Raw genomic sequence first — 72,089 nt, 5'->3', positions numbered from 1 at the left:
AATAGTACAGATGAGCTTCTGCTTTCGGTATTGTACTGGACACGTTCTGCTACAACAGTGGTCACCGATGAGCGAGCTCAGAAATATAGACAAAGAATTGAGAACATGAATGCACAAGAAAAAGAAAAAGAAAATTCAGAAAGTGATTAGATTCCCATAGCTTGAGTATAGAAAAATAGTTTGAAATATATGCAGCCTCACCGAAAGTCACCGCTGCTTCTTCTCCTTTCACTTATGTTTTGCCTTCTACCAGAAGAGAAGTGAGCGAGTGTATATGGTAACCATAAAGTGTGCACAAGAAGTATTGCAATTGATGCAGAATCAGGTCCATACCTCAGTAAATGAGTACACAAATATTGGAGAAACCTATGAGCCCGGAATAGGGCTAAAGTAAGTTGGGGTTAATAGTGAAACCTGAAACCGAACCATAACCCATATATATATATATATATATATATATATATATACACTTTCTGTTCGTTCACCTTGAGAAAGAGGTGCTAATGCCCCGAAACGTTGGATTCCTTTCGATGTGATGAATTAAAGCACACCATTTATTTAAATAATCCCTGTGTTAGTCTCTGAGTGCCGCTGCCTGCTAGGAGTGTTTTGTAAATGATCGTTTCCAGAGGGCAACGGAGCAACTTGTTTTTGGAAGGGTGAGTGCCAATCCACTTGTAATTTATATATATACATATATATTTTTTCAGAGACCTGCCCCTTGCGCCGTAGTCTCTAGTGCTCAGTGCGCTAACAGCACTGCCAGCTACGGGAGAGGAGGGGGCCCACACACGGAGACTGCACACGGGTCCCCTCCTCTCTAGATACACCTCTGTGTGTGTATGTATATATATATATATATATATATATATATCCATACAGCAGCAGCAGGCACTCCTAAAGTCAAAACAACATGCTCAGGTGCCAGAGTAATAGTCATGCAGGATCCAAACGAGCACGGCACTCAGAGACAACAATGGTGAAAAATAGATTTTATGTTGAAGTGTCAACAATTGTTTCGGAGTAACACACTCCATCGTCAGGACATCATAATAACAGCCAGGTAACAGACATACAAACATTTACCCCCATAAATACCTGTACCACCTCCTACGACACAGCCCGCCGTATTCGCGCCCGCAATCCTGTTCCCTGGCTGACTTCCGCACATACACTTCCGGTCCCTACGTCAGCCGTCGCCAAGGAAACCACAGCATGCGTTCCACCCGGCAGCAGCTTGCGTCTCAGGATCGCCAGGATGCCGGAAGCCACATCTCAGGGATACAGGGGGCTAAAACGAAAGCAGCAAGGGTTAAAGCATAATTGTAAAAAGTACAATAAAGGTGCAAACATATAGAAAAAGCATGGATCCATAGCATACACCATACCAAGAGCCCCCAAAGCAAATAATAAAGTACAACACAGTATTGTTATAAACAGAAACACACCCTACATTAAACTAACGAATTCCAGTTAATTTTTTCATTTAAACCACCCGGAAAGCTAGTTCCGAGACTAGTGATCCATCTAGCTTCTTTCACAAGTAGGAGTTTAGCTCTGTCACCCCCCCTCAAGCTAACGGGGACATGATCGATCATAAAATAGCGAAGGGAATCCAAGGTATGGCCTGACTGCTTAAAGTGTTTCGCAACTGGTTGGTCTATACTCTTTCCTTCCAGAATTAATTTGATGGCGGATCGATGTGCCGCCATACGTTCAGAGAATTTGCGAATTGTCTGGCCAACACAATTTAGGCCACATGGGCAAACAATAATATACACCACATATGATGTAGAGCATGTCAGAACAAACCTAATATCATACTGTTTATTACAGTGAGGATGTTTAAACGATTTACAATGTAACATGTATCAACAAGTGGTGCACCCGCTGCACCGATAGCAGCCAGGTGCTTTAAAGCACACATTAGGATTATTGATTAGACCCATGCCAGTGATGTCTGTTCGAACAACTCTATCTCTTATGTTCCTTCCACGACGGAAGGACATCAAGGGAGTAGATCTGTGGAAAACTTTAAGTTCAGGATCAGAAGAGATAATTGGCCATAAGGCCTTAGTTGCTCTCCTGATAATAGGACTAGAAGTTGTGAAATCACTAGAAAACGGAATCCTACTGGTAAGGTGTTTAGTAGTAGGATCTAATAGAGATGGGCAAGACATATTAAGCACTTCCTCTTTCTGACTTTCAAGAATAATGGGATCATATCTACGAGAGACAAACTTGTCAATCAGTAGATCAAGCTCAGCAGGAATAGTGGACGGATTTGAAGCAATCCGCGCCACTCGCATCATCTGAGAACGCGGTAATCCCGTGTTAAGCGTTTCAGGATGATGACTAGAAGCCAACAGAAGAGTGTTACGTTCTGTGGGCTTGTGAAAAACTTCAGTACACAATTTACCCTCAAGCAATTTAACTTTTACATCTAAAAAATTTACTTCCTCATTGCTACAAACATAGGTAAATTTAATAGAGGACTCAGAACCATTGATCTTATCAATATAATTCACGAGAGTATCCTTGCCACCTCCCCATAATAAGAAAATATTGTCTATATAGCGACAATACATCAAAATATTGTCACCAATATCCGAATTCTCAAAGAAAATATTACGTTCTTGGTCGAACTTGAAAATGTTCGCATATGACGGGGCCACAGGGGACCCCATCGCACATCCTCTACGCTGCAAAAAAAAGGAACCATCAAACAAAAAATAATTACGTTTAAGGTTTAACTCAAGTAAAGACAAAATAAATCATGATCAAACAAATGCAGCGAAAGTTCAGTCATCAGGAACTTCTTCATAGCTTCAAGGCCTTCGGCATGCGGAATCGCCGTGTAAAGACTGCATACGTCTAAACAACATAGTAGGGTTCCAGCAGGGATGTTTGGGAGATCTTGAATCCTTTTAAGAAAAGAAGTAGTGTCTTTCAAAAAAGTAACCTGATGAATGAGTAGAGGCTGAAGGATAGAGTCCAGTAACTGGGCCACCGACCGGTATAAAGAATCTGGGGCCGAAATGATCGGACGTCCAGGAGGGGTGTCAGGATTTTTATGTAGCTTGGGAAGCGTGTATAGAATGGGTACTTTAGGATGTTTAATGGTTAAGGCTTTATATACTTTATCAGGAAGTTTACCAGACTCTTTAGCTACTTTGAGAATCCCCTCAAGTTCTTTCTGAAATCTGCACGTAGGGTCAGTTGACAACCTCTGGTACACACTTCCGTATCAGCCAATTGAGAATATATCTCATCTCTATAGTACTGTACATCCAACACAACAATTGCCCCGCCTTTGTCGGCGGGCCTGATCACGATATCATTATAAGATGCGAGGGCATTAAGAGCCTGAGTCTCTGCTTTGGACAAGTTGAATTTCACCTTAGCAGGAGCCGATGTAAATTTAGTAATTGAATCAACCAGAAGTCAATAAAAAGACTTCAACGAAGCATTGGTGGATACCGGATCGAAGTAGAGATGAGCGGGTTCGGTTCCTCTGAATCTGAACCCGCCCGAACTTCATGTTTTTTTTCACGGGTCCGAGCGACTCGGATCTTCCCGCCTTGCTCGGTTAACCCGAGCGCGCCCGAACGTCATCATCCCGCTGTCGGATTCTCGCGAGGCTCGGATTCTATCGCGAGACTCGGATTCTATATAAGGAGCCGCGCGTCGCCGCCATTTTCACACGTGCATTGAGAGTCATAGGGAGAGGACGTGGCTGGCGTCCTCTCCGTTTAGAGAAGAGAGAGACACAGTAGAGACGAGAGAGACACAGTAGTAGTAATTTTGGGGAGCATTATTAGGAGGAGTACTACTATACTACTATACTACTTGCTGAAGTGATATAGATTAGATAGTGTGACTGTAAGTGTATTGTATTATCTGACTTGTGGGGGAGACACTGACAGTGGGGAGCAGTTAGAGTCTGAGAGCAGGACTCAGGAGTACATATAACGTACAGTGCACACTTTTGCTGCCAGAGTCAGTGCCACACTGCCATTGTTGTGACCACACTGACCACCAGTATAATAATATATTTTGTGATTGTCCGCTTAGGACTCGGAGTACTAGTTGCAAGTTGCAACGTGAGTGACCTGACCACCAGTTTAATAATCAATCACCACCAGTTTAATATATATATATATATATAATTGTATATAATATATATATATATATATATATATATATAATATTGTATACCACCTACCCGTGGTTTTTTTTTTTCATTCTTCTTTATACATACTACTATAGTAGCTTACTGTAGCAGTCTGCGGTGCTGCTGACCTGACAGTGTCCAGCAGGTCCGTCATCAGTCATTACATAATAAATATATATAGTACCTGTCCGGCTGCAGTACTAGTGATATTATATTGATTTCATCTCATTATCAATAATTTATCATCCAGTCTAGACTCTATATTAGCAGCAGACACAGTACGTTAGTCCACGGCTGTAGCTACCTCTGTGTCGGCACTCGGCAGTCCATCCATAATTGTATACCATCTACCCGTGTTTTTTTTTTTTTCTTTCTTCTTTGTACATACTACTATAGTATAGTAGCTTACTGTAGCAGTCTGCGGTGCTGCTGAGCTGACAGTGTCCAGCAGGTCCGTCATCAGTCATCATTACCTAATAAATATATTATCTACCTGTCCGGCTGCAGTACTAGTGATATTATATATACATACATATATATATTGATTTCATATCATTATCATCCAGTCTATATTAGCAGCAGACACAGTACGTTAGTCCACGGCTGTAGCTACCTCTGTGTCGGCACTCGGCAGTCCATCCATAATTGTATACCACCTACCCGTGGTTTTTTTTTTCTTTCTTCTTTGTACATACTACTATAGTATAGTAGCTTACTGTAGCAGTCTGCGGTGCTGCTGAGCTGACAGTGTCCAGCAGGTCCGTCATCAGTCATCATTACCTAATAAATATATTATCTACCTGTCCGGCTGCAGTACTAGTGATATTATATATACATACATATATATATTGATTTCATATCATTATCATCCAGTCTATATTAGCAGCAGACACAGTACGGTAGTCCACGGCTGTAGCTACCTCTGTGTCGGCACTCGGCAGTCCATCCATAATTGTATACCACCTAACCGTGGTTTTTTTTTTTCTTTCTTCTTTGTACATACTACTATAGTATAGTAGCTTACTGTAGCAGTCTGCGGTGCTGCTGAGCTGACAGTGTCCAGCAGGTCCGTCATCAGTCATCATTACCTAATAAATATATTATCTACCTGTCCGGCTGCAGTACTAGTGATATTATATATACATACATATATATATTGATTTCATATCATTATCATCCAGTCTATATTAGCAGCAGACACAGTACGTTAGTCCACGGCTGTAGCTACCTCTGTGTCGGCACTCCGCAGTCCATCCATAAGTATACTAGTATCCATCCATCTCCATTGTTTACCTGAGGTGCCTTTTAGTTGTGCCTATTAAAATATGGAGAATAAAAATGTTGAGGTTCCAAAATTAGGGAAAGATCAAGATCCACTTCCACCTCGTGCTGAAGCTGCTGCCACTAGTCATGGCCGAGACGATGAAATGCCAGCAACGTCGTCTGCCAAGGCCGATGCCCAATGTCATAGTACAGAGCATGTCAAATCCAAAACACCAAATATCAGTAAAAAAAGGACTCCAAAACCTAAAATAAAATTGTCGGAGGAGAAGCGTAAACTTGCCAATATGCCATTTACCACACGGAGTGGCAAGGAACGGCTGAGGCCCTGGCCTATGTTCATGGCTAGTGGTTCAGCTTCACATGAGGATGGAAGCACTCAGCCTCTCGCTAGAAAAATGAAAAGACTCAAGCTGGCAAAAGCAGTAGCACCGCAAAGAACTGTGCGTTCTTCGAAATCCCAAATCCACAAGGAGAGTCCGACTCCAATTGTGTCGGTTGCGATGCCTGACCTTCCCAACACTGGACGTGAAGAGCATGCGCCTTCCACCATTTGCACGCCCCCTGCAAGTGCTGGAAGGAGCACCCGCAGTCCAGTTCCTGATAGTCAGATTGAAGATGTCAGTGTTGAAGTACACCAGGATGAGGAGGATATGGGTGTTGCTGGCGCTGGGGAGGAAATTGACCAGGAGGATTCTGATGGTGAGGTGGTTTGTTTAAGTCAGGCACCCGGGGAGACACCTGTTGTCCGTGGGAGGAATATGGCCACTGACATGCCTGGTGAAAATACCAAAAAAATCAGCTCTTCGGTGTGGAAGTATTTCAACAGAAATGCGGACATCAGGTGTCAAGCCGTGTGTTGCCTTTGTCAAGCTGTAATAAGTAGGGGTAAGGACGTTAACCACCTCGGAACATCCTCCCTTATACGTCACCTGCAGCGCATTCATAATAAGTCAGTGACAAGTTCAAAAACTTTGGGTGACAGCGGAAGCAGTCCACTGACCAGTAAATCCCTTCCTCTTGTAACCAAGCTCACGCAAACCACCCCACCAACTCCCTCAGTGTCAATTTCCTCCTTCCCCAGGAATGCCAATAGTCCTGCAGGCCATGTCACTGGCAATTCTGACGATTCCTCTCCTGCCTGGGATTCCTCCGATGCATCCTTGCGTGTAACGCCTACTGCTGCTGGCGCTGCTGTTGTTGCTGCTGGGAGTCGATGGTCATCCCAGAGGGGAAGTCGTAAGACCACTTTTACTACTTCCACCAAGCAATTGACTGTCCAACAGTCCTTTGCGAGGAAGATGAAATATCACAGCAGTCATCCTACTGCAAAGCGGATAACTGAGGCCTTGGCATCCTGGGTGGTGAGAAACGTGGTTCCGGTATCCATCATTACTGCAGAGCCAACTAGAGACTTGTTGGAGGTACTGTGTCCCCGGTACCAAATACCATCTAGGTTCCATTTCTCTAGGCAGGCGATACCGAAAATGTACACAGACCTCAGAAAAAGAGTCACCAGTGTCCTAAAAATGCAGCTGTACCCAATGTCCACTTAACCACGGACATGTGGACAAGTGGAGCAGGGCAGGGTCAGGACTATATGACTGTGACAGCCCACTGGGTAGATGTATGGACTCCCGCCGCAAGAACAGCAGCGGCGGCACCAGTAGCAGCATCTCGCAAACGCCAACTCTTTCCTAGGCAGGCTACGCTTTGTATCACCGGTTTCCAGAATACGCACACAGCTGAAAACCTCTTACGGCAACTGAGGAAGATCATCGCGGAATGGCTTACCCCAATTGGACTCTCCTGTGGATTTGTGGCATCGGACAACGCCAGCAATATTGTGTGTGCATTAAATATGGGCAAATTCCAGCACGTCCCATGTTTTGCACATACCTTGAATTTGGTGGTGCAGAATTATTTAAAAAACGACAGGGGCGTGCAAGAGATGCTGTCGGTGGCCAGAAGAATTGCGGGAAACTTTCGGCGTACAGGCACCACGTACAGAAGACTGGAGCACCACCAAAAACTACTGAACCTGCCCTGCCATCATCTGAAGCAAGAAGTGGTAACGAGGTGGAATTCAACCCTCTATATGCTTCAGAGGTTGGAGGAGCAGCAAAAGGCCATTCAAGCCTATACAATTGAGCACGATATAGGAGGTGGAATGCACCTGTCTCAAGCGCAGTGGAGAATGATTTCAACATTGTGCAAGGTTCTGATGCCCTTTGAACTTGCCACACGTGAAGTCAGTTCAGACACTGCCAGCCTGAGTCAGGTCATTCCCCTCATCAGGCTTTTGCAGAAGAAGCTGGAGACATTGAAGGAGGAGCTAACACGGAGCGATTCCGCTAGGCATGTGGGACTTGTGGATGGAGCCCTTAATTCGCTTAACAAGGATTCACGGGTGGTCAATCTGTTGAAATCAGAGCACTACATTTTGGCCACCGTGCTCGATCCTAGATTTAAAGCCTACCTTGGATCTCTCTTTCCGGCAGACACAAGTCTGCTGGGGTTGAAAGACCTGCTGGTGAGAAAATTGTCAAGTCAAGCGGAACGCGACCTGTCAACATCTCCTCCTTCACATTCTCCCGCAACTGGGGGTGCGAGGAAAAGGCTCAGAATTCCGAGCCCACCCGCTGGCGGTGATGCAGGGCAGTCTGGAGCGACTGCTGATGCTGACATCTGGTCCGGACTGAAGGACCTGACAACGATTACGGACATGTCGTCTACTGTCACTGCATATGATTCTCTCAACATTGAAAGAATGGTGGAGGATTATATGAGTGACCGCATCCAAGTAGGCACGTCACACAGTCCGTACTTATACTGGCAGGAAAAAGAGGCAATTTGGAGGCCCTTGCACAAACTGGCTTTATTCTACCTAAGTTGTCCTCCCACAAGTGTGTACTCCGAAAGAGTGTTTAGTGCCGCCGCTCACCTTGTCAGCAATCGGCGTACGAGGTTACATCCAGAAAATGTGGAGAAGATGATGTTCATTAAAATGAATTATAATCAATTCCTCCGTGGAGACATTGACCAGCAGCAATTGCCTCCACAAAGTACACAGGGAGCTGAGATGGTGGATTCCAGTGGGGACGAATTGATAATCTGTGAGGAGGGGGATGTACACGGTGATATATCGGAGGATGATGATGAGGTGGACATCTTGCCTCTGTAGAGCCAGTTTGTGCAAGGAGAGATTAATTGCTTCTTTTTTGGTGGGGGTCCAAACCAACCCGTCATTTCAGTCACAGTCGTGTGGCAGACCCTGTCACTGAAATGATGGGTTGGTTAAAGTGTGCATGTCCTGTTTATACAACATAAGGGTGGGTGGGAGGGGTGGGTGGGAGGGCCCAAGGACAATTCCATCTTGCACCTCTTTTTTCTTTAATTTTTCTTTGCGTCATGTGCTGTTTGTGGAATGTTTTTTGGAAGGGCCATCCTGCGTGACACTGCAGTGCCACTCCTAGATGGGCCCGGTGTTTGTGTCGGCCACTAGGGTCGCTTATCTTACTCACACAGCTACCTCATTGCGCCTCTTTTTTTCTTTGCGTCATGTGCTGTTTGGGGAGGGTTTTTTGGAAGGGACATCCTGCGTGACACTGCAGTGCCACTCCTAGATGGGCCCGGTGTTTGTGTCGGCCACTAGGGTCGCTAATCTTACTCACACAGCTACCTCATTGCGCCTCTTTTTTTCTTTGCGTCATGTGCTGTTTGGGGAGGGTTTTTTGGAAGGGACATCCTGCGTGACACTGCAGTGCCACTCCTAGATGGGCCCGGTGTTTGTGTCGGCCACTAGGGTCGCTTATCTTACTCACACAGCTACCTCATTGCGCCTCTTTTTTTCTTTGCGTCATGTGCTGTTTGGGGAGGGTTTTTTGGAAGGGCCATCCTGCGTGACACTGCAGTGCCACTCCTAGATGGGCCCGGTGTTTGTGTCGGCCACTAGGGTCGCTTATCTTACTCACACAGCTACCTCATTGCGCCTCTTTTTTTCTTTGCGTCATGTGCTGTTTGGGGAGGGTTTTTTGGAAGGGCCATCCTGCGTGACACTGCAGTGCCACTCCTAGATGGGCCCGGTGTTTGTGTCGGCCACTAGGGTCGCTTATCTTACTCACACAGCTACCTCATTGCGCCTCTTTTTTTCTTTGCGTCATGTGCTGTTTGGGGAGGGTTTTTTGGAAGGGCCATCCTGCGTGACACTGCAGTGCCACTCCTAGATGGGCCCGGTGTTTGTGTCGGCCACTAGGGTCGCTTATCTTACTCACACAGCTACCTCATTGCGCCTTTTTTTCTTTGCGTCATGTGCTGTTTGGGGAGGGTTTTTTGGAAGGGCCATCCTGCGTGACACTGCAGTGCCACTCCTAGATGGGCCCGGTGTTTGTGTCGGCCACTAGGGTCGCTTATCTTACTCACACAGCTACCTCATTGCGCCTCTTTTTTTCTTTGCGTCATGTGCTGTTTGGGGAGGGTTTTTTGGAAGGGACATCCTGCGTGACACTGCAGTGCCACTCCTAGATGGGCCCGGTGTTTGTGTCGGCCACTAGGGTCGCTTATCTTACTCACACAGCTACCTCATTGCGCCTCTTTTTTTCTTTGCGTCATGTGCTGTTTGGGGAGGGTTTTTTGGAAGGGACATCCTGCGTGACACTGCAGTGCCACTCCTAGATGGGCCCGGTGTTTGTGTCGGCCACTAGGGTCGCTTAGCTTAGTCATCCAGCGACCTAGGTGCAAATTTTAGGACTAAAAATAATATTGTGAGGTGTGAGGTATTCAGAATAGACTGAAAATGAGTGTAAATTATGGTTTTTGAGGTTAATAATACTTTGGGATCAAAATGACCCCCAAATTCTATGATTTAAGCTGTTTTTTAGTGTTTTTTAAAAAAAACACCCGAATCCAAAACACACCCGAATCCGACAAAAAAAATTCGGTGAGGTTTTGCCAAAACGCGGTCGAACCCAAAACACGGCCGCGGAACCGAACCCAAAACCAAAACACAAAACCCGAAAAATTTCCGGCGCTCATCTCTAGATCGAAGGTAGATCTTGAGGAACGACTCAGAAAATTAGAGAAAATAGAAGGTTCCATACCATCTGGTGAGTGCTGGAAATATTCCTTGAGTCTCAATTTACGGGAAAAGGCATGAAGATCCTTAGACCAGTTAACATTTATTCCAGTTGACAGTTGACATTTATTCCATGTCACTACACATACAAGCCGGCTTGTATGTGTAGTGACATGGAATAAATCCTCACAGTATATTTGCACTATAAAGAGTCTCCGAGTGCCGCTGCTTGTATGATTTGTCGGATATATATATATATATATATATATATATACATACAGAGTCCTCTGTTGTCTGGCACTCCAGTTTCTGAAAGAAGTAGCTTGCCCGCTGTCTATACTATTATATTCATATGTGCAATGTAGTTTGTATGGCACTCTGGATCCAAAACAGCAATGATAGATTCAAAGTGACACCACTGGTCTAGTTCAACATTTTGGGGAGCAATCCCTGTCTTATAATAGGGGTTTGCACCTCGAAACGTTAAACTGCACCAGTAGTGTCACATTGATTTCTATTATTGCTGTTTTAGTGCCAGAGTGACACACACACACACACACACACACACACACACACACACACACACACACACACACACACACACACACACACACACACAATGGAGGCACTATGAACACCATTGCTGACCAAGTAAGTAGCCGGTTCTGTGTCAGATCCTGGACCCAGTATAAAAGAATTGCAAAAAAGGATGTCCCAAAGCTTGGATCTCAAAGATTTTCAATAAATGGGACCAGGACACAGTATCAAATGCGTTTTCTACATCCAGGCTTAAAAGTATGTTTAGATTTGTACAATGTAAGGCCGCCATAATAGCAGCGAAGGCCATTCTGACCTCCTTTACTGAAAGTCTATGGTAAGTCTGAACTGGTGAGGGGTATGAATTAAACGATTTGCCACTAATTTTGCCAAGATTTTGAAATCTTGATTCTGTAGTGTAATAGAGCTGTAGGTAAATTATTGAGAGAAATTATATCATTCCACTTCCATTATCTGCTGTAGCCCTAACACCAGTGGGAAATTTGCTGAGGAATGCACTGTGCTGGGGGTAACATAGTTGAGTGGTTTAAAGTCCCAGTCATACATTAACTATCTGAAATTGTACAGTACTTTCTTAGATAACTTAGCAACTGATGTTGTTGCAGATTGTTCTGAGGTACGAGGTAAGAACAGTGCTAACGAGTTTCTACCTGGAAACACAGAGATTGCCTGGAACCAAGAGTGGCCTGACTTCAAGCAGCAAATGTAAAGTTCTAGCATTGCGGAGGAGGCCAGACCAACTATTAATATAAAAGGCAATTAGTAGTGTGTGGGCAGTTCATCATCATAGATCATCTGACAGTGACTGTAAAGGGGAGCTTCTGTTATGTGAGTTGCCACTAGAGGGAGCATGTCTGGCAGAAGTAGATGCAGGCTAGAGCATGGATTCAGTGACCACAGTAATGAGAACCTGCACATCTGCTAAGTGACGCCTGGCATCCGTGTCCAGCTTGTGACATTTACATAGATAACGATATACAGTACAATTATATGGTGCATAAAAAAGTGCCTTAAATATACCTGTATCTTTGAACAACATTATGCTCAAACTGTAATCTTTATTATTAAACAAACATGCCAAGTTACACATTGCCATAAAAATAAGATAAATGTGTGTGGCTTAGTTTCATAGAGTCAGCAGTATTGGTAATATCTGTCATTTATATAAAGACCTTCTGAATGACAAAACACCAAAGCCACCATTAAGATCTATTGGAAGACGTAGCATTGTTTTGTGGCAAGCCTAAATCCTATGATTAACGATATGCTTTTCTACTTTTAGAAACTCCGTACAATGAATGCTCTTATCTCCGCTCACCTCTTCCTTTCGGCCTATCGTACCGTCACAGCAAAGAGTGATGTTTTCAATCTGGTAGTGTCCCTGCTCTGGTACAAGTAACATGGCTTGATTAATGGGCCTGCTGCAATTTAGTTTGTGCTCAGCTTTTGATTAATGTATCCTAATTTAACACAGAAGAAAGGCTAGGAAGGCAAAATTGGCAAACTTAATTGACCTAGTTTGTAACTATTACCTCGGTCTAATAGTTTCCATTATATATGTCCTCTATACAGTGACAAAAAATGCATTATAAACAATAATGTTAATCTTTGTCACTGAGTGAAAATCCACTAGATTATTAGTCTTGGGTATGAATACTTGTCAACATTGTATATAATAAAGGGTCAATAGAGCGTATCCTCTTTGGATGAAAATTCAGTAGAATGCATGGAAATGGATGAAAGATATACTGTACAAGTATAGTTTTACTTCATTTCATCTAGCTAAATTGCTGGCTTATTAAAACTCTAACTCATAAGATTTGAACTTGTATCTTCTCTCTCTCTCTCTCTCTCTCTCTCTCTTTCTCTCTCTATACAGAGATGGGACTTGTGAGTGGTGGGCCCAGGGGAAAAAATATAATTTGGGCCCCTCTCATCCACCCTAACCTTAGTTCACAATATGCCACACAGCAGTGGGTGACAGGAAGAGGGTGACAACGTACGGCAGGGGAGGCAGGGGGTGAAAACAGAAGACAAGGAGAAGCAGATGGTGACAGTGGACTGCAGTGGGAGGCAGAGGGTGAGAGGGGGAGGCATTGGGTGACAGGGAGAGACATCAGGTGACAGGGGTACAATGTCCTGTGTGGTGTGGAGAAAAGGGGGCATGTACCTTGGTGGGGGTAGGAAAGCAGCAGTCTCTGCTCTGTCCCTGACAGGGGCCCCCGCCCCTTGTGCCTTCCTCAGTTTGGCACTCAGTCAGTCAGACAGACAGCAGTGAATCAGAAACAATGTACAGGCAGGGGCATAACTAGAACTGTGTGGGCCCCATAGCAACATTTATAAGAGACCCGCCAACTCAGGTCTCCACCACAGTGGGTATGGCTAGTACCCAAAGACAATGAGAATAATTTTCTTTGTGATTAAATGTAAGTACAGTATGTGGTTCCACCATTCTTCCGGCGTGGCCTAGCTGCTGTGAGTGGAAGTGTCTCTGCAGAGCTCCAGGATTTTGGGCACATCTCTCCCTCCCTGCACATCCATCTCTGCTCCTTTCAGCCTGGTGCCCTCTCCCCCACTCCTGCTGCTGTGCGCTGGCCGGTTGGTGAGGTCCGCGGAATCGGGTTGGTTCCTTCATTTGTGGTTTATATTACTATGTGTACCTGCATTTTCCTCTGATTCTATCTCTTTTATCTTTCTTTTTCTTCTTACTGTACACATGAGGATATCTCACTAGTCACTTACATTATTTGTTGATGTGCTTGTCGGTACCCTTATTGGTACTTGTAGTTTGGCTATACATTATTGATCCAGGTATACATGTGCCTTTTGTACCCCGGGTGGTGATACTACCGCCACCTCCCCATACTTTTTCTACTGCATACCTTTCCCCTGCAGTAGCAATGCGGTCCCGATATAATGGGCCCTTTTGGTTTTTCCTGCCTGTCCTTTCCTCTTTTTTCCCTAGTTTGCCCCCCCCCCCACACACACAATTTGGGATGTCAGCTGTTTTTGCTTTTTCTACATTTTAAATGGTACGAATATATTCATTGAATGTTAAAGGGTTGAACTCCCCCAATAAATGCAGGCTAGCCTTGACCACTTTTCATAAACACAGAGCTGACATAGTTGCCTTCCAGGAAACACATTTTTCGTCAGCAGGTCCCCCGGCACTGAGAGACCGGAGATACCCAGTTGGCTTTTTTGCAAATGGCCCCTTCAAGCGCAATGGAGTGGCTGTTCTTTTTCAGAGCTCTGTTTCGTTTGAACTGCTGTCCCAGATAGCTGACAAGAATAGACGTTTCCTCATTCTACTTGGAAAATTGGAGGATAAGATGGTTATGATTGTATCTCTCTACGGTCCCAATTCTAACCAAGTCCCCTTCCTTAGAAAAGTTTGCTCAACTATTGCGAGGGTTCATCAGGGTGCCCTGCTTATGTTGGGCGACTATAATCTAGCGCTTGATCCTAAATTAGATAGATCTCCTCTGTCTTCTTCCCAGATGTCTGCGGCTCTGGCTGGCCCATCACTAGCCTTCCGTAATTTGCTGGCAGAATACGACCTGTATGCAGAGCCGGCCCTAACCAATATGGTGCCCTAGGCAAGATTTTGGCTGGTGCCCCCTAGCCCCACCGCTGGTTCCGCCTCTGACCTTGCACCTCTTTCCCAGCACCATCACCCCTCACCCATAGCAGTCCTCATTTTGATGTTTGTACCCCCTATATTTTCAACAGGAACAGTTTGCACATTTGGCGCACAGCCCAAAAAGGGGTGTGTTTTTGCTGGCAAGAGGCATGGCCACACAATAGTAACCCCAATTCCAATTACACCACACAATACTGCAACTTTATTCACATTTGACCATGTGATAGTGTCCATAATTCATATTACATCCCACAGTAGTATCACTTTACCTTAAACGTTACTCCTCACAGTAGAGCAGCTTATTCACATTACATCACACTGAATTGCTCCTTATTCACATTACACCACACCATATTGCTCTTTATTCACATTAGATAACACAGTAGTGCCCTTTCTATACGCAACGCCACATAGTAGAGCACCTTATACACATAATGCCACACATTAGTAATGCATTTATACACATAATTCCACACAGTAATGCACCTTACACATTTGAGACACATTATTAATGTCCTTATAAACATCATGCACCTTACACATTATGACAACCTTTATTAATGGCCTTTTACACATAACATCCCTTACACATATGCCGTACATTATTAATGCCCTTATACACATAATGACACACATAGTGCCCCCCTACACATTTGCAGCACATTATTAGTGCCCCTATACACATAATGACACACATACAGTAGTACCCTGTTACACATATGCCGCACATTATTAATGCCCTTATACACATAATGACACACATAGTGCCACCTACACATATGTTGCAAATTATTAATGCATTTTTACATGACATACATAATGCTCCTTTCACATATTCTGAACACTACTGCACAACCAACCCACTCACATGCACACAGCACTCACACTGCCACTAACACTGTGACCTTTGCCTCTGCTTGAAAACAGATGTGCCCTCATAAATCTTGTCTCAATGCTAACGTCAGGCACCTTTTTTTAATGAAAATGCATCTTATTTGCATTGCTATGTGGCTTGGATGCACAAGCAGCTTCTGCTGATTAAAATGATATGCAGCATGCCTATATACTGTGTGAGACTGTGGCTGTATCTGCATATGAAATGCTACACACAGAATATAGGCATGCCACATATCATTTTAATCAGCAGAATCTGCTGATGCCCCTAGGCATATCAAATGCCCTAGGCAATTGCCTAGTTTGCCTATGCCTATGGCCGGCTCTGACTGTATGACTTGTGGAGAGTTCAGAACGCAACTTCGAGAGATTATACGTATTTCTCTCCAGTGCACAATTCCTACTCTCGCATAGATCTTATTCTTTGTGATAAGTGGACTTTGCAGCACTCAGCACAGGTGGATGTTCTGCCTATTTCCTGGTCCGATCATGCTCCTCTCCTATGGTCTTGGAATATTTGCCACCAATTTACCCTCCCTCGGCCATGGCGCCTATCTGCCCACCTGCTGTCGGACCCTATATCTAAAAAAGCGATTGATGATTGCATCTCCCTCTATATGGAAACTAATTCCCCCTCAGATACTTCTATCACGACTTTCTGGTGTGCCCTTAAGGCAGTTGCGCGAGGCACTGCGATCCAAGCCGGTGCTAGACTCAAACGACAAGCTATCCAACAACAACAAGACTTGGAATCTAAACTTAAGGAGGTTGAAGATAGGAATAAGCTCCACCCCTCTAGCGCCCTACGTAGGGAATTAAAGGATATCCGAGGCCAACTTCAGAAACTCCTTATGAGACGGACCCAGTTTGCTTTAAATAGGTTGAGACAGAAATTTTACCTGACTGGTAATAGACCGGGGAAAATGCTGGCTCGCAAGCTCCGTGCTCTCCAGGCTCGTAATAGGATTAGACATCTGATTTCTCCTCAGGGTGGTAAACTGTCCAATCCATATGACATAGCGAATCAATTCGCTAGATATTATACCAAGCTGTACAACCTTTCTTCTGATCCCCTTACTTTTCAACCCACTCCTGATTCTATACAATCCTTCCTAGCCGGCGCCAAACTCCCCTCCCTTTCTGCGGAACAGCTCGAGACATTAAATGCCCCATGGACCCCCTCCGAGGTAATTCAAGTAATGAAATCACTCCCGCATAATAAAGCCACCGGTCCAGATGGCTTCATAAATGAATTTTATGTTTCTCTCTGTGATCAACTATCGCCCACCCTGACCTCCTTGTATAATTCAGTCTCCTCTCTTGGTGCTTTCCCTACAGAAATGCTGGAGGCTCAAATTATCACTATACCCAAGCCAGGTAAAAACCCAGCGCATTGTCAAAATTATAGGCCCATTGCACTATTGAACGGCGATATTAAAATTTTTGCCAAACTTGTCGCTTTCCGTTTAAATGTCTTTCTGCCATCTCTCATTGCCTACGACCAAGTTGGGTTTGTGCCTGGTAGACAGGCATCTGACAATACCCGTAGGGTTTTTGATTTGATTGATATCGTTCCCTCTAACACTGGCCTTCTCCTGCTCTCTTTAGATGCAGAGAAGGCGTCTGATAGACTGAACTGGCAATATATGTCCTCGGTTCTAGACAAGTTTGGTTTTAGTGGCCATATTCTTTCTTCAGTTTTATCTCTATATAGCTCCCCCTCTGCACGGGTATTTAGTAATGGTTTCCTCTCCGATACATTTCCTATTACGAATGGAACCCGACAGGGTTGCCCTCTATTACCCTTAATATTTACGTTGGGCATAGAACCCCTTGCTGAGAAGACTAGGATGTCTGGGGGCTTCCCGGGGGTGACTATTGGCACTACTACTCACAAGTTGTGCCTCTTTGCGGATGACGTCCTTCTGTTTGTCACGGACCCGCTATCCTCCCTTCCTTGTTTGCATGCTATCTTGGGACAGTATAGCGACGCTTCCTTTTATAAAATTAATACGACAATGACAGATGCTCTCCCCATTAATATCCCAGCTCCGATAGTGTCCACCCTTCAATCACACTATCCATATAACTGGCGTTCGGCTTCAATTCAGTATTTGGGGATCCAAATTCCACCTTCTACGGCCTCTGTTTTTGATGTTAACTTACCTCCACTCATTAATAGTTTTTTAGATCTAAGTCCTGGCTCTCTTATGGTATTTCGTGGATTGGCCGCCTAGCAGCTTTCAAAATGACTCTCTTACCTAAACTCATGTACTTATACCGAACCATACCTTTTCTTTTCCCTAAAACGTACCTTGAAAGATGTTGTTCTATAATGCTATGCTATGTCTGGAAGGCACGGCCACCCCGATTGGCTCGGTCCAAAATGATTCTCCCTCGTAGAAAGGGAGGGCTAGATATGCCCGACCTGGTCCTTTACCAGGAGGCATGTGTGCTGGCCCAGTTTAAATACTGGTTGAGTGGGGCGCCTGTAGTAGGATGGGTATCTCTTGAACGTACTGGGAGTTTGGACCTTCCCTTAGAAGACCTTTTTAAGATACACCCAAACGCTAGACCCTGCTTATTGTCCCTCCTCCCCGCCACTAGAACATCTTTACAAATCTGGGATAAATTGGTGACTCGCCTGCCTGGACATCAACTTCCATATTCTACTATCTCACTACGAGCCATAGCTAAATTAATCCCTAATTTAAATCTCTCTACCTGGTTTGTTTGTGGTTTGACTGCCTTGGGGGACCTTTTGGATGGTAATGTTATGCTATCGTTTTCTCAACTCCAGTCTCGATATAATCTCCCCAGTGGAGAATTATTGCATTATTTCCAAATTCACCACTGGTACAAAGGTTTGCCTAGACAGGTGGCTCCACCGAACCCGTTATCCCAGGTTGTCTTAACACGTGTATCTCTGTGTGACTCTAGAGGGGACATCTCGTTTTGGTACAGGACGCTTATCAGCTTGCTTGCTTACTACTACTAAGTCTAATGCGCAGCTGAAATCGGAACAAGACTTGGATATTCCCCTATCTGAAGCCCAATGGGAACAAATTTTTATTTCTTCTTACCGAATGTCCAAGTGCTTGAATCACACGGAGATGCATATCAAACTCCTTAATAGACTATATTTAACACCGGATAGGCTACACTCATTCTGGCAGTCTTGTTCCAAATATTGCTGGCGTAACTGTGGGGAAATAGGCCATATTTTCCACATTTTCTGGTCCTGTCCTTCCCTTCGACATTTCTGGAGCGAGATATTTGCTTTGATTAATTCGGTCTTACACCTGTCCCTTACCCCCTCTCCGGCCATGGCCCTGCTCCACATTTTTCCTGCTGAGATACCATCTTATCAGAGATATCTGGTGGGGCATATTTGTATAGCTGCCAGGGCTGCATTGGCCCAAAGTTGGAAACAAGCTTCTCCCCCTCCTCTATCACTAGTCACCAACAAAATTCAAATCCATTTTACTATGGAAACTCAGTTCATGCCTTACTCTTCTGCGGCCTCCTCCCCAATGGTGAAATGAAGAGCATGGCATGACTACGTCACTGCTGGAGGGGGTGTTTCACCTTCCCCCTAACTGACTCGGCTTATACTTCCGCTCTGTGCGCCGGCTGTGCCTTACTAGCTCTGTGTCTATTATTGATGATCTGTTTATTGATATGTATTCATGTTTGATCCCGTGTTTATCTTTATCTGTATCTTTTTCCAAGATGACTTTGTATTTTTCCTATTGTATCTATATTGGATTGTTATATTTGACTTCTGACAATTTTGATATTTGCATGTTTACATCCTGTTCCCTTGGTTCTATGTACCCCCCTCCCCTTCCTTCTTTCTTTCTGTACCCCTTCCCCTTGCAAAAAGAAAACTTGTTTTCAATAAAAATTATTGATGGGGGAAAAAAAGACACACGTATAGGCTGTTTGTTAGGAGAGGATAGTGGAGGTCTGCAGCATTGTAGCATTCAAGATACAAAAATGGAACAGATAGAAAGCAGGAGAGGCTGGAAACTTTCCTAGTTATGGCTCATTTTAGCTGTTAACCTTGGCACTGCATCTTATGTTATAAGGCAATGACTAGCTTTATCAATACGCCAAGTGATGTAAAAACTGCATTACTGAAACACTGTAAAAGGTCATCCAACTCTTCCAGGCCTCTTAACACTCACATCAACAGCATCTAAATTACACACCAAATAGACAAAAGGATCAAACAGAGCGGTCTATCTACTTGGTATATTGTAGAATATGACAGCCAAAGGGTTCCATGTCGCTTCCATTATGGTTACTGGGCCTTCTGAAACTTATATACTGTACAATGTTCAAAGCCCCAAATGTTAGATATTCATAACACACATGAACCTGTTCTACAGAAGATGGGATACAATCAGGAGCCTCAAAAACCACCTTACTACTTAACCAGGAGTTGTGAAGGCTGCACAGTATATGTGAGATATATATATATATATATATATACATATATATATATATATATATATATATATAAAACAGTGGTGCAAATAGCGCTGCTACCTAGATAACAAGACTAATATTTAAGAAATATGAATACAATAGTCAGTCAGAGTCAAAGTTCAAAAACACTTCCCCTGTTTAGGGGGGCTGCTAAAAGGGTCCTCTTGCATGGACTCTCTTTCAAAAGTCCAGGTAGGTAAAATATACAAAGTGGTAGAACCCAGCGCCTTCTGTGTTAGACGAATTCCAAGTGCAAATTAAATAATAATATGTGTACCGCATCCCATATGTATTTCAAGCATGTAGTAAAAAACGTGTTTCTCCTGATGCCGATCGTCTAGCTTTCCCACTGACTCCGTAGATGGTCCGTAAGGAAATTAGAAAAGCGAAAAGTGAAAGATAGTGTAATATTGCCAACATGTAAAGAGGTGTGCATATATCAAAATTTCCGATGTGATTAGTGGTTATGCCTTTAGTTAAATAGTACACCCAGTGTCACATTAGCCAACTAAATGGTGTGCCCACCACCTAGGGTAGTATAAAAATAAGTACCCTCAGGACTCGTGATGCTTGCATGTTGAAATATCTTTAGAATATTCTTCTCCCGTAGTTCATAATGGGGACCCTGAAAGATGAAATAAGAGTCATAACATGTAGATGCTGCCCGGCATGCACGGTGAACAGGGAGCGCGCAGCCGTAGCGTCACGCAACCATGCAGCTCCACGCACGCTCATGAATGGCGGCCGGGATCCCGGCATTGGTATGCTGACCGCCGGGATCCTGGCCGCTAGCAACGTATACCCAATGCCAGTCAAATAATTTTCATCAAGAGCATATCCAAACGAGCAAAGAGTTAATATACACAAAGAAGGTGCCAAAGCCAGTTGCTAAGTTGATTGTAATATTAACTCACAGCCTTAGACTGCTTCATCACTTTGAAACCAAACACTGAAGTGTCTACAAGCTAGGGTAAATACTAGTTTATATAAGCGCCAAAAAGATAAGTGGAAAATGGCACATCACTATCAAAATATAGCAAACACAATCTAATAATAAATTATGATTACTGACAATGTGTGTCCCAGAAACATAGACTGCAAAGGCAGATAAGAACCACCTGATCCACCTAGTCTGCCCTTGTACAGTATACACACATACTAGGATTATTTTTTGATGGGAGCCATTAACTTACTAGTATATTTTTGGATTGTGGGAGGAAGCCGGAGTATATGGAGGAAACCCATGCAAGTATGGGGATAATATACACAGTTATAGCCATGTCGGTAATCGAACCCAGTGCTGTAAGGCAGTAATGCTAAGCATTGCACAATTAGTAACAAATCGGCAATTGCTAAATAAACATATCAAAACAGTATTGTTATAAAAACTATTCAGCCTGTGTCATTGAGCAGCATAAATATAGATATTGTTAATTCAATGCTTGTCAGTGCCCTGCATCAGCTAGTAGCAGAGTGTGTCAATCAGTTACTGCATTAAAACAAATGTCACATAGTAAAATACTCCAAGGTATCAGGCACCATTATGTGACAAAAAGAAGTGTATCTTACAGTCACAATTAATACACCCATAAATGCCAAATGGTTATGTGTAACTAGCTGAAAACCCATGCTTTGCTACGGGATTAGGATGGTAATTTAGAATTATAGTTGTTCAATAATTGACGTTGGTTGGAGATGTAGTATATAGGCATAGCTTGCTTCCCTGACCCACTTTGTGTAGTGGCCGGACCGCTTTTTGGTCCCCCAAGGGACCCTGCTGTTTCCACTATTCAACTCTCAGTCTGTGGGGGATATTCAATTTGGCCCGGGGTGCCGGGTGATAAGTATCGGCCGGTGGGGGCTATTTAATTGGCCCCGATAAGCCGGCGCATGCCGCGGCTTATCGGGGGTTTTGCTTCACCTGCCTCCGGCAGGCGAAGCAAAATGCCCGATAACAGCCCCGTTTTCAACCGAAAACAGGGCTGTTTCACCCGAAAACACACAGGTTTCACTGAACCTGTGTGTTTTCGGGTGTAAGAGGACTTGTTACCGGCCGAGCAAATTAAATAGCCCGACCGCAGCACCCGAAGAAACATCGGGGGTTTTTACTCCCGATGTCTCTTCGGACCAAATTGAATATCCCCCTGTGGCTTCTTGCTGCCTCTATTCCCTTCCTCACATCATGTCAGTGCCCCTGTGAAATGATCGATTTATTTACAGTTTCTTATATAGCGCAGCACATTTATGCATCTCCTGATATACTCTGTGCTGCTGGGGGTCCCTGCTACTTCCACTATACAACTCTCAGTGTGTGGGTTTGTGCTACCTCCATTCCGCTCCTGACATCATTTCACTACCCCTGTCACATGCAGTCCTGTCCTGCCTGACATTTCATACATCTCCTAATATACTCTGTGCTGCTAGGGACCCTGCTCCTCCCACTATATGACTACCAGCATGTGTCTTCCTGCTACCTCCATTCCCCTCCTCACATCATGTCACTGTCACATGAAGCCCTGTCGTCACTGACATATCATGCATGTCCTAATATAGTCTATGCTGCTGGCCCACCCCTAGGGGTGTGTTACCTCCATATTGTTTGTTGCCAGATTGAAAGTCACATGTGTACCAAGTGTGGTGTAAATTGCACCAGCCATTGTAGAGTTATGATTTCTGCTGAAATACTCTGTGCTGCTACTTCACCCCTAGGGGTGCTAGGGGTATTTTACCCACACAGTGTTTGTTCCCCCGATTGTAAGTCATATGTGTAGCAAGTGTGGTGTAAATTGGTCCAAGCATTCCGGAGTTATGCTGTCTCCTGAAATACTCTGTGCTCCTGTCCAACCCATTGGGGTGCTAGGGGTGCCTTACCCCCACAGTGTTTGTTCCCAGATTGTAAGTCATATGTGTACGAAGTTTGGGGTAAATTGCTCCAGCCATTCCAGAGTTTTGCTGTCTAGTGAAATACTCTGTGCTGCTGCCACACCGAGGGGTGCTAGGGGTGTCTTACCCCCACAGTGTTTGTTCCCAGATTGTAAGTCATATGTGTACCAAGTTTGGTGTAAATTGCTCCAGGCATTCCAGAGTTATGCTGTATGCAGAAATACTCTGTGCTGCTGCCTCACCCCTAGGGGTGCTAGGGGTGTGTTACCCCCACAGTGTTTGTTCCCAGATTGTAAGTCATATGTATACCAAGTTTGGTGTAAAGTGCTGAAGGCATTCTGGAGTTATGCTGGAATATACATATACACATACATACATACATACATGCATACATACATACATACATACATACATACATACACACATCCATTTTTGCCGAAATGGTTCTTAGGAAGCACCTGGGACCTAAGGAGAAGCTACCTGCCAAGTTTCAAGATTGAAGGCCTTGTGGTTTAAGATATTTTGTGATGAGTCAATCAGTGAGTCAATCATCCTTTTTGCCTTATATAACAGGATTTTAATACCTACCGGTAAATCCTTTTCTCCTAGTCCGTAGAGGATGCTGGGGTCCACTTCAGTACCATGGGGTATAGACGGTTCCGCAGGTGCCATGGGCACTTTAAGACTTTTTCCAGAGTGTGAACTGACTCCTCCCTCTATGCCCCTCCTCCAGACCTCAGTATAGGAACTGTGCCCAGGGAGATGGACATTTTGAGGAAAGGATTTACTTTTTAAGTTAATGGTGAGATTCATACCAGCTCACACTTCAACCATGCCGCACACATGGCATTCAACAAAACACCTGCCAACGGGCAGGAATATTACAGCAACCATGCTGAAAACATTTTTAACAGATTAACAACTGCAGGAAAAGTACGCACTGGGCTGGGTGCCCAGCATCCTCTACGGACTAGGAGAAAAGGATTTACCTGTTTTCTCATACGTCCTAGAGGATGCTGGGGTCCACTTCAGTACCATGGGGTTATACCAAAGCTCCAGTACGGGCGGGAGAGTGCGGATGACCCTGCAGCACCGATTGACCAAACTGTAGGTCCTCATCGGCCAAGGTGTCAAACTTGTAAAACTTAGCAAACATGTTTGCCCCTGACCAAGTAGCTACTCTGCAAAGTTGTAATGCCAAGACCCCCCGGGCAGCCGCCCAGGATGAGCCCACCTTTCTAGTAGAATGGGCAGTCACCAAATTCGGTATCGGCAATCCTGCCGTAGAATGAGCGTGCTGAATCGTACCTCTGATCCAGCGCGCAATAGTCTGCTTAGAAGCAGGACACCCAATCTTGTTGGGAGCATACAGGATAAACAGAGCCTCTGTTTTCCGTATACGAGCTGTTCTTGCGACATAGATTCTCAAATCCCTGACCACATCTAGAGACTTTGAAGCAGCGAAGGTGTCAGTTGCCACTGGCACCACAATAGGCTGGTTTATATGGAAAGAAGAAACCACCTTTGGAAGAAATTGCTGATGAGTCCTTAACTCAGCCCTATCTTCATGGAAAACCAAGTATGGGCTCTTGTGAGACAAGGCCCCCAACTCAGACACCCGCCTTGCGGATGCCAAGGCCAACAGCATGACCACTTTCCAAGTGAGAAACTTTAACTCTATCTCCTGTAGAGGTTCAAACCAATCCAATTGAAGGAAATGCAAGACCACGTTAATGTCCCATGGTGCCACAGGAGGCACAAATGGAGGTTGGATGTGCAGGACCCCTTTCACGAATGTCTGAACTTCTGGAAGGTAGGCTAATTGTTTCTGAAAGAAAACGGACAAGGCCGAAATCTGGACCTTGATTGAACCCAATCGTAGGCCCGCATCCACACCCGCCGGGAGAAAATGGAGAAAACGTCCTAACTGAAACTCTTCCGTTGGAGCCCTCTTGATTTCACACCAAGACACATATTTTCTACAAATACGGTGGTAATGTTTAGACGTTACTCCCTTCCTGGCCTGAATAAGAGTGGGGATGACTTCTTTGGGAATACCCTTTCGGGCTAGGATCTGGCGCTCAACAGCCATGCCGTCAAACGTAGCCGCGGTAAGTCTTGATACACGCATGGCCTCTGCTGCAGCAGTTCCTCGCGAAGAGGAAGAGGACTAGGATCTTCTATGAGCAACTCCTGAAGATCTGGATACCAAGCCCTCCTTGGCCAGTCTGGGACAATGAGGATCGCTTGAACGCCTGTTCTTCTTCTGAGTTTGAGAACTTTCGGAATGAGTGGAAGCGGAGGGAAGACATATACCGACCGACACACCCATTGGGTCACTAGTGCATCCACTGCTATTGCTTGAGGGTCTCTCGACCTGGAACAATATCTCTGAAGCTTCTTGTTGAGACGAGATGCCATCATGTCTACTTGAGGAACTCCCCAAAGACTTGTCACCTCTGCGAAGACTTCTTGGTGGAGGCCCCATTCTCCTGGAAGGAGATCGTGTCTGCTGAGGAAGTCTACTTCCCAGTTGTCCACTCCCAGAATGAAAATTGCCGACAGAGCTCTTGCATGTCTTTCTGCCCAGGGGAGGATCTTTGACACCTCTGCCATTGCCGCTCTGCTTTTCATTCCACCCTGACGGTTTATGTACGCGATTGCTGTTACATTGTCCAACTGGATCTGTACGGGTTGATCTTGAAGAAGATGCACCGCTTGTAGAAGGCCGTTGTAAATGGCTCTCAATTCCAGAACGTTTATGTGTAGACAAGTTTCTTGACTTGACCATCTTCCTTGGAAGCTTTCCCCCTGTGTGACTGCTTCCCAGCCCCGGAGACTTGCATCCGTGGTCACCAGGATCCAGTCTTGAATCCCGAACCTGCGTCCCTCTAGGAGGTGAGAACTGTGTAGCCACCACAGAAGCGAAATTCTGGCTTTGGATGACAGGATTATCCTCTGATGCATGTGTAGATGGGATCCGGACCACTTGTCCAATAGGTCCCACTGGAATACTCTGGCATGGAATTGGCCAAACTGTATGGCCTCGTAGGCCGCTACCATCTTTCCCAACAACCGAATGCATTGATAAATCGACACTCTTGTCGGTTTCAGAATTTGTTTGACCCTTTTCTGGATTTCCAGAGCCTTTTATACTGGAAAAAATATCCTTTGTACTTCTGTGTCCAGTATCATCCCCAGAAAGGACAATCTTGTCGTCGGTTCCAATTGCGACTTTGGAAAATTTATGATCCAACCGTGATGTTGAAGAACTTTAAGGGAAAGTGCAATGTTCTGCACCAACCTTTCCCTGGACCTCACCTTTATCAGGAGATCGTCCAGGTAAGGAATTATATTGACTCCTTGCTGTCGAAGGAGGACCATCATCTCCGCCATCACCTTGGTGAACACCCTCGGTGCCGTGGAGAGTCCGAACAGTAATGTCTGAAATTGGTAATGACAATCCTGCACTGCGAATCTCAGATAAGCTTGATGCGGAGGATAAATGGGAACATGTAAGTAGGCATCTTTTATGTCCACTGACACCATGATTTCCCCCTCCTCCAGACTGGAAATCCCTGCCCTCAGAGATTTCATCTTGAACTTGAACCTTTGCAGGTAGAGATTCAGATTTTTTAGGTTTAGAATTGGTCTTACCGAGCCGTCCGGCTTCGGAACTACAAACAGGCTTGAATAAAACCCTTCTCCTTGTTGTAACAAGGGAACCAGGACAATGACTTGATCCTGACACAATTTTTGTATTGCTGCTGCTACCACTTCCCTGTCCAGGATAGAAGCTGGTAAGGCCGATTTGAAAAATCGGCATGGGGGAATGTCTTGATACTCCAGTTTGTACCCTTGGGACACTATTTGTACGACCCACGGGTCCAGGCCAGATTGAACCCAGAAGTGACTGTAGAGTTTCAGACGTGCCCCCACCTGAGCGGACTCCCGCAAGGGAGCCCCAGCGTCATGCTGAAGATTTGGCAGGAACAGAGGTTGATTTCTGCTCCTGTGATCCTGGAGACACTGTGGACTTTTTTCCTTTTCCCCTTCCTCTACCCGCAAACAAAGGGGAACCTTTACTCTTTTTGTATTTATTGGGTCGAAAGGACTGCATGTGAGAGTGCTGTGTCTTTTTCACCGATGCAGGAGCATAAGGCAAGAATGTCGACTTACCTGCGGTAGCCGCAGAAACGAAAGCATCCAGCCCCTCTCCAAACAAGGCCTCACCTTTTTACGGGAGAGCCTCCATATTTCTTTTGGAATCTGCGTCAGCATTCCATTGGCGAATCCACAATGCCCTTCGTGCTGAGATTGCCCTAGTAGCGGCTCTTGATCCCAAGAAACCAATATCTTTCATGGCTTCCAGCATATACGCAGCAGCGTCTTTTATATGACCTAGTGTTAGGAGTATCTCGTCTTTATCTATTGTGTCAATGTCTGATGACAAGTTTTCTGACCACTTTTCAATAGCACTACTCACCCATGCACAGGCAATGGTAGGCCTGAGAAGTGTCCCATTTGCCTCATAAATAGATTTCAACGTAGTCTCTAACTTGCGGTCTGCCGGCTCTTTTAGTGTAGCCGTCCCAGGCGCAGGGAGAATCAACTTTTTTGTTAACCATGACAGGGCACTGTATAAAACGGGGGGTGACACCCACCTTTTCCTGTCCTCTGCAACGAAAGGGTAAGCTACCTGAATTCTTTTAGGAATCTGATATTTCTTTTCAGGGTTTGCCCAGACTCCCTTAAAGAGACTGTTTAGCTCATGAGATGGAGGAAAAGTTACATTAATTTTCTTTTATTTATAAAAGTAAGCCTTCTCCTGTGGTAAAGGAGGGGGCTCCGTAACTTATAAGACCTCCTTTATAGCCACAATCATGTATTGAATGTTTTTTGCTAATTTAGGATCTATTCCCCTGGAATCACTAGTCGACATAGGAATCAGAGTCCGTGTCGGTATCAGTTTGTACTATATGTGCAAATAACCTTTTATGTGACCCAGAGGGTTCCCCTGTGGATGAAGGAGCAGAACTATTAAAAATCACATCTTCCATGGATTTTCTCCAGTTTTCTGCATGAGACTCAGACTTATTCAATCTCTTACTGATATGATTCACACTATCACATAATTCTTTCACCCACTTAGGCTCATGGTGCGTCGGCAGCGCCACCACATTACAACTCTGTGTCCCTAAAATGGTTCCCTCAGGGGAAGAGCTCCCTGCCTCAGACATGTCACACACGTGCACAAACACACCACAGACACTCCGGGGCTTATAGGGGACAGACCCACAGTAAAATCTGTCAGAAGGACACAGAAAAGGACTTGCCAGTTCACAAACTCAGCGCCAATGACTAAACTCCCTGTCATGTAAAATGCCCACAGAGACCTTTTAGCACTTTTATAATGCCAAATAGTATAATTGAGCACCAAAATTACACTCTGCCCCCCCCCCCCCCCCTTATGCACCCTGATACTTGATTCAGAAGTGGAGGAGGACCAGCGTTTCTTCCCCTGCAGCTTGCTTGGAGAAAATGGCGCTGAGCAGTGTGCTGGCTAACTGAGGAGGAAGCCCTGCCCCCTGTAATGGCGCATTTCCCCTCAGAATTTACTACCAAATTTTTTATACTGGCGGGGGTGTAGGACTGTGCCACGGCATCATATGCTACCTTTTGCCAGTTTAAGAGTAGGTTTCATGCAGCCCAGGGTGCCCCCCCCCCCCCCCCGCGCCCTGCTGTGCCTGTGTTATGGATAGCATGCTCGCGCAGCGTTCCCGCCGGCTTCACGGTACCTTGAGCCGTCACGATGACCGGAAGTCCCTCTTGCAGATCTCCAGTAATATTACTCACCAGTCTTCTGACTTCTGGCTCTGTTAGGGGGGTGACGGCGTGCTGTGGGAGTGAGCGCATAGCTGCAGCGAGTGTTCAGTACCCTTCAGGCGCTAATGGTGTCCTGTCAGCAAGAAGCAGAGCCATGAAACTACTTCTTCCCCCTAAGTCCCACGAAGCAGGGAGACTGTTGCCAGCAGTCTCCCTGAAAATAAAAAACCTAACATAAAGTCTTTTAGTAGAACTCAGTAGAGCTCCACTAGAGTACGACCAGTCTGCCTGGGCACATTTTCTAAACTGAGGTCTGGAGGAGGGGCATAGAGGGAGGAGCCAGTTCACACTCTGAAAAAGCCTTAAAGTGCCCATGGCTCCTGCGGAACCGTCCCAGCATCCTCTAGGACGTATGAGAAATATATATATATATATATATATATAAAATCTAAACTAATGCAACACAAATCAGAAGTTGTCATGTCTGCAGCAGTGGATCAGCAATAAGTGGACAGACCAAACAAAGTCATAATGTAGTGAAGAGGACAAAGCCACGGTGATTAACGCTGTTCACATAAATAACTGATGTAAGGTATTACATGGTGGGCAGCGCCGCCATGCACACTACAATCTAATAAACCATAGCAAACCCGGATGTTAATCTTCAAAGTTTTATACTAGAGAACAGTCTATTTCAAGTATTACATACTGTGACCACATATATTAAAGGAAACAATGAATTCTGCATTACTCATCGAGGTCATTGGGAGCTGACGTACTGTATAGAGTTTGTAGACCCAATTCAGTTCACTGTGCAGCTGCAGCAGCAGCTTATCTCTATCCCTTCCTTTTATATATATATATATATATATATATATATATATAGTATATATAGTAGTAGTACTATAGGAATGTAGCAGTGGCTGGTGCTTCCGACAAGGTGTTGACAGTTATATTTACAGCACATTTTAAGCAATGGACTGTCAACTAAACCATTTTCATACTACATAGATAGGGAGCACCTGCATGGGGCATGTCCCCATTTGGATACTACCACAGTGCCCATTGCTCTGCCACGCAGCTTATGTCTAGCCCAGCAGCACCCACCACAGAAGGGCAAGGCCTGGTCTCTCCTTCTCCATGGCAGGAACTGAGAGCAGCAGGTACTGTGTCTCCACATTACATGGGGGGCAGTGTCGGGCAGCAGTTATAGAAGAGGCACATTTACTTTCCACCGTGGGTAAGGTCAGGGCGCTGTCAGGCAGATCCCGGCAGCAACAGGGCAGTGCTGTTAAATTACAGGACTCTTCTATCAGTTCTGACACACACAAGTCAGTCCTGCCCACCTAAAGTGAGGAGCAGGTCCCTCTGGCAGTGGACCTGACCCTTACTCTGTACCAAGTTGTTCATCCGACATTGGTCTGTGGGGGAGCCAGGGGATAACGCATTGCTGCCCTGGGCAGCAGTGGGATTCTTATTTCTCAGGGGCCCTGGCTAATGCATCTGCTGCACTAATGGTACATATATACTGTAGATAGATAGATAGATAGATAGATAGATAGATAGATAGATAGATAGATAGTGTGTGTGTGTGTGTGTGTGTGTGTGTGTGTGTATATATATATATATATATATATATATATATATATATATAGTAGTGTGAAGGCGGCACTCTGGACAACTTTTAAATAAAAACTGAAGAGCCCGTGTTGGCTATAAACGTTTCAATACGTTATTTGTGGGTTTTCATCAGGACACAAGTAAAAACGAATACAGATATTCCTTAAATATGCTTGATCACCTGTGTGTACATGCCCCCAGCCCCTAGCATGTCGAGGCAGGGTGAACGTCATAATTACAAAGTGAACACCTTTCACCAATTGCATTTGAATTAACTTGTAGGCTTCAGAATAATGAAAAACATATCTACAGATATAATAAAAACATATCTACAGATATAATAAAAAAACATATCAACAGATATAATAAAACTTGTAGATATCGCTGGCCATTGGAAACATTCTCTTGAATAATACAGTGTTACAGCTACGGGATGCAATCAATTTGCCAGCTGTCAGGATACCGATGCCGGAAACCCAACAGCGGACAATGCCGACCGCCGGAATCCCCATGCACAGGGCCTATTCCCACTCATGGAAGTACACGACACCCATAGAGTGAGAATAGAATCTATGGCAAGCGCAGTGAGCCAGCGAGCCCGCAGCATAGCGAGCACAGCAAGTCTGCAAGGGGACTCTTTGCGCTCTTCCCGCTGCTAGCATTCTGCTGGGCGGGATGCCGCTGTCGGGATATTGACAGAGGCCATCCCGCCGGTAAATAGTATGTAATCCACAGCTATTGTTAACAATGTTACTCAACTAGATTAAAAATATAAATGAAGACCTTAATACTCTTAGAAATACTTCGTTTTCGGAATTTATGTTGGCCTCCTATACTGCCAAACGACGAGGAGTCGTTACAATACTCAGTGTTGGATAAGTTATGTGACCCGGAAGGGCAATATATTTTTGTAAAATTATATTTGGAGTGAGAAGTGTATACAATAGTATCGTTATATGCACCCAATGGCCCCAATAACGCCTTATTTACTGATGTTTACGTTAAATTACAAGATTGGGCAGTAGGGCACGTAGTCTTGGGAGGGGATTTTAATACCACCTTAAACCAGTCCTTGGATAAATCCAATAATGCCTCCTGTAGTACACCACCAGCCGCTCTTGCTTTATTGATGGGGTCTTTGAATCTCTCTGACCCTTGGAGATTTCAGCATCCGGTGGACAAAAATTACACCTTTTACTCTCATCCACACCACACTTCCTCTAGAAATGATTTTTGGCTTATCCTCGCTTCTTTGCTAGTCAGAGTACACTGCTCAAAAATTGAAAACATAGCCGTTTCGGACCACACCCTGACGTGGTTCACCTTATCAGTTCCCTCTCCCAAATTATCTTCTTTTAATTGGAGGTTCCCATCATACTTATCAGATTCTCCAGATTTTAAACTAGCTCTGGAACAACACTTTTTAAATTACATGGATGACAACATCCAATTTACAGAGGACATAAATTTATTCTGGGCAGCGTCTAAGCTGGTACTTTGAGGCCAAATAATTGCATATGTCACGGCCAAATGCAACACTTTAAAAAAAAGGTTACTGGACCTTAGTCTTGCTGCCTCCGATTCCTACTCTGCCATGCTGGAGAATAATACTCCTGAGACTCGTCAGTTGTATACTGACACAAAATCCATGTATGACTCTGTATGCACTGAAAAAACACAGTATTCACTAGACTATCAAAAGAATTACTACTTTCGATGGGGCAATAAAACTGGTAAACTACTGGCTTCTGTAGTCCGGAGCCAGCGACCGCCGGTACACATACCAAAAATCATCACAGACACAAGACATTTGACATCTGCCCCAATATTGCTAACTGTTTCTTAGACTATTATACGTGCTTATACACTGCACCTCCTGACAACCCTTCATTAGGCATGGACTATATTAGAAAGGCTGATGCTCCACGGTTGACGGAAGTTGAAGGCGATGCTTTGGTTGACCCAGTTTCAGAGCAAGAACTTCGGCCATTAGTCGGTTAACCAATGGTAAAACCCTGGGTCCCGATGGCCTAGGTGCTGAATACTATAAATTGCTGTCTCCACATTAATTGCCGCACCTTCAAAATTTGTTTAACTCCATCTTGTCAGGGGCGGAGCTCCCGCCTGATTTTACTGAAGCCAGGATCATAATCTTACCAAAACCAGGTAAAGACACCACATTAGTCACGTCCTATCGCCCCATATCTCTCTTGAATCAAGGTCTTAAATTATTAACAACCATTATAGCACAGCGATTGCAGGTTATACCACCAAAGTTACAGTACTTCACCCTTCCCAAACTGGCTTTGTAAAAGGGCGTTCATCAGTACATAACAGGTAGTAGCTGCCCTGACCCAGTCTCTGACTACACCAGAAGGCAAATCCCTTTTAGTTAGTTGTGACGCCGAAAAAGCCATCGATAGGGTGTCTTGGGCTCATTTACTTAGTGTAATGCACACAAAATTTTGGGGTAGGTTTTATTACTCTGTTTCGCCAGTTATATGCCTCCCCCAAAGCTTTCCTGACCGTCAATGGCTTGAACACTCCGGGTTTTACTTTGTTTTTCGTGGTACTAGACAGGGCTGTCCACTGTCCCTTCTGTTGTTTAATTTAGCGTTGGACCTCTTGATTAGACTATTCCATTTATATACTCCTTGGCATGGGATAGAGGTAGGCCCACACATATTGAAAGTTTCAGCTTATGCAGATGACCTCTTCCTATATTTTGCAAATCCTCAGGAGGCATTTCCGGTGTTCTTGCAAATATTACTCGATTTTGAACTGGTATCGGGATTTTTGATACACAAGACTAAAACCAAAGCATTAGCTTTACATACAGGTGCAAAGGAGAACTGGACAGAAGGCTTTCCGTTTCTATGGGCAGATTCCTCCCTATGGGCAGAACCTTGCACAACGTTGAAATCATTCTCCACTGCGCTTGAGACAGGTGCATTCCACCTCCTATATCGTGCTCAATTGTATAGGCTTGAATGGCCTTTTGCTGCTCCTCCATCCTCTGAAGCATATAGAGGGTTGAATTCCACCTCGTTACCACCTCTTGTACGCCCCTGTCGTTTTTTAAATAATTCTGCACCACCAAATTCAAGGTATGTGCAAAACATGGGACGTGCTGGAATTTGCCCAGATGTAATGCACGCACAATATTGCTGGTATTGTCCGATGTCACAAATCCCCAGGAGAGTCCAATTGGGGTAAGCCATTCTGCGATGATCTTCCTCAGTTGCCGTAAGAGGTTTTCAGCTGTGTGCGTATTCTGGAAAGCGGTGATAAAAAGCGTAGCCTGCCTAGGAACGAGTTGGCGTTTGCGAGATGCTGCTACTGGTGCCGCTGCTGCTGTTCTTGCAGCGGGAGGCAATACATCTACCCAGTGGGCTGTCACAGTCATATAGTCCTCAGTCTGCCCTGCTCCACTTGTCCACATGTCCGTGGTTAAGTGGACATTGGGTACAACTGCATTTTTTAGGACACTGGTGAGTCTTTTTCTGAGGTCTGTGTACATTTTCGGCATCGCCTGCCTAGAGAAATGGAACCTAGATGGTATTTGGTACCGGGGACACAGTACCTCGATCAAGTCTATAGTTGGCTCTGAATTAACGATGGATACCGGAACCACGTTTCTCACCGCCCAGGCTACCAAGGCCTCAGTTATCCGCTTTGCAGCAGGATGACTGCTGTGATATTTCATCTTCCTCGCAAAGGACTGTTGTACAGTCAATTGCTTACTGGAAGTAGTACAAGTGGTCTTCCGACTTCCCCTCTGGGATGACGATCGACTCCCAGCAGCAACAACAGCAGCGCCAGCAGCAGTAGGTGTTACACTCAAGGATGCATCGGAGGAATTCCAGGCAGGAGAGGACTCGTCAGACTTGCCAGTGACATGGCCTGCAGGACTATTGGCTTTCCTGGGTAAGGAGGAAATTGACACTGAGGGAGTTGGTGGTGTGGTTTGCAGGAGCTTGGTTACAAGAGGAAGGGATTTACTGGTCAGTGGACTGCTTCCGCTGTCGCCCAAAGTTTTTGAACTTGTCACTGACTTATGATGAATGCGCTGCAGGTGACGTATAAGGGAGGATGTTCCGAGGTGGTTAACGTCCTTACCCCTACTTATTACAGCTTGACAAAGGCAACACACGGCTTGACACCTGTAGTCCGCATTTGTGTTGAAATAATTCCACACCGAAGAGCTGATTTTTTTTGTATTTTGACCAGGCATGTCAATGGCCATATTCCTCCCACGGACAACAGGCGTCTACCCGGGTGCCTGACTTAAACAAACCACCTCACCATCAGAATCCTCCTTGTCAATTTCCTCCCCATTGCCAGCAACACCCATATCCTCATCCTGGTGTACTTCAACACTGACATCTTCAATTTGACTATCAGGAACTGGACTGCGGGTGCTCCTTCCAGCACTTGCAGGGGGCGTGCAAATGGTGGAAGGTGCAAGCTCTTCCCGTCCAGTGTTGGGAAGGTCAGGCATCGCAACCGACACAATTGGACTCTCCTTGGGGATTTGTGATTTAGAAGAACGCACAGTTCTTTGCTGTGCTTTTGCCAGCTTAAGTCTTTTCTTTTTTCTAGCGAGAGGATGAGTGCTTCCATCCTCATGTGAAGCTGAACCACTAGCCATGAACATAGGCCAGTGCCTCAGCTGTTCCTTGCCACTCCGTGTCGTAAATGGCATATTGGCAAGTTTACGCTTCTCCTCAGACGCTTTTAATTTTATTTTTGGGTCATTTTACTGATCTTTTGTGTTTTGGATTTTACATGCTCTGTACTATGACATTGGGCATTGGCCTTGGCAGACGACGTTGATGGCATTTCATCGTCTCGGCCATGACTAGTGGCAGCAGCTTCAGCATGAGGTGGAAGTGGATCTTGATCTTTCCCTATTTTTTTAGCCTCCACATTTTTGTTCTCCATATTTTAATGCGCACAACTAAAAGGCACCACAGGTATACAATGTAGATGGATGGATAGTATACTTATGGACGACGAGTGACGACACAGAGGTAGGTACAGCAGTGGCCTACCGTACTGCTATATACAGTATAATGGACCTGGTGGACACTGTCAGCAGACTGCTAAACTAGTACTACTAGTATAAAGAAAAAAAGGCACCACAGGTATACAATGTAGATGGATGGATAGTATACTTATGGACGACGAGTGACGACACAGAGGTAGGTACAGCAGTGACCTACCGTACTGCTATATACAGTATAATAAATGGACCTGGTGGACACTGTCAGCAAACTGCTAAACTAGTATAAAGAAAAAAAGCCACCACAGGTATACAATGTAGATGGATGAATAGTATACTTATTATTATTAATGGATGACGAGTGACTGACGACACAGAGGTAGGTACAGCAGTGGCCTACCGTACTGCTATATACAATATAATGGACCTGGTGGACACTGTCAGCAGACTGCTAAACTAGTACTACTAGTATAAAAAAAAAGCCACCACAGGTATACAATGTAGATGGATGGATAGTATACTTATGGACGACGAGTGACGACACAGAGGTAGGTACAGCAGTGGCCTACCATACTGCTATATACAGTATAATGGAGCTGGTGGACACTGTCAGCAGACTGCTAAACTAGTACTACTAGTATAAAGAAAAAAAGCCACCACAGGTATACAATGTAGATGGATGGATAGTATACTTATGGACGACGAGTGACGACACAGAGGTAGGTACAGCAGTGGCCTACCGTACTGCTATATACAGTATAATAAATGGACCTGGTGGACACTGTCAGCAAACTGCTAAACTAGTATAAAGAAAAAAAGCCACCACAGGTATACAATGTAGATGGATGGATAGTATACTTATTATTATTAATGGATGACGAGTGACTGACGACACAGAGGTAGGTACAGCAGTGGCCTACCGTACTGCTATATACAGTATAATGGACCTGGTGGACACTGTCAGCAGACTGCTAAACTAGTACTACTAGTATAAAAAAAAAGCCACCACAGGTATACAATGTAGATGGATGGTAGTATACTTATGGACGACGAGTGACGACACAGAGGTAGGTACAGCAGTGGCCTACCGTACTGCTATATACAGTATAATGGACCTGGTGGACACTGTCAGCAGACTGCTAAACTAGTACTACTAGTATAAAGAAAAAAAGGCACCACAGGTATACAATGTAGATGGATGGATAGTATACTTATGGACGACGAGTGGCGACACAGAGGTAGGTACAGCAGTGGCCTACCGTACTGCTATATACAGTATAATAAATGGACCTGGTGGACACTGTCAGCAAACTGCTAAACTAGTATAAAGAAAAAAAGCCACCACAGGTATACAATGTAGATGGATGAATAGTATACTTATTATTATTAATGGATGACGAGTGACTGACGACACAGAGGTAGGTACAGCAGTGGCCTACCGTACTGCTATATACAGTATAATGGACCTGGTGGACACTGTCAGCAGACTGCTAAACTAGTACTACTAGTATAAAAAAAAAGCCACCACAGGTATACAATGTAGATGGATGGATAGTATACTTATGGACGACGAGTGAGACACAGAGGTAGGTACAGCAGTGGCCTACCGTACTGCTATATACAGTATAATGGACCTGGTGGACACTGTCAGCAGACTGCTAAACTAGTACTACTAGTATAAAGAAAAAAAGCCACCACAGGTATACAATGTAGATGGATGGATAGTATACTTATGGACGACGAGTGACGACACAGAGGTAGGTACAGCAGTGGCCTACCGTACTGCTATATACAGTATAATAAATGGACCTGGTGGACACTGTCAGCAAACTGCTAAACTAGTATAAAGAAAAAAAGCCACCACAGGTATACAATGTAGATGGATGGATAGTATACTTATTATTATTAATGGATGACGAGTGACTGACGACACAGAGGTAGGTACAGCAGTGGCCTACCGTACTGCTATATACAGTATAATGGACCTGGTGGACACTGTCAGCAGACTGCTAAACTATTATAAAAAAAAGCCACCACAGGAGTGTTTTTCAGGCAGACAAACGTATACTGGTGGTCACTGTCAGCAAAACTGTGCACTGTACTCCTGCTATAGCTGCTCCCCAGTCCCCACAATTAAGCAGTGTGAGCACTCAGCACAGATATATTATGCAGCACACTGAGCACAGATATGGTATGGAGCGTTTTTTTCAGGCAGAGAACGGATTAAAAAAAACTGGTGGTCACTATCAGCAAAACTCTGCACTCTACTCCGAGTCCTAACAGCTGCTCCCCAATCTCCCCACAATTAGTAATAAAACAAGCAATCAACTGTCTCTTCTACAATTATAAACGGAGAGGACGCCAGCCACGTCCTCTCCCTATCAATCTCAATGCACATGTGAAAATGGCGGCGACGCGCGGCTGCTTATATAGAATCCGAATCTCGTGAGAATCCGACAGCGGGATGATGACGTTCGGGCGCGCTCGGGTTAACCGAGCCATACGGGAGAATCCGAGTATGGCTCGGACCCGTGTAAAAAGGGTGAAGTTCGGGGGGGTTCGGTTTCTCGGAAACCGAACCCGCTCATCACTACTAATTTCCCTGGGTTGATTGCCCGTACATTATCAAATTTTCAGTCTTGGCGATATCTACCGTTATCGTATATAGGGAGATGTCATTTGATTAAGATGATATCATTCCCTTGATTGTTATATGCCATTCGAATGCTCCCTATCTTATTGAAATAATCAGATTTAAAAGCTTTAAATAAGGCTTTCAGCACCTTTATCTGGGCAGGAAAAAAAAACAGGATATCTATGTTTAAATTATGTCAATCCCCCTCTTTAGGTGGCATAAATCTACCTTGCATACGAAGCTACACATTGGCAACAAACTACGGATACGCGGTGGATTGGATAAATGCCACTAGCAACTATGACAACACCGCCATGGAGCAAGCCTTCTGTCCAGATATAGTTCTACCTAGTTTGTTATATATGAGGCCTTCTGCTCACCCCCCTAATGTAAATGGTAACTTAGTGCTTACAACTATTGCCTGATGACTATCCCGATCTGATCTAGGACTCTCGACTCATAACGCGATTTTCCTTTGCTTCATCATAATTACATAGTAACACAGTGAGGTTGAAAAGAGGCAAAATGGCCATCGGGTTCAACCTGTATTCTGTGATAATGCACCTGCTGAAGTAATGGTTTAGTACCAATTGACAACTATGATTGTTTCCACTCCCAGATATTAATGTCACTATGTTAAAAGCTATAACCCTGGATACTTTTTCCAGTTAAAAATTTGTCCAGTCCATTCTTAAATGCATTTACAGAGTCTGCTGTTATTACCTTCTCTGGCAGGGAGTTACAAATCTTCATTGCCCTTACCGTGAAGAACCCTTTCCCATGTTGTGTACGGAAATTTCTCTCCTCCAGCCGCAGCGAGTGCCCACGTGTCCTATACAGTGTTCTTTTAATAAACAAATCCCCTGCTAACTCCTTGTAATGACCCTTTACATATTTGAAGATATTAATAATGTCTCCTCTTAGACCCCTCTTTTCTATTGTATACATATTTAACCTAGTAAGCCTTTCCTCGTATTCCAGTGTCTCTAACCCTTTAATCAATTTAGTAGCTCGAACTCTTTCAAGATCCCCGATATCTTTTTTAGAATATGGTGCCCAAAACTGAACACAATATTCAAGATGTGGACGTACCAATGATTTGTAAAGTGTCAGGATTACACCCTCGTCCCTTGTCTCAATGCCCCGTTTTATGCACGCAAGCACTTTACTTGCCTTTTTTGCTGCATTTTGACATTGTGTACTGTTATTAAGCCTATTATCTATGAGCACGCCCAAATCTTTTTCCACCACAGTTACCCCTATATTTTCCCCATTAAGAGTATAGGATGCATGTGTGTTTTTTGTCCCAAAATGCATAACTTTGCATTTTTCTATATTGAACCTCATTCCCCATTTAAATGCCCAGGTTTCAAGTTTAAATAAGTAATTCTGTAGAGACTCCACATCGCTTTCTGACTTAATAACCCTGCACAGTTTAGTATCATCTGCAAAGATTGACACTGTGCTTTCCAGGCCTATTCCAGGATCATTAATAAATATATTTTATAGTAGCGGGCCAAGTACGGACCCTTGTATTCCACTGACTACTGGTGCCCAGCTGGAGAACATTCCGTTGACCACTACTCGTACTCTGTTATCCAGTCAATTACCTATCCATGTACAAATAGTATATCCTAGGCCAAGTTCCCTTAATTTGATGATCAGTCTCCTGTGAGGCACTGTATCAAAAGCTTTTGCAAAATCTAAATACACCACATCCACTGATTTTCCCTGGTCAAGATTCTCGCTCACTTCCTCATAGAAGCTAATTAAGTTAGTTTGACATGATCTGCCCCTTACAAATCCATGCTGACTTTTGCTAATAATCTTATTAACCTGCAGATAATCCTCTATGCTATCCCTCAAAATACCTTCCAATATTTTACCCACTATAGGGGTTAAACTAACAGGTCTATAGTTACCAGGATTATTTTTAGTTCCCTTTTTAAATAAAGGCACTCTTTCAGCTATGCGCCAATCCTTTGGTACCATGCCTGATGTAATTGAACTATGGAAAATAAAGTACTGTATAGTGGTTTTGCTAGCTGCAACCTAAGCTCAATAATAACCCTCGTATGAAAACCATCTGGGCCTGGTGATTTATTAATCTTTATGTTGCTTAGTCTCTCCAGGACTACTTCCTCACTTAAAAAAGCATCAAGCCAAGTGTCATTACCTTCACTATCGTTATGCACTACTCTCACTGTCTGATCCTCCCTGGTGAATACCGAAGAAAAAAAATTGTTCAGTATTTCAGCTTTTATTTTATCATCGTTTATCAAAGCTCCCAATTCATCTTTTAATGTGCCTATGTTCTCCTTCTTTAACTTTTTACTGTTTATGTATTTATAAAACTTTTTAGGATTGGTTTTACTCTCTATAGCGATTTGCTTTTCATTTACAATTTAAGCTGCCCTTATTACTTTTTTGCATTTTTTATTGCATTCCTTATAATGCTGGAATGACTCCTCCCCTTCATTAGATTTAAATGTTTTGAAAGCACGCCTCTTTTTAGCCATTGCTTCTTTGACTTCCTTATCAAGCCACATAGGCTTATGTTTAGTACTCCTTCGTTTACTGCTCATGGGAATGAATTTGTGAATATTTCTATCAAGCAACCCTTTTAAAGCTACCCACATTTCCGATGTGTCTTCACCATGAAACAAAACTTCCCAGTTAATGTCTTTTAGTGCCTGTCTCAGCATATTGAAGTTAGCTTCATGGTTCCTCCTTAACGTGGGGTTCATTACTGTCAATAGCTTGGAATAGAGAGGGTCTTCGATTGATTTCCCATTCCCTGGAGGAAAATTGTTAAACACTCATGCCCAGTGGTGGATTTAGACCTCATGGGGCCCTAAGCAATATACAGATTTGGGGCCCCCCCTCTCTCAAACAATCCACAGCACTATCTTTTCTTTTCTGATTTACAGTATGCCTCTTACATTATTTATTCCCCCCTCTCTATTACAGTATATACTTTCCCAGCTTCACTGAGTGCACCATATCCACTCACTGACTGAATTTTATATCAGCATTTTATAATACCCATTATTACCCTCTTCAGTCAGTGTGACTGTATTGATTATATATCAGTGTCCAACTGATTGTAGCAGGCAGGCCCCCATCGTCAATACACAGTAGTACTTAAAATAGAGTATAATGGCATATTGATATATCGTCATGCCCTTTATACAGCCATATCAGCAGGCCCTCCTGGGACCCACAGGGCCTCCTGAGACCCACAGGACCCTAAGCAGCCACCTTGTGGTAATCCTTCTCTGTTCATGCTACTTCACTAACTGCGCGAAAAATACCCACATTTGTCTATACCTTTATTTGTGTACTACCAAATTCAGAGTTATACCTCTAGTATCCTTTCTAAGTTGACTGATAAAGACATCTCAAATGAGCTAGATATTATGGTAAGACATGCTGCCGTTAGGGGGTGCACTACTTCACTGCTATACCTACATATCAAAAGACAAATTAATTTGGAAGGTTTACAGACGGGAACGGCGAAATGGGCCATTGACCTGCCCACTGTTCCTCTTACAACAATCCTTTCTGCATTCACACATCTAAATAAGACCTAAGTTTCTGCTTCTTACATTGAAATGCAATACAAGTTACTGCACCGGGCGTAATATACCCCGAAGCGGCGTTTGTTAATGGGTAACTCCGCAGACTCAAGATGCTTTAAGTGTGCAACGCCAGATGCAGATTTGTATCACTGCATGTGGAGCTGCCCTGAAGTTCACAAATTTTGGATGACAATAGGTCAATATATTAAATATATTACTCCTGAGTGGGCATTATGAGACACATCTCCAGCTCGGAATAGACCTCCACTGGGTCAAAGATTGTTACTAGCCAAACTGGCGGCAGCCGTAAGGTAAACTATATTGTCACAATGGATATCATCTGATTCACTGACACTATCTTTATTCTTGCCTAGGGTATCATAACTCTTTTTAATGGACTGGCTTGAGATGTCCTTTAATAAAGAGAAGCAGGCTGAGAATGTTTTTAATATATGGTTGCCCCATGTAAAATCTCTGCCTCCATCCCTTAAACATTCACTACGTGCAGCTGTGTCTTTGACTTTGTGGTACAACCTTGAAATACTCGCAACTTCCTGTCCTCCTTTCTAGCCACATTCAGCCATGTTTATTGCATGTCTCGCGTGCACCTATATGAACATGTTTATACCTTGTTGTAATGTGTGTTCTCATATGATTCCTAAGACATGATATAAATTCCATAGTTACTGATGTGTTCTTCTCTTGACTCATAATATGTTATTGGGATACCATGTCTTACCTGCCAATTGTTTGTGATATTATTTATACACTAGGTGATTCATCGCGCCCTACGGGTGCTCTTTACACCATTGTAAGTGGCTACGCCCCCGTAATCCCTACAGAAACGTTGTACATGATGTGAGTGGTGGAGGTATTGATATGGGTGGATGGCAATAGGAGAGGGGGAAGTTAAAATGTGTGTGTGAGGGAGTAAGGGTTGGTGGAGAGGTAGGTTTAGAAGGGGTGCATGGTGTGTTAAAAGCATGTGCAAGGTCAAGTTGTTGGGGGGGGGGGGAGGTGGTTAAGGTATATGTGGTTTATGTTTAGGGTCAGAGTTTGTATGTGCTAGGTCTTGTTTTGTATATTTTGCATCGTGGAGGGGGGTGAAGGGACAGTGGGCCTAATTCTGAGTTGATCGCAGCAGCTAATTTGTTAGCAGTTGGGCAAAACCATGTGCACTGCAGGTGGGGACAGATATAACATGTGCAGAGAGAGTTAGATTTGGGTGGGGTGTATTCAAACTGAAATCTAAATTGCAGTGTAAAAATAATGCAGCCAGTATTTACCCTGCACAGAAACAAAATAACCCACCCAAATCTAACTCTCTCTGCAAATTTTATATCTGCCCCCCCCGACAGTGCACATGGTTTTGCCCAATTGCTAACAAACTTGCTGCTGCGATCAACTCAGAATTACCCCCAGTGTTTGGTGGAGGTTTTTTTTTGGAAGGGGTACATGGATTGTGCTGGGTGTTGAGAAGATGGTGTGGTTGGTGGCAGAACAGAGTGAGGCTGGAAGATTTGTATTTTTCTGCATTGTGGAGGCAGGTGAAGGGATAGTGTTTGGTGGAGGGATTTTTTTGGAAGGGGTACATAGATTGTGCTGGGTGTTGAGAAGATGGTGTGGTTGGTGGCTGAGCAGAGTGAGGCTGGACCATGGATGTGGTCCGGTCAGTGTATGAGATGTGCTAGGGGTGATGGTTGGGGGAGGATATAGGAGGTGTAGTAGTTGGTGGAGTTGTAGGTGTGGGGTTTAGGGTGAGGGTGGAGGAAGGTGGTATGGGTTAGTTTGTTCTGCCTAGGGTATTGTGGTGTGTGGTGTGTGCATGGGAGGGTGGGGGTGGAGTTTGTGAGGGGTGTGTGTAAGGTTGTGTTGAGGTGCAGGGGGTGATGTATTTGTGGAAGGTGGGTGTTAGGTATTGGGCTTGTGTGGTTGTTGGATGTGTTTGTGAGGTGTTGTGGGTAAATGCAGTTGGTGGGGTTTGTGGTGGGTTGTGGGTCTGCGAGGGTTGTGTTAATAGCTGTGAGGGTGAATGTTTGGTAAGGTGTTGGTGAGTGTGGTTTTATGTAGTATGGGAAACAGGTGTTGTGCGAACAGGGGCGTGTGGGGGGTGCGTGTATGTTGTGTTTGGTGGAGGTGTTGGTGAATTGTTTCTGTGTGTGGAGAGGGGAAGAGGATGTGGTGTTAGGGTGTTTGGTGGGGGAAGTGGTGTGTCGTTGTAGGAAATGTTGGAGTTGCACTTGCCATGTTGGTGCTTGTAGGGTAGACGAGTAGTGGTGTGGGCTAACTATTGTTTTGATGGGTTGACATAAACCGTGTTTAGAGTCAGAGTTTGTATGTGCTAGCTGGTGTATTTTTTCCATGCTGTATTGTGGAGGGGGGTGAAGGGACAGTGCTTGGTGGAGGCTTATGTTGGAAGGGTACATGGATTGTGCTGGGTGTTGAGAAGATGGTGTGGTTGGTGGCTGACCAGAGTGAGGCTGGACGGTGGATGAGTTGGGCTAGGGGTGAGGGTTGGGGGAGGGGTTAGGAGGTGCAGTAGTTGGTGTTGTAGGTGTGGGGTTTAGGGTGAGGGTGGTGGAAGGTGGCATGGGTGAGGTTTTTCTGCATAGGGTGCTTTGCGTAGGCTATTGTGGTGTGTGGATAGGAGGTTGGGGGGGAGTTGCAAGTGCCATGTTGGTGCTTGTAGATTAGACGGGTAGTGTTGTGGGCTAACTGTTGTTTTGATGGTTTGACAGAAGCGTGGGCTGTAGAGAGAGGGAGGTGGGTGTGTGATAGGGGCAGGGTGGTGTTGGGCTGGATTGTGGAGGGTGTGGAAGGGAATGTGGGTGGTGGAGTGTTATTTTGGAGGGGTACGTGGTTTGGTGTGTTTGTGTTTAAAAAAAAAGGTGGCACTGATGTATGGTGCTTGCGTAATTGCGTGGGGGTGGGTGGCTGCCAGTATATGTATTGGTCTAGGGGTGAGGGATGGGGGTGGTGACAGGAGGTGCAGTGTATGATGGAGTTGTGGTTGTTGGTGGCAGGGGGATGGGGTTGGAGGTGTGCAGTGGTGGAGTAGGTCCACATGGGATGGGTGGGTGGACGGTGGTGGGTTTTGGGGGGTTGTGGTGTGTGCATGGAAGGTGGGGCAGATGGGTAAGTTTGTATTGTTTTTTTTTTGGGGGGGGTTGGATGGGTGGTGTATTTGTGGTGGGTGGTTGGCAGTCATGTGGTTTTTGTGGTTGTGGGATGGGCTTAGGGTGTGCGGGGGGTGTAGGAGAGGTGGTTGGGTGGGTTTGAGTGTCTTTGTAAGATGTAGTGTTGGGTGTGTGTGTTTTTTGTGTGTTCTTGTGGTGTGAGGGTGATGGGGGCAGGAGTGAACATTGGTGGGTGGTGTGGCAAAGATGGGGAAGGTGTTTTGTCTGTGGATTGGGGTGTGTGAGGTGTGTGCGTGTTGTTAGGAGTGTGGAGGCTGAGTGTGTGTGTGTGTGTGTGTGTGTAAGGTAGTAGGCGATGATATAGGTGGGTCTATGGGGCTGCACTTGTTCCCCCCTAGAGTTGAGTGCGCTGTGAGTGGGCATTTGGGGAAAAGGGAGGCATGCACATTCATGCACATAGGAGGATGGGTGATAGGGGTGGCTGGCCATCTATTATTGTGTGGGTGCGCTGTTTTTGCTTGGCTGGCGGTGTGGGTGCATGGTGCTGGCAGGGGAGAGACTTGCCCCCCCTCGAGATGAGTGGGCTGTGAGTGGAGATTTGAGCAAAAGGAAGGCATGCACATTCATGCACATAGGGGGATGGGTGATAGGGGTGGCTGGCCATCTATTATTGTGTGGATGCGCTGTTGTGGCTTGGCTGGGGGTGTGGGGGTGTGGTGCTGGCAGGGGAGAGACTTGCTGTATGCGGGGCTGGGGGCAGGAGCGGCAAGACACCTGTCGGCGTGACAGAGACAGGTGCAGGCGATGCTGCGGCGCATGTGCATTGTGTCTTCGTCCGGTGTGTGGACGGCGTCTCCCGGGACAGTGTGTCCCTGGTGGGGGGGGGGGGGTGTTGAGGTTGTGCGGAGGGCGGGAGCGGTGGTGTGGGCTGCGGCTGTCTGGTCATCCGTGGTACAGTGTGTCCCTGCCGCGGTTGGAATGCGAGAGGTGGTGCTGGGATTGTGCGGAGAGCTGGAGCGGTGGTGTGGGCTGCGGCTGTCTGGTGGTCCATGGTGCGGACGGCGGGTGCTGGTACAGTGTGTCCCTGCTGTGGCTGGATTGCGAGAGGTGGTGCTGGGGTTGTGCGGAGAGCAGGAGCGTTGGTGTGGGCTGCAGCTGTCTGGTGGTGCGGACGGCAGGTGCCGGTACAGCGTGTCCCTGCCGCGGCTGGATGTGGGAGGTGGTGCTGGGTTTGTGTGGAGGGTGGGTTGGGTGCTGTGGAGTCAGGGTGTCCAGTGTGTGCTCCTCCGTTATGCGGACGTGGGCTCTAGGTCTGCGTGAGCCGTCAGTGGCTGCATGTGGGAACTGATGCAGGGGTTTTGTGGTGGGTGGGTTTGGGGGTGTGGGGTGCGGGTGTCAGTGGGTCAAAGGTTGCTGTGTTTGCGGGGAAACCAAGGGAGGGGTCCATGGTTACCGGGCAGTGTGGTGCGTCCGTCCACTGGTGGCTTCTCTCTGGGGATGGTGGCCGGATTCTGTGGCTGCTCCCCCCGTTGCAGGTAGTGCTAAGTGGTGTGCTGGCACTGGGACAGGGCAGGAGCTGTTAACTCCACCCAGGCCTGTGACTCCACCCAGCGTTAGTGGGCCAGGCACAGAGTCACATTTGGACTAATATATAGAAGATGTGCAGCTCTCTAATAAAATATTGTTTAAAAAAAATATAAATGAAGATATAAACAATAATAAAGCAATACATGGAGGGACAGCGATTCCACAATATTCATAGTGATAGTAATATCCAAAACAGCTGATCATAATCTAGATCTTATCATGTAATTCCACTACAAATAAACCATATGTAAGCTGAACTAGCCACTGTCAGTGAAATCATTGATAGAAGTCCTTCAACACTAACAGTTCAAACAAAGGGACTGTTTTCCGTCTCATAGCCACCAGGGCACTGTTGATCCATTTTAGCACTGGAGTGCCAGCATAAACATAAAGAGGCTTGTGTGTGTATACATATATATATATATATATATATATAAGAATCCAATTCAGCCGGCACTCACATATGTAGGTTAAATGCTCCAGTGTCCAGTTCAATAAAATGTCATATTCCTCCAATAAGAACGGCACTCAGAGACTCTCATAATGGATAAATTGTATTGATATCACGTCAGATCAAACGAACGTTTTCGGGGACACAGCCCCTTCCTCAGGACCACAGACAATGACAGTAAAGCAAACACAAACACACACAGGGTAACGGTATTTAGGTGTGTGTTTGTGTTTGCTTTACTTTCCTGAGGAAGGGACTGTGTCCCCGAAAACGTTCGTTTGATCTGACGTGATATCAATACAATTTATCCACTATGAGAGTCTCTGAGTGCCGTTCTTATTGGAGGAATATATATATATATATATATCTATCTCAGGGCCATTTCTAGCCAGTTTGGCTCCCAATGCGAGATTTAAAAATGCCCCCCCCCCCCCCCCCCATAGTTATAAGAAACAGTGAGGGGACAATGCCTTGCTAAAATGGCCGTGGTCTCTCACGAAAATGGGCATGGTCTTACCTGAAAAGACTACTTTGCACGCCAGTTTTTGACCCTGCACCAACAGACATCGGCAACCACAGGGAAAAAAATAAGAATTTACTTACCGATAATTCTATTTCTCGTAGTCCGTAGTGGATGCTGGGAACTCCGTAAGGACCATGGGGAATAGCGGCTCCGCAGGAGACTGGGCACATCTAAAGAAAGCTTTAGGATCACCTGGTGTGCACTGGCTCCTCCCCCTATGACCCTCCTCCAAGCCTCAGTTAGGATACTGTGCCCGGACGAGCGTACACAATAAGGAAGGATTTTGAATCCCGGGTAAGACTCATACCAGCCACACCAATCACACTGTACAACTTGTGATCTGAACCCAGTTAACAGCATGATAATAGAGGAGCCTCTAGAAAAGATGGCTCACTACAACAATAACCCGAATTTTTTTGGTAACAATAATTATGTACCAGTATTGCAGACAATCCGCACTTGGGATGGGCGCCCAGCATCCACTACGGACTACGAGAAATAGAATTATCGGTAAGTAAATTCTTATTTTCTCTGACGTCCTAGTGGATGCTGGGAACTCCGTAAGGACCATGGGGATTATACCAAAGCTCCCAAACGGGCGGGAGAGTGCGGATGACTCTGCAGCACCGAATGAGAGAACTCCAGGTCCTCCTCAGCCAGGGTATCAAATTTGTAGAATTTTACAAACGTATTTGCTCCTGACCAAGTAACTGCTCGGCAAAGTTGTAAAGCCGAGACCCCTCGGGCAGCTGCCCAAGATGATCCCACCTTCCTTGTGGAGTGGGCATTTACAGATTTTTGGCTGTGGCAGGCCTGCCACAGAATGTGCAAGCTGAATTGTACTACAACTCCAACGAGCAATCGTCTGCTTAGAAGCAGGAGCACCCAGCTTGTTGGGTGCATACAGGATAAACAGCGAGTCAGATTTTCTGACTCCAGCCGTCCTGGAAACATATATTTTCAGGGCCCTGACCACGTCAAGCAACTTGGAATCCTCCAAGTCCTTAGTAGCCGCAGGTACCACAATAGGTTGGTTCATGTGAAATGCAGAAACCACCTTAGGTAGAAATTGAGGACAAGTCCTCAATTCTGCCCTGTCAGAATGAAATATTAAGTAAGGGCTTTTATATGATAAAGCCGCCAATTCTGACACACGCCTGGCTGAAGCCAGGGCTAACTCGTCACTTCCATGTGAGATATTTTAAGTCCACAGTGGTGAGTGGTTCAAACCAATGTGACTTTAGGAAACTCAACACAACATTGAGATCCCAAGGTGCCACTGGAGGCACAAAAGGAGGCTGTATATGCAGTACTCCTTTTACAAATGTCTGAACTTCAGGCACTGAAGCCAGTTCTTTTTGGAAGAAAATCGACAGGGCCGAAATTTGAACCTTAATGGACCCCAATTTTTGGCCCATAGACAGTCCTGTTTGCAGGAAATGGAGGAAACGACCCAGTTGAAATTCCTCTGTAGGGGCCTTCTTGGCCTCACCCCACGCAACAAATTTTCGCCAAATGCGGTGATAATGTTTTGTGGTTACGTCCTTCCTGGCCTTGACCAGGGTAGGGATGACTTCATCCGGAATGCCTTTTTCCTTCAGGATCCGGCGTTCAACCGCCATGCCGTCCAACGCAGCCGCGGTAAGTCTTGGAACAGACAAGGCCCCTGCTGGAGCAGGTCCTTTCTTAGAGATAGAGGCCACGGTTCGTCCGTGAGCATCTCTTGAAGTTCCAGATACCAAGTCCTTCTTGGCCAATCCGGAACCACGAGTATAGTTCTTACTCCTCTCCTTCTTATTATTCTCAGTACTTTTGGTATGAGAGGTAGAGGAGGGAACACATACACTGACTGGTACACCCACGGCGTTACCAGAGCGTCCACCGCTATTGCCTGAGGGTCCCTTGACCTGGCGCAATATCTGTCTAGTTTTTTGTTTAGACGGGACGCCATTATGTCCACCTTTGGTTTTTCCCAACGGTTTACAATCAGGTGGAAGACTTCTGAGTGAAGTCTCCACTCTCCCGGGTGAAGGTCGTGTCTGCTGAGGAAGTCTGCTTCCCAGTTGTCCACTCCCGGAATGAACACTGCTGACAGTGCTATCACATGATTTTCCGCCCAGCGAAAATCCTTGCAGCCTCTGCCATTGCCCTCCTGCTTCTCGTGCCGCCCTGTCTGTTTACGTGGGCGACTGACGTGATGTTGTCCGATTGGATCAATACCGCCTGACCCTGAAGCAGGGGTTTCGCTTGACTTAGGGCATTGTAAATGGCCCTTAGTTCCAGAATGTTTATATGAAGAGATGTCTCCAGGCTTGACCATAAGCCCTGGAAATTCCTTCCCTGTGTGACTGCTCCCCAGCCTCGCAGGCTGGCATCCGTGGCCACCAGGACCCAGTCCCGAATGCCGAATCTGCGGCCCTCTAGAAGATGAGCACTCTGCAACCACCACAGGAGGGATACCCTTGTCCCTGGTGACAGGGTTATCCGCTGAAGCATCTGAAGATGCGACCCGGACCATTTGTCCAGTAGGTTCCACTGTGCGTGGAATCTGCCGAATGGGATTGCTTCGTAGGAAGCCACCATTTTTACCCAGAACCCTTGTGCATTGATGCACTGGGACTTGGTTCGGTTTTAGGAGGTTCCTGACTAGCTCGGATAACTCCCTGGCTTTCTCCTCCGGGAGAAGCACCTTCTTTCTGGACTATGTCCAGAATCATCCCTAGGAACAGAAGACAAGTCGTCGGAACCAGCTGCGATTTTGGAATATTGAAAATCCAATCGTGCTGCCACAACACTACCTGATATAGTGCTACACCGATCTCCAACTGTTCCCTGGATCTTACCCTTATCAGGGAATCGTTCAAGTAAAGGATAACTAAAATTCCCTTCCTTCGAAGGAATATCATCATTTCGGTCATTACTTCAGTAAAGACCCGGGGTGCCGTGGACCATCCCTACGGCAGCGTCCGAACTGATACAGTTCTGTACCATAACCTGAAATACCCTTGGTGAGAAGGGTAAATTTTGACATGAAGGTAAGCATCCTTGATGTCCCGAGACATCATGTAGTCCCCTTCTTCCAGGTTTGCAAGCACTGCTCTGAGTGACTCAATTTTGAATTTGAACCTCTGTATGCAAGTGTTCAAAGATTTTAGATTTTAGAGTTTAAAATCGGTCTCACCGAGCCGTCTGGCTTCGGTACCACAATAGTGTGGAATAATACCCCGTTCCCTGTTGCAGGAGGGGTACCTTGATTATCACCTGCTGGGAATACAGCTTGTGAATGGCTTCCAAAACTGCCTCCCTGTCAGCGGGAGACGTCGGTAAAACAGACTTTTGGAAACGGCGAGGGGAATACGTCTCGAATTCCAATTTGTACCCCTGAAATATTATCTGAAGGATCCAGGGGACTACTTGCGAGTGAGCCCACTGCGCACTGAAATTCATTGAGAACGGGACCCCACCGTGCCTGAACTTGTAAAGCCCTAGCGTCATACTGAGGGCTTGGCATAGGCGGAAAAGGGTTTCTGTTCCTTGGAACTGGCTGATCTCTGCAGCCATTTTCCTCTCCCTCTGTCACGAGCAGAAAAGAGGAACCCTTTTGCCCGCTTGCCAACCAGGACTGCGCCTGATAATACGGCGTCTTATTTTGAGAGGCGACCTGGGGTACAGCCCCTCTTTTAAGGCAATACTTCCAAATGCCGTTTGGAATCCGCATCACCTGACCACTTTACTGGAATAATTGGACAACGCACTTATACTTGATGCCAGTCGGCAAATATTCCGCTGTGCATCATGCATATATAGAAATGCATCTTTTAATTGCTCTATAGGCAATAATATACTGTCCTTATCTAGGATATCATATTTCCAGTCAGGGAATCCGACCACGCCAACCCAGCACTGCACATCCAGGCTGAGGCGATTGCTGGTCGCAGTATAACACCAGTATGTGAGTAAATACATTTTAGGATACGCTCCTGCTTTCTATCAGAAGGATCCTTAAGGGCGGCCATCTCAGGAGAGGGTAGAGCCCTTGTTTTTACAAGCGTGTGAGCGCTTTATCCACCCTAGGGGGTGTTTCCCAACGCACCCTAACCTCTGGCGGGAAAAGGTATACTGCCCATAACTTTTTTGAAATTATCAATTGTTATCGGGGGGAAACCCACGCATCATCACACACCTCATTTTATTTCTCAGATTCAGGAAAACTACAGGAAGTTTTTCCTCACCAAACATAATACCCCATTTTTTTGGTGGTATTCATATTATCAGAAAAGTGTAAACTTTTTCCATTGCCTCAATCATGCAATGTGTGGCCTTATTGGAAATCACGGTTGTCTCTTCACCGTCGACACAGGAGTCAGTACCCTTGTCGGCGTCTGTATCTGAGGTAACGGGCGCTTTAGGGCCCCTGTATGAGACGTTTGGACATGCACAAGCTGAGTAGCCGGCTGTCTCATGTCAACCACTGTCTTTTATACAAAGCTGACACTGTCACGCAATTTCAACAGTACATCCACTCAGGTGTCGACCCCCTAGGGGGTGACAACACTATTTCAGACACTCTACTCCGTCTCCTCATCATTTTTCTCCTCATACATGTCGACACCAACGTACCGACAGACAGCACACACACAGGGAATGCTCTGATAGAGGACAGGACCCCACTAGCCCTTTGGGGAGACAGAGGGAGAGTTTGCCAGCACACACCAGAGCGCTATATATATACAGGGATAACCTTATATAAGTGTTTTTCCCTTTATAGCTGCTGTATTGTTATATACTGCGCCTAATTTGTGCCCCCCTCTCTTTTTTTAACCCCTTTCTGTAGTGTAGTGACTGCAGGGGAGAGCCAGGGAGCTTCCCTCCAACTGAGCTGTGAGGGAAAATGGCGCCAGTGTGCTGAGGAGATAGGCTCCGCCCCTTTCTCGGCGTCCTTATCATCCTTTTTCTGTATGTTTTGGCAGGGGTTAAATGCATCCATATAGCCCAGGAGTTATATGTGATGCATTTATTTTAGCCATATAAGGTTTTTATATCGATTTATTGCGTCTCAGGGCGCTGCCCCCCCCAGCGCCCTGCACCCTCAGTGACCGGAGTGTGAAGTGTGCTGAGAGCAATGGCGCACAGCTGCGGTGCTGTGCGCTACCTTATCTGAAGACAGGATCGTCTTCTGCCGCCGATTTTTCCGGACCTCTTCGCTTTTCTGGCTCTGTAAGGGGGACGGCGGCGCGGCTCCGGTGACCCATCCAGGCTGAACCTGTGATCGTCCCTCTGGAGCTAATGTCCAGTAGCCTAAGAAGCCCAATCCACTCTGCACGCAGGTGAGTTCGCTTCTTCTCCCCTTAGTCCCTCGATGCAGTGAGCCTGTTGCCAGCAGGTCTCACTGAAAATAATAAACCTAAACTAAAACTTTCACAGAGAGCTCAGGAGAGCCCCTAGTGTGCACCCTTCTCGTCGGGCACAGAAATCTAACTGAGGCTTGGAGGAGGGTCATAGGGGGAGGAGCCAGTGCACACCAGGTGATCCTAAAGCTTTCTTTAGATGTGCCCAGTCTCCTGCGGAGCCGCTATTCCCCATGGTCCTTACGGAGTTCCCAGCATCCACTAGGACGTCAGAGAAAAATAAATTCCACCATATTAAGCCCCACACAGTAATGCCCATTGCACCATATTATGCCACACACCGCAATGCCCGTGAAACATTATGCCCTACAGTAAAGCTTCTAATTAATTTTAAATGACCTGCTTGTTGTAAATGTCATGCTCATTGCCATGCTCGTTGGCAGGGCTTTCATGCTCTGGGATCCATGCTCGTTGCCAGGGATTTCATGTTCTGGGACGGGTGTCATGATCATTGCCAGGGGTGTGTAATGCTCGTTACCAGGGGTAATGTTCGTTGTCAGGGCTCAGGGGTGTGCAGTGCTACTGTAGTTGCCAGCGGTGTGTAATGTTAGCTGCCATGGGTGTATAGTGCTCATTGCCAGGGGTAATGCTTGTTGTCAGGGCTCAGGAGTGTGTAATGCCAGGGGTGTGTAATGCTAGTTGCCAGGAGTGTATAATGCTAGTTGCCAGGCGGTGTAATGCCAGGAGTGGGTACTAGTTGCCAGGGGTGTGTGCTACTTGCCAGGGGTGTGTAGACTACACACCCCTGGCAACTAGCACACACTCCTGGCACTATAAAGTGTAGTGCCAGGAGTGTGTGCTAGTTGCCAGGGCTGTATATTGCTTGTTGTCATGGGTGACCAGCGGTCGGTATCCCACCATTAGTATACCGACAGCGGAATCTCGATCGCTAGAAATCCCGACAGTCGCATGCGATCACCCCCCCCTTCCCCCTTCACGCCGGCAATCTGGTGGACGGGATCCTGACTGCTGGGATCACCATCGCCGGTCACCCGATCACAACCCATATATATATATATATATATATATAGCAGTAGAATAAAGAGGCGGCACTCGGAGACTGTGTAATCAAAGTGTATTAAACAAAAGTGGCATCAACGTTTCGGGGACCAGTTCCCCTTCTTCAGGATAAAGTGACAGTGCATAAAACAGTGCTTAAATACCATTCCCCTTACTCACCCCCTTTCACGTGCATGCAATCTTCCCAGCGTTTCCAGCTGGCCGCTCGTCGGAGCCTCCGCCCGGCGATTCGCGTCAGCGTAACCAGGAAGTGACGTCGCGGGAACCCTCCGATGCGACCATGGAAACACTGTAAACAAAAACTACAGATTGTCAGTACGTACAGTGCTTACAAAACATACCTCAGTGTACGCTGACCGCTTGGCCAGTAAAGTGCTTATGTGCATATAATAATCACAATGTTAAAATCTGCATCAATCAATGTATACTCTCAATAAAATTGTGCATGTACATTAAAAACGTGTCTTTTTAAAAACAAAAACAAAAAAAAAAACTTATGAATAAACAAACTGCAGCATTGGCAACTCAGTAACCCTATTAGATCAATTGTGTTGGCTATCTAAGACACACTGTACCACTCAGACAAGATTAAACTGGAAAAACCGTTACAACACCAACTACCACTACTGGGGTCCCTGACATGATGTACTGCTGGGTTGGGCTACACAAACCAGGTTTAAAGAAAATCTAAACCACTACATTAAAACATTACTTATTCCCTCGCTTGGGTATCTAACGTCTTGTGAGATGCAGTGTACAATTTAAAAAAAAATTATAAAAAATTATAAAAAATTAATAAGGCCTAGATTGTCATTTAGCCCACCTGGTTTTAACGTGTTTAATCTGTGTATCCACACTGACTCGAGTTGTAAGAGTTTTTTGCCCCTGTTACCCCCTCGGGCTGACTCTGGGACATGGTCAATAATCCGATGTTTTAAGGTGGCCATACTAAGTCGATGTTCCACGAAATGCTTGGCCACCGGCTGGTCACCACTTCTTGTGGCTAGGGCGTTTCTGATGGCTTGCCTGTGCTGTGCCATTCTCACCTTAAATTGGCATTCGGTTTTGCCAATATAGTAGCGCCCACAGGGGCACATAATGGCATATATCACAAATTTTGAACTACAGGTTAACGGCCATTTGATTTTAAAGCTCTTGCCCGAGAATGGGTGCGAAATGGTGTCACCTGGTGACATATAGGTACATGTCGTGCACCCTGTGCACTTAAAACACCCATTCTTTCTTGTCATAAAGTGAGTGGGCTTTACTTTGAGTTTGGCCATATCGGTTTTAACCAATATGTCCTTGATACTCCTTCCCTTTGTGTAGCTAGGCATGACACGTACATCTCGGAAAATTCCCAAATCAGGGTCACTTGACACTATGGGCCATAAAGCCCGTAGTTTTTGTTGCACTTGCCTACTGTTGGTTCTATGTTCACATACCCAGGGAATGATCTTAGACATATCTTTAGCATTAGCTGGTATAAATAAATCATCCCTCTTAGCTGCAACCGCTTTAGTGCGTGCAGCAGACAGTAATTTCCGTGGGTACCCTCTGTCCAGGAACTTGTGTTCCATTTCATCAAGTTGTACATCCCTGATTTGCTCTTGACTATTAGTCCTGCACACACGAAGGAACTGCGAATATGGCAGACCTTTGATGGTGGCGGGTGGGTGGAAACTGTCGTACCGTAATATTGTGTTACGATCAGTAGGTTTCCTGTAAAGACATGTGACTACCCTACCGTCTTGTAATTTAATCAGTATATCCAAATAACAGATTTCTTGTGTACTGCTGACCAAAGTGAGTTTAGCAGGGCTCTCTGATTGATTATGCAAATTAACTAAGTTAATCAAATCCAGTACATCACCCCGCCACATTATCAGCACGTCGTCTATATAACGATAATACAAAAATAGACGTTCAGCTACCCTTGGATCAGCTAGAAATAGCTCACATTCCACCTCCCACATAAAGGCGTTTGCGAACGAGGGTGCCACGGAAGATCCCATGGCACACCCCGTTCGCTGTCGGTAAAATTTACCATCAAAAATAAAAAAGTTGTGTGACAGGGTAAACTGTAACAAATTCATGAAGAAATCAATATCAGGGCCTGTGTACAAAATGTTACCAGTAATCAATCTCCTAACTGCCTGTATACCTGCCTGGTGTGGAATGCAGGTATAGAGGCTAGTCACGTCAATAGTGACCAAGGAGACATCTGCTGGCACCTGCTCAATGGTGGCCAATTTCTTGAGCAGAGTGCTGGAATCTTTCAAGTGAGTACTGGTGCCCTGTATACAGGGTTGCAAATAGGCATCGAGGTAGATGGCCACTGGTTCACACAGAGATTCCCGGGCAGAAATTATAGGTCTGCCCGGGGGTCTCCGTGCGTCCTTGTGGATCTTTGGTACAGTATAAAAGAGGGGAGACACAGGGAAATCAGACAACAATTTGACATACACCTCAGAAGAAATGATGCCCTCTGCCCGTGCTTGGTCAAGTAGCAGCTTAAGTTCTTCTCTATAGTCCTGTGATGGATCTTTACTTAAAATACTATAGGTGTCTAGATCATTGAGCAGTCTCAAGCATTCGGCCATGTAATCTTTGGTATCTTGAACGACGATGGATCCGCCTTTATCAGCACCACGTATTATTAAATCTTTTCTATTACTTAATGACTTTAGTGCTAATCTTTCATCCTGTTGAAGATTATGGTACGACGGGGACCTAACTTCATCACTGGAAGCTTCTAGCATCCTATGGAACGTTTTGATAGAGGTATTGTGAGACACTGGGTCAAACCTTGATTTAGGGCCCAGTTTCTGTAACCTCTGTGGCAGTGGGGTCTTCCCAGGGGCTGCAGGCTGTTTACTAAAGTGCTCCTTCAATTTTAAAGTGCGGTGCAATTTATAGGTGTTAACCTTCCATCTAAAATCATGTTCAAAGTTAGTGGGCACAAACGTGAGACCCTTGTTAAGCACCCTCTCTTCAGCCTGTGTCAGTGGTGTAGATGAGAGGTTGAAAATTAATGTTTCTTTCCTTTCGGGGGTTTTGTCTTGTTTTTGCCTTTTATTTTGTCCACCTCTTCTGGTGCTTCTGCGTTTCCTACCCGTGCCGCGATCCCAGCACGGGTTCTTGCCCCTAAAGGGGTACCTCGTTGTGAACCAGCTGTTGAGGACCCACGGACATCGTCAGAGTCACTGGCTGAGGTCGTGTTGCCTCCCGTTCCCCTCCGGGGGCCTATACTTGAAAGGTGGTTGAGATCTGTTATTAGTGTTTGAAGAGTTGCCCAACCACGGGTACACCCTGTGTTGTGTGTAGTCCATTTGAACTTTATTGAATTTTTAATTTTTACATTTTAACAGATTAATTCTGTACTGTTCCACCTGGGTTTCCAATTTCTCCAGTAGGACCTTAGACTGCTCAGATGTCAACAATGCACTATGTTTAGCTTCAAGATTATTAATGAGCCCTTTTGTTTTCTCTACTTCTCTGGTGGAAATCCTCTATTACCAGGAGAAGTAGATCCATAGAGCACTTGTTAAGTACCTGGATCCATCTTTTACAGAATTCCATGTTGTAGCGTCCAATAGTGGGTACATTGTGGACCCTGAAGCCCCTCGGAAGCTGTTTGGCCCTGAAATAATCCGATAGTGTTCGACTGTGGTAGATGTAATCTATCTCACGTTTCTTAAGGCGTAACAGTTCTTTGACAGCCTCTGAACTGGTTGTGACAACTCCTTCTGCGAAGGCCGGTTCCTTGTGCAAAATGGCTTCTGCTTCCAAGTCTGAGAAGCTTAATGTCTCAAGAGTGTCACAGTGCAAGAGAAATGAGGAAACATCGTTGGAATCGGGTACTGCAGATGCCATGGTGCAAAAAGATAAAGTGCTGGTGCTTAATTCAGTGCATCAATTCTAATAAAAGCTTGCCTTGCTGACAGGCTCACCGTGCTGTGCTCGTGAACTGTGCGTGAGGATGAATCCTGGAGAAATGAAGAAATACTTGGTCCAGCAGGACTCAGTGTGGTGCCTTGGGCTAGGGGCCTTAATGCAAAAAACAATGCATGCGGCTCCTAAATATTTCTGTACAATGGCCCCGGCACTCACGTAATCCACCGTAGGATATGTCTCGCTCCTGTGCCCTCCCCCTCCGGGGGTCTCCCTCCGGTACAGACAGCAGTAGAAAAAAGAGGCGGCACTCGGAGACTGTGTAATCAAAGTGTATTAAACAAAAGTGGCATCAACGTTTCGGGGACCAGTTCCCCTTCTTCAGGATAAAGTGACAGTGCATAAAACAGTGCTTAAATACCATTCCCCTTACTCACCCCCCTTCACGTGCATGCAATCTTCCCAGCGTTTCCAGCTGGCCGCTCGTCGGAGCCTCCGCCCGGCGCTTCGCGTCAGCGTAACGAGGAAGTGACGTCGCGGGAACCCTCCGATGCGACCATGGAAACACTGTAAACAAATACTACAGATTGTCAGTACGTACAGTGCTTACAAAACATACCTCAGTGTACGCTGACCGCTTGGCCAGTAAAGTGCTTATGTGCATATAATTATCACAATGTTAAAATCTGCATCAATCAATGTATACTCTCAATAAAATTGTGCATGTACATTAAAAACGTGTCTTTTTAAAAAAACAAACAAAATAAAAACTTATCAATAAACAAACTGCAGCATTGGCAACTCAGTAACCATATTAGATCAATTGTGTTGGCTATCTAAGACACACTGTGCCACTCAGACAAGATTAAACTGGAAAAACCTCTTACAACACCAACTACCACTACTGGGGTGCCTGACATGATGTACTGCTGGGTTGGGCTACACAAACCAGGTTTAAAGAAAATCTAAACCACTACATTAAAACGTTACTTATTCCCTCGCTTGGGTATCTAACGTCTTGTGAGATGCAGTGTACAATTTTAAAAAAAATTATAAAAAATTATAAAAAATTAATAAGGCCTAGATTGTCATTTAGCCCACCTGGTTTTAAAGTGTTTAATCTGTGTATCCACACTGACTCGAGTTGTAAGAGTTTTTTGCCCCTGTTACCCCCTCGGGCTGACTCTGGGACATGGTCAATAATCCGATGTTTTAAGGTGGCCATACTATGTCGATGTTCTACGAAATGCTTGGCCACCGGCTGGTCACCACTTCCTGTGGCTAGGGCGTTTCTGATGGCTTGCCTGTGCTGTGCCATTCTCACCTTAAATTGGCTCAGGAGTGTGTAATGCCAGGGGTGTGTAATGCTAGTTGCCAGCAGTGACGTGCAGTGAGGTCAGTGACTGGTGAGGCACTGACTGATGGCGGCGGCACCCCCCCCCCCCCACACATACACCCAGCAACCTCCCTCATGCACCCATACTTGCACCCAACCCTACCCCAGTCACAGTGGTGTAGCTAGAAATTTTTCTCCCCCAAGCCAAAACATTCTCTGGCGCGCCCCCCCCCCCCCCCCCCCCCATGATTGGCACTAGTAAAGTGATGAAACTGTGCGCGCCATCGGCACGCACCACAGAAGGGGGCGTGGCCTTGCCGAACTGGGCATGGCTTTGCATGAAAGGCATGGCATTGGAGGAAAATACTACCTTTTACCCCAGTTTTGCAACCTGCAGGAAAAAAAATAATCATCCTGATTCATGCCCCTTACATTATTTGTAATTTTTCCTCCTTATAGTAATGCCCAGTATACATTATGCCACACACTGCAATAGCCCTTAGACATTATGCCACACACCGTAATACCCTTGACACAATATGCCACACACAATAATGCCCCAAACACATTATGCCACACACCATAATGCCTGTGACACATTATGACACGCATCGCAATGCCCGTTATACATTATGCTACACACTGCAATCAATGACCCTGATACATTATACCACAATGCCTGTGATATAGTATACCACACACCATAATGCCTGTGACACATTATGACACGCATCGCAATGCCCGTTATACATTATGCTACACACTGCAATGACCCTGATATATAGTATACCACACACCGTAATGCCTGTGACACATACTGCAATGCCCGTTATACATTATGCCACACACTGTAATTCCCCCGAGACATTATACCACATACCACAATGCCCGTGATATAGTATACCACACACCATAATGCCTGTGATATAGTATACCGCACACCGTAATGCCTGTGACACATTATGACACACACCGCAATGCCCGTTATACATTATGCTACACACTGCAATGACCCTGATACATTATACCACATACCACAATGTCTGTGATATAGTATACCACACCGTAATGCCTGTGACACATACCGCAATGCCCGTTATACTCTATGCTACACACCGCAATGCCCGTTATACATTATGCCACACACTGCAATGCCCGAGACATTATACCACATACCACAATGCCCGTGATATAGTATACCACACACCATAATGCCTGTTATACATTATGCCCCACACTGCAATGTCCGTGATACATTATGCCACACACTGCAATGACCCTGACACATTATACCACATACCACAATGCCTGTGATATAGTATACCATACACCGTAATGCCTGTGACACATTATGACACACACCGCAATGTCTGTGATACATTATGCCACACACCGCAATGCCCATTACACATTAAGTCCTACCGTAAGGCTTCTAAATACTTTTAAATTACCTGCTCGTTGCCAGGGGTGTCATGCTCTTGGTTCCATGCACGGTGCCAGGGGTTTTCATGCTCAGGGTGTCATGCTCCTTGTCAGGGGTTTCATGCGCTGGGTGTTATGCTTGTTGCCAGAGGTATCGTGCTGAGTGTCAAGTGTGTTGCCAGGGGGTAATAGTCGTTACCAGGGGTTTCATGCACTGGGTGTCATGCTCGTTGCTAGGGGGTAATGCTTGTTGCCAGGGATTTCATGAGCTGGGTGTTGTGCTTGTATCCAGAGGGATAATGCTTGTTGCTAGGCCTGTGCTCCCAGTGCCACATATGCCCCTAGTGCCAGATATTCCTCCACAGTGCCAGATACACATATGCTCCCAGTGCCCCATATGCATCCCCAGTGCCAGGTACACCTATATCCCCAGTGCCAAATATGCCCCCACTCCCAGTGCCAAGTACACATATACCCCCCAGTGCCAAATATGCCCCCCCCCCCCCCCCCCCAGTGCCAGGTACACCCCATCCTCCCCAGCTGCTGTGCTGTTCTGGGAAGGACACGGAGGGCACAGCACGCACCTCTCCTGTGTGTCCCTCCTGGGTCTCCGGCGGCAGCAGCGTGTCTGTTAAATTAAGTGCCGGTACGTGAGCCAATCAGAGCTCACGAACCGGGACTTCATTTAACAGACACGCCGCTGCCACCGGAGTCTCAGGAGGGACACACAGGAGAGGTGCGTGCTGTGCCCTCCGTGTCCTTCCCAAAATAGCAGCAATCATTGGGGACAGCGGCGCCCCCGCAGCCCTGTGCCTCCAAGCGATTGCAGTGGCTGCGGGGCCCTAGTTACTCCACTGCCCAGTCACCTTTCCCCTCTCAGTTTATGTTGCAGCAGTGGGTCTGTCTGGGTCCTGTTCTGACATAGCAGGAGCCGAATCTGCATGTCTGCATGAGCGCTGGTAGGGGGCTGCCAGACGATGAGGAGCCAGCTACATGAGGAGCAAGCAGAGGCAAACGCAGAATTTGTTGAGGGGGGTTTCCACATACAAAAACACACATATATATTATATACACACACAAACACATACTGTATATATTTAAAAATAAATGACTAGCACTCCGTACAGCAATATAATGATGCCCAGGTGCTTGCCACATCGCAAAGATAATGATGTACATAACCAGGCTGGAGGCATTCACATTTCACAGGACGTGTTAATGTTTAAAAAAATGCTACTTGCACCACTCTTTTACTCCAAAGTTTAAGTTCCTTTTTTATAAATGAACAAGTTCCGTGCCACCAGTCTGTATAACACAGTATAGCTAAACTTACATTTGTTGTGCTTCAGGCAGAAGCAGGACAAGACCGTGCTGAGGATGAGAACGGGGCAAGGCACGCTGCAGGATTAGGCTCCGCCCACTCGTGATGCCGCGATTCGCGGGTATATGAGGGGGCGGGGCCAAAATACCGGGAGGGGCGTGGCTGCGATTTCGGGCCCACAGACAGCTTTTTAAAAGAAAATTGTCCGGTCAGTGGGGTTTCTGGTACCGCAAGCCTGCAGAGTAGAGATTACGCAGCGGGCCACTGGTGTTTCATGCAGGCGTGCTGACAGACAAATCCGCCCCTGGCTGACACTATCTCTCTAACTCCCAGTACAGCACTGACAGTGACAGCCGGACACAGTCACTGTCAGTGCTGAATCTGTTGCCCAATCACATCTGCTTTCAGTGCAGGGGCGTGCTTTCATATGGGCTGAAAGCACGTCCCTGCACTGAGGCACTTGTATAGGTGCCGCCTACAGTGATTTTCTTAATAGGCTTTTACAGCCATCAGCTCGGCCACGCCCCCTAACCGCCCCCTGCTTCCGGCAACTTTTAATTGGCAACGGGAGGCACCGCTCTCGGTGCCTCCGAAATCAACTTAAACAGGTATTTCCTCTGAAAAAGATTAACATAATATAAAGAAGATACTTATAACACAGGATATGTGTCATAAGCATCTTCTTTGTATTATTGGAATCACTAATGACAGGGGAGGCACTGCCTCCCCTGACTGCACGTCCCTGGTTGCCAGGAGTGTATAATGCTAGTTGCCAGGCGGTGTAATGCCAGGAGTGGGTACTAGTTGCCAGAGGTGTGTGCTACTTGCCAGGGGTGTGTAGACTACACACCCCTGGCAACTAGCACACACTCCTGGCACTACAAAGTGTAGTGCCAGGAGTGTGTGCTAGTTGCCAGGGCTGTATATTGCTTGTTGTCATGGGTGACCAGCGGTCGGTATCCCACCATTAGTATACCGACAGCGGAATCCCGATCGCTAGAAATCCCGACAGTCGCATGCGATCACCCCCCCCTCTTCACGCCGGCAATCTGGTGGACGGGATCCTGACTGCTGGGATCACCATCGCCGGTCACCCGATCACAACCCATATATATATATATATATATATATATATATATATATATAGCAGTAGAAAAAAGAGGCGGCACTCGGAGACTGTGTAATCAAAGTGTATTAAACAAAAGTGGCATCAACGTTTCGGGGACCAGTTCCCCTTCTTCAGGATAAAGTGACAGTGCATAAAACAGTGCTTAAATACCATTCCCCTTACTCACCCCCCTTCACATGCATGCAATCTTCCCAGCGTTTCCAGCTGGCCGCTCGTCGGAGCCTCCGCCCGGCGCTTCGCGTCAGCGTAACCAGGAAGTGACGTCGCGGGAACCCTCCGATGCGACCATGGAAACACTGTAAACAAAAACTACAGATTGTCAGTACGTACAGTGCTTACAAAACATACCTCAGTGTACGCTGACCGCTTGGCCAGTAAAGTGCTTATGTGCATATAATTATCACAATGTTAAAATCTGCATCAATCAATGTATACTCTCAATAAAATTGTGCATGTACATTAAAAATGTGTCTTTTTAAAAACAAAAAACAAAAAAAAAACTTATCAATAAACAAACTGCAGCATTGGCAACTCAGTAACCCTATTAGATCAATTGTGTTGGCTATCTAAGACACACTGTGCCACTCAGACAAGATTAAACTGGAAAAACCTCTTACAACACCAACTACCACTACTGGGGTGCCTGACATGATGTACTGCTGGGTTGGGCTACACAAACCAGGTTTAAAGAAAATCTAAACCACTACATTAAAACGTTACTTATTCCCTCGCTTGGGTATCTAACGTCTTGTGAGATGCAGTGTACAATTTTAAAAAAAAATTATAAAAAATTATAAAAAATTAATAAGGCCTAGATTGTCATTTAGCCCACCTGGTTTTAACGTGTTTAATCTGTGTATCCACACTGACTCGAGTTGTAAGAGTTTTTTGCCCCTGTTACCCCCTCGGGCTGACTCTGGGACATGGTCAATAATCCGATGTTTTAAGGTGGCCATACTATGTCGATGTTCCACGAAATGCTTGGCCACCGGCTGGTCACCACTTCCTGTGGCTAGGGCGTTTCTGATGGCTTGCCTGTGCTGTGCCATTCTCACCTTAAATTGGCATTCGGTTTTGCCAATATAGTAGCGCCCACAGGGGCACATAATGGCATATATCACAAATTTTGAACTACAGGTTAACGGCCATTTGATTTTAAAGCTCTTGCCCGAGAATGGGTACTCACCCCCCTTCACGTGCATGCAATCTTCCCAGCGTTTCCAGCTGGCCGCTCGTCGGAGCCTCCGCCCGTCGCTTCCGCTCGCGTCAGCGTAACCAGGAAGTGACGTCGCGGGAACCCTCCGATGCAACCATGGAAACACTGTAAACAAAAACTACAGAAACGTTAATTTTCAACCTCTCATCTACACCACTGACACAGGCTGAAGAGAGGGTGCTTAACAAGGGTCTCACGTTTGTGCCCACTAACTTTAGAGATGATTTTAGATGGAAGGTTAACACCTATAAATTGCACCGCACTTTAAAATTGAAAGAGCACTTTAGTAAACAGCCTGCAGCCCCTGGGAAGACCCCACTGCCACAGAGGTTACAGAAACTGGGCCCTAAATCAAGGTTTGACCCAGTGTCTCACAATGCCTCTATCAAAACGTTCCATAGGATGCTAGAAGCTTCCAGTGATGAAGTTAGGTCCCCGTCGTACCATAATCTTCAACAGGATGAAAGATTAGCAGTAAAGTCATTAAGTAATAGAAAAGATTTAATAATACGTGGTGCTGATAAAGGCGGATCCATCGTCGTTCAAGATACCAAAGATTACATGGCCGAATGCTTGAGACTGCTCAATGATCTAGACACCTATAGTATTTTAAGTAAAGATCCATCACAGGACTATAGAGAAGAACTTAAGCTGCTACTTGACCAAGCACGGGCAGAGGGCATCATTTCTTCTGAGGTGTATGTCAAATTGTTGTCTGATTTCCCTGTGTCTCCCCTCTTTTAAACTATACCAAAGATCCACAAGGACGCACGGAGACCCCCGGGCAGACCTATCATTTCTGCCCGGGAATCTCTGTGTGAACCAGTCGCCATCTACCTCGATGCCTATTTGCAACCCTGTATACATGGCACCAGTACTCACCTGAAAGATTCCAGCACTCTGCTCAAGAAATTGGCCACCATTGAGCAGGTGCCAGCAGATGTCTCCTTGGTCACTATTGACGTGACTAGCCTCTATACCTGCATTCCACACAAGGCAGGTATACAGGCAGTTAGGAGATTGATTACTGGTAACATTTTGTACACAGGCCCTGATATTGATTTCTTCATGAATTTGTTACAGTTTACCCTGTCACACAACTTTTTTATTTTTGATGGTAAATTTTACCGACAGCGAACGGGGTGTGCCATGGGATCTTCCGTGGCACCCTCGTTCGCAAACGCCTTTATGTGGGAGGTGGAATGTGAGCTATTTCTAGCTGATCCAAGGGTAGCTGAACGTCTATTTTTGTATTATCGTTATATAGACGACGTGCTGATAATGTGGCGGGGTGATGTACTGGATTTGATTAACTTAGTTAATTTGCATAATCAATCAGAGAGCCCTGCTAAATTCACTTTGGTCAGCAGTACACAAGAAATCTGTTATTTGGATATACTGATTAAATTACAAGACGGTAGGGTAGTCACATGTCTTTACAGGAAACCTACTGATCGTAACACAATATTACGGTACGACAGTTTCCACCCACCCGCCACCATCAAAGGTCTGCCATATTCGCAGTTCCTTCGTGTGTGCAGGACTAATAGTCAAGAGCAAATCAGGGATGTACAACTTGATGAAATGGAACACAAGTTCCTGGACAGAGGGTACCCACGGAAATTACTGTCTGCTGCACGCACTAAAGCGGTTGCAGCTAAGAGGGATGATTTATTTATACCAGCTAATGCTAAAGATATGTCTAAGATCATTCCCTGGGTATGTGAACATAGAACCAACAGTAGGCAAGTGCAACAAAAACTACGGGCTTTATGGCCCATAGTGTCAAGTGACCCTGATTTGGGAATTTTCCGAGATGTACGTGTCATGCCTAGCTACACAAAGGGAAGGAGTATCAAGGACATATTGGTTAAAACCGATATGGCCAAACTCAAAGTAAAGCCCACTCACTTTATGACAAGAAAGAATGGGTGTTTTAAGTGCACAGGGTGCACGACATGTACCTATATGTCACCAGGTGACACCATTTCGCACCCATTCTCGGGCAAGAGCTTTAAAATCAAATGGCCGTTAACCTGTAGTTCAAAATTTGTGATATATGCCATTATGTGCCCCTGTGGGCGCTACTATATTGGCAAAACCGAATGCCAATTTAAGGTGAGAATGGCACAGCACAGGCAAGCCATCAGAAACGCCCTAGCCACAGGAAGTGGTGACCAGCCGGTGGCCAAGCATTTCGTGGAACATCGACATAGTATGGCCACCTTAAAACATCGGATTATTGACCATGTCCCAGAGTCAGCCAGAGGGGGTAACAGGGGCAAAAAACTCTTACAACTCGAGTCAGTGTGGATACACAGATTAAACACGTTAAAACCAGGTGGGCTAAATGACAATCTAGGCCTTATTAATTTTTTATAATTTTTTATAATTTTTTTTAAAATTGTACACTGCATCTCACAAGACGTTAGATACCCAAGCGAGGGAATAAGTAACGTTTTAATGTAGTGGTTTAGATTTTCTTTAAACCTGGTTTGTGTAGCCCAACCCAGCAGTACATCATGTCAGGCACCCCAGTAGTGGTAGTTGGTGTTGTAAGAGGTTTTTCCAGTTTAATCTTGTCTGAGTGGCACAGTGTGTCTTAGATAGCCAACACAATTGATCTAATAGGGTTACTGAGTTGCCAATGCTGCAGTTTGTTTATTCATAAGTTGTTTTTTTTTTCTTTTTTTAAAAGACACATTTTTAATGTACATGCACAATTTTATTGAGAGTATACATTGATTGATGCAGATTTTAACATTGTGATAATTATATGCACATAAGCACTTTACTGGCCAAGCGGTCAGCGTACACTGAGGTATGTTTTGTAAGCACTGTACGTACTGACAATCTGTAGTTTTTGTTTACAGTGTTTCCATGGTCGCATCGGAGGGTTCCCGCGACGTCACTTCCTCGTTACGCTGACGCGAGCGGAAGCGCCTGGCGGAGGCTCCGACGAGCGGCCAGCTGGAAACGCTGGGAAGATTGCATGCACGTGAAGGGGGGTGAGTAAGGGGAATGGTATTTAAGCACTGTTTTATGCACTGTCACTTTATCCTGAAGAAGGGGAACTGGTCCCCGAAACGTTGATGCCACTTTTGTTTAATACACTTTGATTACACAGTCTCCGAGTGCCGCCTCTTTTTTCTACTGCTGTCTGTACCGGAGGGAGACCCCCGGAGGGGGAGGGCACAGGAGCGAGACATATCCTACGGTGGATTACGTGAGTGCCGGGGCCATTGTACAGATATATATATATATATATATATATATATATATCCAACACGCACAGCCGGCACTCCACATAAAACTGAAGATAGCCTGCCAGGGTGCTCTCTAGAGGCCTGCCAACCCCTGTAATATTCTCCAAATGATAGAGGCACTCCCAGGCTACCGATTTAGTGAAAATTCATGGTGATTTATTATTCAACGTTTCGGGGTACTGCCCCCTGTCATCAGGACACACACATAACACTCAGCGCATAACAAATGGTGCTTAAATACAACAACTTACAGGTCCCCAGGTCACGTTTACCGCCTCTCATCGTGTGTCCCGGCGTTTGTCCACCCACTTCCGGTTCCGACTGTGACGTCACGCCGGAAGTGACGTCCGCCGGCCCACAACGACGGAGCTGTATAGGTTTCCATAGGGATGCGGCAACAAGCGTCACATCGCTATGTAACCTGAAAGATACAAAAACATAATTACATCAAAATAATAACTCTTCAACATCATCCACTCTAATCCACTTACATATATATATATAAATAACCAATAGATGCGGGGGCGCACAAGTAACTTTTAGGTGAGCACTATAGGTGCATGTGATAATGTGAATAGGTGTATAAAAGTAGTAAAAATAACACTAATCCAGTTAGTGGATGGCAGCAACCTTAAACAATGTGGTATGTGCTTGGATGGCACATATACAAGGTGAAAATAGAATTAGCGGAGATGAAAAAAACTGTACGCGCTTTGTTATTTCTATTCAATTTTTTGATTCCACATATGTACATTGGTCATGTGACCGAAGACAATGTGTGTACCAGATAAGTGATGTCCATACATTACCACTTGGTTCACTTTATTAATATTTAAACACTAAATAGGCGCCCTTATCTCCGCTAGTTCTATATATATATATATATATATATATATTAGTGATGTGCACCGGAAATTTTCCGGGTTTTGTGTTTTGGTTTTGGATTCGGTTCCGTGGCCGTGTTTTGGATTCGGACGCGTTTTGGCAAAACCTCCCTGAAAATTTTTTGTCGGATTCGGGTGTGTTTTGGATACTGGTGTTTTTTTACAAAACCCCCTCAAAAACAGCTTAAATCATAGAATTTGGGGGTCATTTTGATCCCATAGTATTATTAACCTCAATAACCATAATTTCCACTCATTTCCAGTATATTCTGAACACCTCACACCTCACAATATTATTTTTAGTCCTAAAATTTGCACAAAGGTCGCTGGATGACTAAGCTAAGCGACCCAAGTGGCCGACACAAACACCTGGCCCATCTAGGAGTGACACTGCAGTGTCAGACAGGATGGCCGATTCAAAAAATAGTCCCCAAATAGCACATGATGCAAAGAAAAAAAGAGGTGCACCAAGGTCGCTGGATGGCTAAGCTAAGTGACCAAAGTGGCCGGCACAAACACCTGGCCCATCTAGGAGTGGCACTGCAGTGTCAGACAGGATGGCCGATTCAAAAAATAGTCCCCAAATAGCACATGATGCAAAGAAAAAAAGAGGTGCACCAAGGTCGCTGGATGGCTAAGCTAAGTGACCAAAGTGGCCAGCACAAACACCTGGCCCATCTAGGAGTGACACTGCAGTGTCAGACAGGATGGCCGATTCAAAAAATAGTCCCCAAATAGCACATGATGCAAAGAAAAAAAGAGGTGCACCAAGGTCGCTGGATGGCTAAGCTAAGTGACCAAAGTGGCCGGCACAAACACCTGGCCCATCTAGGAGTGGCACTGCAGTGTCAGACAGGATGGCACTTAAAAAAATTGTGCCCAAACAGCACATGATGCAAAGAAATAAAGAGGTGCACCAAGGTCGCTGGATGACTAAGCTAAGCGACCCAAGTGGCCGACACAAACACCTGGCCCATCTAGGAGTGGCACTGCAGTGTCAGACAGGATGGCCAATTTAAAAAATAGTCCCCAAACAGCACATGATGCAAAGAAAAAAAGAGGTGCACCAAGGTCACTGGATGTCTAAGCTAAGCGACCCAAGTGGCCGGCACAAACACCTGGCCCATCTAGGATTGGCACTGCAGTGTCAGACAGGATGGCACTTAAAAAAATTGTCCCCAAACAGCACATGATGCAAAGAAAAAAGAGGTGTACCAAGGTCGCTGGATGGCTAAGCTAAGCGACCCAAGTGGCCGACACAAACACCTGGCCCATCTAGGAGTGGCACTGCAGTGTCAGACAGGATGGCCGATTTAAAAAATAGTCCCCAAACAGCACATGATGCAAAGAAAAAAAGAGGTGCACCAAGGTCGCTGGATGGCTAAGCTCAGCGACCCAAGTGGCCAGCACAAACACCTGGCCCATCTAGCAGTGGCACTGCAGTGTCAGACAGGATGGAACTTAAAAAAATTGTCCCCAAACTGCACATGATGCAAAGAAAAAAAAAGAGGTGCACCAAGGTCGCTGGATGGCTAAGCTAAGCGACCCAAGTGGCCGACACAAACACCTGGCCCATCTAGGAGTGGCACTGCAGTGTCAGACAGGATGGCTGATTTAAAAAATAGTCCCCAAACAGCACATGCAGCACACATATGGATAGTATACTTGATGACACAGAGGTAGAGCAATGGACTACTGTACCGTACTGCTATATATATACTGGTGGTCAGCAAAATTCTGCACTGTCCTCCTACTATATACTGCGCACAACTAAAATGCAGCACAGGTATGGATGCATAGTATACTTGACGACACAGAGGTAGAGCAGTGGACTACTGTACCGTACTGCTATATATATATACTGGTGGTCAGCAAAATTCTGCACTGTCCTCCTACTATATACTGCGCACAACTAAAATGCAGCACTGGTATGGATGCATAGTATACTTGACGACACAGAGGTAGAGCAGTGGACTACTGTACCGTACTGCTATATATATACTGGTGGTCAGCAAAATTCTGCACTGTCCTCCTACTATATACTGCGCACAACTAAAATGCAGCACAGGTATGGATGCATAGTATACTTGATAATACAGAGGTAGAGCAGTGGACTACTGTACCATACTGCTATATATATACTGGTGGTCAGCAAAATTCTGCACTGTCCTCCTACTATATACTGCGCACAACTAAAATGCAGCACTGGTATGGATGCATAGTATACTTGACGACACAGAGGTAGAGCAGTGGACTACTGTACCGTACTGCTATATATATACTGGTGGTCAGCAAAATTCTGCACTGTCCTCCTACTATATACTGCGCACAACTAAAATGCAGCACAGGTATGGATGGATAGTATACTTGACGACACAGAGGTAGAGCAGTGGACTACTGTACCGTACTGCTATATATATACTGGTGGTCAGCAAAATTCTGCACTGTCCTCCTACTATTTACTGCGCACAACTAAAATGCAGCACACGTATGGATGGATAGTATACTTGACGACACAGAGGTAGAGCATTGGACTACTGTACCGTACTGCTATATATATACTGGTGGTCAGCAAAATTCTGCACTGTCCTCCTACTATATACTGCGCACAACTAAAATGCAGCACAGGTACGGATGGATAGTATGCTTGACGACACAGAGGTAGAGCAGTGGACTACTGTACCGTACTGCTATATATATACTGGTGGTCAGCAAAATTCTACACTGTCCTCCTACTATATACTGCGCACAACTAAAATGCAGCACAGGTATGGATGGATAGTATACTTGATGACACAGAGGTAGAGCAGTGGACTACTGTACCGTACTGCTATATATATATACTGGTGGTCAGCAAAATTCTGCACTGTCCTCTTACTATATACTGCGCACAACTAAAATGCAGCACAGGTATGGATGGATAGTATACTTGATGACACAGAGGTAGAGCAGTGGACTACTGTACCGTACTGCTATATATATATACTGGTGGTCAGCAAAATTCTGCACTGTCCTCCTACTATATACTGCGCACAACTAAAATGCAGCACAGGTATGGATGCATAGTATACTTGACGACACAGAGGTAGAGCAGTGGACTACTGTACCGTACTGCTATATATATATACTGGTGGTCAGCAAAATTCTGCACTGTCCTCCTACTATATACTGCGCACAACTAAAATGCAGCACTGGTATGGATGCATAGTATACTTGACGACACAGAGGTAGAGCAGTGGACTACTGTACCGTACTGCTATATATATACTGGTGGTCAGCAAAATCCTGCACTGTCCTCCTACTATATACTGCGCACAACTAAAATGCAGCACAGGTATGGATGGATAGTATACTTGACGACACAGAGGTAGAGCAGTGGACTACTGTGCTGTACTGCCTTTTATATATATACTGGTGGTCAGCAAAATTCTGCACTGTCCTCCTACTATATACTGCACACAACTAAAATGCAGCACAGGTATGGATGGATAGTATACTTGACGACACAGAGGTAGACAGTGGACTACTGTACCGTACTGCTATATATATACTGGTCGTCAGCAAAAATAAGATTTTACTCACCGGTAAATCTATTTCTCGTAGTCCGTAGTGGATGCTGGGGACTCCTTAAGGACCATGGGGAATAGACGGGCTCCGCAGGAGACTGGGCACTCTAAGAAAGATTTAGTACTACTGGTGTGCACTGGCTCCTCCCTCTATGCCCCTCCTCCAGACCTCAGTTAAGGAAACTGTGCCCGGAAGAGCTGACACTATAAGAAAAGGATTTTGGAATCCAGGGTAAGACTCATACCAGCCACACCAATCAC

The 72,089-nt window shown here is 45.4% G+C and overlaps 1 long non-coding RNA gene across 1 annotated transcript; it reads right to left on the bottom strand.

Annotated features, from left to right (window-relative positions):
• Window positions 1–20,169: 20,169 nt before the first annotated feature.
• On the bottom strand, window positions 20,170–58,249 carry LOC134911722 (uncharacterized). Its single transcript, XR_010176796.1, has 3 exons — window positions 58,126–58,249; window positions 53,954–54,083; window positions 20,170–20,743 (listed from the first exon to the last, which is right to left on the bottom strand). It is a non-coding gene; the product is annotated as an uncharacterized LOC134911722 (long non-coding RNA).
• Window positions 58,250–72,089: the final 13,840 nt, after the last annotated feature.

Source organism: Pseudophryne corroboree, chromosome 4 (assembly GCF_028390025.1).
Source record: "Pseudophryne corroboree isolate aPseCor3 chromosome 4, aPseCor3.hap2, whole genome shotgun sequence".
Taxonomy (NCBI): Eukaryota; Metazoa; Chordata; class Amphibia; order Anura; family Myobatrachidae; genus Pseudophryne; species Pseudophryne corroboree.
This window is presented reverse-complemented; position numbering and strand designations above follow the sequence as displayed.